General features: G+C 55.3%; 4 protein-coding genes and 1 long non-coding RNA gene across 6 annotated transcripts; 1 reads left to right on the plus strand and 4 right to left on the minus strand.

Moving 5' to 3' along the window:
* Positions 1–4,505: 4,505 nt before the first annotated feature.
* On the minus strand, positions 4,506–7,785 carry PYCR2 (pyrroline-5-carboxylate reductase 2). The gene is made up of 7 exons (XM_043567677.1): positions 7,676–7,785; positions 7,526–7,596; positions 6,597–6,776; positions 6,278–6,499; positions 6,008–6,100; positions 5,632–5,795; positions 4,506–5,136 (listed from the first exon to the last, which is right to left on the minus strand). Exons 1-7 carry the CDS (start codon positions 7,740–7,742, stop codon positions 4,971–4,973), a joined length of 963 nt encoding a protein of 320 aa, XP_043423612.1. The 5' UTR covers positions 7,743–7,785; the 3' UTR covers positions 4,506–4,970.
* On the plus strand, positions 7,741–8,766 carry LOC122475657 (translation initiation factor IF-2-like). 2 transcript variants are annotated; one of them, XM_043567678.1, is made up of 2 exons: positions 7,741–8,073; positions 8,502–8,766. In XM_043567678.1, the coding sequence occupies exons 1-2, from the start codon at positions 7,741–7,743 to the stop codon at positions 8,604–8,606; spliced, it is 438 nt and encodes a 145-aa protein (XP_043423613.1). In that variant the 3' UTR covers positions 8,607–8,766. The 2 variants fall into 2 exon arrangements, 1 of the variants encoding a protein (XP_043423613.1); XR_006295265.1 differs by lacking the exon at positions 7,741–8,073 and adding an exon at positions 8,083–8,394.
* A 4,535-nt stretch (positions 8,767–13,301) lies between these two features.
* Positions 13,302–17,001, minus strand: LOC122475990 (left-right determination factor 1-like). The gene is made up of 4 exons (XM_043568140.1): positions 16,491–17,001; positions 15,282–15,528; positions 14,761–15,003; positions 13,302–14,488 (listed from the first exon to the last, which is right to left on the minus strand). The coding sequence occupies exons 1-4, from the start codon at positions 16,738–16,740 to the stop codon at positions 14,125–14,127; spliced, it is 1,104 nt and encodes a 367-aa protein (XP_043424075.1). The 5' UTR covers positions 16,741–17,001; the 3' UTR covers positions 13,302–14,124.
* A 23,015-nt stretch (positions 17,002–40,016) lies between these two features.
* On the minus strand, positions 40,017–54,354 carry SDE2 (SDE2 telomere maintenance homolog). The gene is made up of 7 exons (XM_043567508.1): positions 54,167–54,354; positions 48,395–48,512; positions 46,636–46,747; positions 46,221–46,390; positions 45,371–45,485; positions 43,054–43,546; positions 40,017–40,349 (listed from the first exon to the last, which is right to left on the minus strand). Exons 1-7 carry the CDS (start codon positions 54,284–54,286, stop codon positions 40,128–40,130), a joined length of 1,350 nt encoding a protein of 449 aa, XP_043423443.1. The 5' UTR covers positions 54,287–54,354; the 3' UTR covers positions 40,017–40,127.
* A 1,608-nt stretch (positions 54,355–55,962) lies between these two features.
* Positions 55,963–60,570, minus strand: LOC122475981. Its single transcript, XR_006295353.1, has 2 exons — positions 60,131–60,570; positions 55,963–57,643 (listed from the first exon to the last, which is right to left on the minus strand). It is a non-coding gene; the product is annotated as an uncharacterized LOC122475981 (long non-coding RNA).
* Positions 60,571–68,043: the final 7,473 nt, after the last annotated feature.

Genomic DNA, 68,043 nt, shown 5'->3' on the forward strand with positions numbered 1-68,043 from the left:
GAGAGCGTAGTGGAGGGGCAGGGAGAGAGGGAGACACAGAATCCGAAGCAGGCTCCGGGCTCTGAGCAGTCAGCACAGAGCCCGACGCGGGGCTCGAACTCACAGACCTTGAGCTCGTGACCTGAGCCGAAGTCGGACGCTTAAATGACTGAGCTACCCAGGCGCCCCCTGATGACTTTTTTTTAATTTGACACCAAAAGGAGAAGGAACGGAAGTGAAAATCGACAAGCAGGACCACATCGTACGAAAAAGCTTGTGCACAGCTCAGGAAGCAATCAACAAAATGAGAAGGTGGCCTACTGACTAGGGGAAGACAGCATATCCGATTAGGGGGTTATAGCAGAAATAGATAAAGAACCCACACAGCTCAACAACAGTAACAATCATTTCATCAGAAAATGGGCAGAAGATCGGAAGGGGCGTTTCTCCAAAGAAGACAGACGACAGCCAACAGACACGTGGAAAGATGCTGAACATCACTCACCATCAGGAAAATGCAAATCGAAACGATGAGATACCACCTTACGCCTGTCAGAACGGCTAAAATCGTAAAGACCAGAAAGCGAGGGCGAGGATGCGGAGAAAGGGGAACCCTCGGGCACCGTTGGTGGGAATGCAGACTGGTGCAGCCACCGCGGAAAACGGCGCGGGGGTTCCTCAAAAAATGAAAAACAGAGATACTACGCCACTTCTGGGCTTTCATCTGAAGGAAACGAAAACGCTGACTCGGAAGGGTGTCTGTCCTCCCACGTTCGCCGCAGCGTTATTTACAATCGCCAAGACACGGGAACAGCCAGCCATCGACAGGTGAACGGACGAAGAAAATGCGGCGTAAATATAAGGGAATATTACTAGGCCATAAAAAAGAGCGAAACTTTGCCATTTGCAACAAGGACGCATCTCAAGGGCATTATCCTAAGTGAAATTCGTCAGATAGAGAAAGACAAAGACTATATGATACGATCTCTCTTACATGTGGAATCTTAAAAAACCAAAAACCAAAAACCAAAACCAGGATCATAGATACAGAGGATAAATTGGTAGTTGCCAGAGGCAGTGGCTGTGGGGTAGATGAGATGGGTGAAGTGTTTTTCTTGTTTAGTTTATTTTTTTTTTAATTTTTTTTTCAACGTTTATTTATTTTGGGGACAGAGAGAGACAGAGCATGAACGGGGGAGGGGCAGAGAGAGAGGGAGACACAGAATCGGAAACAGGCTCCAGGCTCTGAGCCGTCAGCGCAGAGCCTGACACGGGGCTCGAACTCCCGGACCGCGAGATCGTGACCTGGCTGAAGTCGGACGCTTAACCGACTGCGCCACCCAGGCGCCCCTTTCTTGTGTAGTTTAAATGAATTGAATAACTTGTATTTTTTTTTAAGTATAATTTAGGGCGCCGGGGTGGCTCAGTCGGTTGCGTATCCGACTTCAGCTCATAATCTCGCAGTTCGTGGGTTCGAGCCCCGCGTCGGGCTCTGTGCCGACAGCTCGGAGCCTGGAGCCCGCTTCGGATTCTGTGTCTCCCTCCCTCTCTGCCCCTCCCCTGCTTCTGCTGTCTCTTTCTCTCTCTCAAAAATCAATAAAAGACTTTACTGACTCAGAATGTCAGCAACTAGGAATTTGAAGTTTTTCCCATTAAAAAAAAAAAAAAGGGAAGTAGGAATATTTGCTTCTACGAAACAGAAAAAACTAAAACATCTACTTCTTGAAGCACGTTTCCCAGAGGCTTAATACCGTCAGAACAAGGTTCCCACCCTCCCGAGTAGGCTGTGAGGAGGCCAGTCTGACCCCCTCGGCTTTCTGGGTCTCCTTCCCAGGCCCCTGCCTCCACCCCAGCTCCTCACCAGCCGGGCCTTCCCGCCCTTCCTCCCGCGGAGGGCCCGTCGGAGGGGCGAGGACAGCTCAGGGCTTCGGAAAGCGGGTCTTAGGTTCAGGCCACGAGCTTGCCTCCTCACTGGCTGCGTTCCTGACTTCTCCCAGCTCCAGTGTTCCCATCAGTAAAATGGGGAAATACTAATTCCACCATAATTCTCAAATTAGGGGCGCCTGGGGGCTCAGTCGGGTAAGTGTCCGACTCTGGGTTTCGGCTCAGGTCATCATCTCACGGTTTGTGGACTCGAGTCCCACGTCGGGCTCTGCGCTGACAGCGGGGAGCCTGCTTGGGGATTCGGTCTGTTTCCCCCTCTCTCTGCTCCTCCCCCACTCATTCTCTCTCCCTCTCTCTCTCTCTCTCAAAATAATAATAATAATTAATTCTCAACTTAAAGATGAAATGAGGTCGTGCATCTCGCACATGTAACATCGCGCCTGGCGTTCGGTCGGTTCAGGCACTTGGCGTGTTTTAGGTCACACGGGAGGAGCTGTTGACCAGGAACAGCGACAGGGTGTGCCGCCTGGTAAGGGCTACCCGGGCACAGGGACGTGTCCCCAGGCGGTCCTGATGGGGGCGGGGGCAGGGGACGGGGGTGGGGAAGAGCAGGGGGCAGGGGCTGGGGGGGGGGGTTGGAGGCAGGGGGCAGAGGGCAGAGAGCAGGGGGCAGGTGACAGAGGTCAGGGGGCAGTGGGGAGGGGGGAGGGGGGCAGGGCAGGCAGTTACACACACGCCTTCCTTACACCCCCAGCCCTCTCCGCACCGCCTTTTCCTCTGCCTGCCACGTTCTCCACGTCCCGTGTCCACACGTGTCCCTGGCCCCCGGGCCACCCCGAACAAGGACGGTCTTACTGACCGCGGACCGGGGCGCGGCCAGGCCGCACGGGCGCCGGGCAGGGGAGTCCTCGGCACGCACTTCCTGGCGAGGCTGCGCGAGCCTCCAGCACCAGCTCTTACTCCTAAAAGCCTTGCAGGGGGCACTCGGGCCCGAGCTCAAAACCTGCGCAGGCCTGACTCTCGGGGGGCCCCGTGACCCCCCCGGGAGCTCCCAGCCTCTGGCTCTGTCTGCCTGCAGCTCCGGCCCCCCCAGCCCAGGGCCACTCAGCTCTGTGGGAAGCTGGACGCAAGTGTCCTCCGGGGGGTGACGCCCTCCTCCCTCTCCCTGGAGGTCGAATCCAGCCCTGCCCTGACCGGGTCAAAGGGCCAAAGCGAAGGGCAGGCGCCCTTAGCAGGTGAGGCCTCCCTGTGCCGGGTGGGCCCCGTGCACCGGGGACGAGCCAGGGCCCGGCAGCTGCAGGTCCTGGGTAAGTGCGTGTTGGTGGATTTAGGCCCGGGAGGGGGTGGCCTTGGGGGGGTGGTGGGTGAAGGAAAGATGAGGGTCACCCATCACCTAGGCCAGTTCGCCAGCGGGCACAGCGCCCAGAGGACGAGATCGAGTGTCAGATGTGGGTGTGAGTCCTGGGGCTACTCTCCAGCCAATTACACTTGGGCGACTCACTTCACATTTTTTTAATTTAAAAAGTTTTTCTAACATTTATTTCTGAGAGAGAGAGAGAGACAGGGTGTGAGTGGGGGAAGGGGCAAAGAGAGAGGGAGACACAGGATGTGAAACAGGCCCCAGGCTCTGAGCGGTCGGCACAGAGCCCGACGCGGGGTTCGAACCTACGAACTGTGAGATCGTGACCTGAGCCCAAGTTGGACACTTTATCGACTGAGCCCCCCAGGCGCCCCAGGTTTTTAGCAGGGTTGAGCCTGTCACTCTGGCCCCACAGGGACGAACCTGGCCCACAGGCTCTCGGGTCTGGAGTCGAAGCCCTTGTCGCGATGGGCACCCGGCGACGGATGGACGTGCCATATCCCTACGTCGTACACTTGAAACGAACACGACTGTAGGTCAACTAGATGGAATTAAAGTAAAAATAAACTACCAGCAAATTGGCGGGGGGGGGGGGGGGGGGGATTGGCAAAAACCAAGACCTGAACCCAGCGACGCTGATGCCAGTGCCACAGGCGGCCAGCCCCTGGGGACACGCGCGAGGAACACTGGCCTGCACGGGGAAACCGCAGCTCAGTCCGGCTGTGTGGACGGCACACCCAGCCTCGGCCCCACCAGCGACCAGAGGCTCCACGAGGAGAGCTGCCCCTGGGCCTCAGCATCTTGTGTAAAGTGAGAGAAAAAGCATCCCCCCCCCCCCAGAGAGCGCTGGTCTGGACCCAGCGTTCAGCAGGTAAGAGGCCCGACAGAGCTGGCAGCTTCCACCTTTGTGTCCGGGCTGCTGCCCTCCCTTCCTGCACCCCAGCCGCTAGGCTCTTCTCTGCCATGAGCTCTGGTCCATTCTAGAACAATCTCCTGACCTGCTCCCGGGGGCCGGGACGGAGCAGAGTATCTTTCCAGCTCTCAGGGTCTAGCCCACAATTTCTTGTCTTTAGACGGTGCTCCCCACAGAAGGGGGGGGGGCACCCGGTAAGGTCCTGGAGTTCTCTAGAAGAAATTAAGATTAAGCATAAAAAAGCAAGGGAATAGGGGCGCCTGGCTGGCCCAGCTGCTAGGACGTGCACAACTACTGACTTTGGGGTCGAGAGTTCAAGCCCCACGTGGAGGGTAGAGCTCGTGTTAAAAAAAAAAAAAGGCGGGAAAATACAAAATAAAACTTTATTGAAGCAACTAAACAGCAAACCAGAGAACACTTTGTTCCATGGGACACCTAGGACAGGCGAGTTAAATTATCTGCGCACTTTTCTAATTGGAACAATTTTAACTTGCTCCTACCTTTCCCGTCTGTAACTCAAAGCGAACAGCCCCGCTCACGTTTGTACGTCTCTGTCCTCAACCCGGCAGCAGGCCGACCCTGCCTCGGGCTCCGGCTGGAGGACGTGACCGAAGGAGCCGTCGGCTGCAGGTCTGCAGACCTTCTTGCCGAGCGGGACTCGGGACCGCCCCCACCCACCGCCGGCATCAACCCCCGGAGCAGCGTCCCACAGACGGGATGGGAAACCAGCGTGGCCCGGCCTGAACACATCTGAGGATTCGTCACAAGGCCCTACACACTAGGGAGCCGAACCCGGCCCTGCACAGCCCCTCGGGGATCGGAGGCCTGGTGGCCTCACTCTTTCTTGCCTCCGGGGGCCGGGTTTCTCGTCAGGAGCTTCCCGGAGTTGGAATGGGTCAGCGTGGACACCGTGGGGGACTCCAGCTTCACTCTGTCCAGGAGGGTCTTCTTGAGTGCGGCCGGGGAGATCTTCTCCTGGTCGGCCATGGACTGCAGCTCCCTGCGGACAGAGCCCCGCGGGGGTTACGGGAGCCCGAGCTTCACGAGGCGGCCCGGTGTGCACGACCCCGGGCCCCCGAGAACCCGAGCCCGCCCCAAACCACAAGCCCCCGGAAGCTTCTCAGAAGCGCTCTTTAGCTACGTGTGAGTCACCACCGGGTGTGCAGCTCCCCACGGTGCCTGTGGTCGCAGGAGGAGTCGGCATGGAAAAGCCCCGGGTTTGGAGTCAATGCTTCCCCGGCCCTGCCTCCACCGCGTACTGGCCGCCTGAGCTTGGGGACGTCGTCTCTGAGCCCCACCTTCCTCACCCCGATAGATCACAGCCTCCACGGCCACGGTGGGCATTAGCGAAGTAAGGCCCGCAAGCTCTCAGCTGAATAAAGTCAAATGAACCGTGGCTCTCAGCGGAGCACAGACTCTGACGCCGCTAATGGACCAGGGACGGCAGGATCTGCCCGACGGGGCTGGCCCACGGGCCACGGGGACATTAACCCACCGTGTTCGGATACAGGAGGCCTCCACGGCGTTGATGAGCAGGGAGCGGAAGCCCCCGCTCTCTAGGAAGTGCAGGGCGTGGATGGTGGCACCCCCGGGCGAGCACACGTTGTCCTTGAGCTGGCCGGGGTGCTGCTCTGAGGCCAGCAGCATCTTGGCGGCACCCTGGGGCGGGAGGGAAGGAGGGGAGGCGAGAGCAGCCGGTGGGCCTTCCTAACTTCGACCGGCCTCCCCACTCCCGGCGCCCTTCCCCACACCAGCCCCGCCCTTCCCCAGCCTTACCCCGGCTTCCCCACCGTGCCCCACCCCCGGTTCAGGGACCCACGGAACCCCCATCCCACACCCCGGTCCAGAACGTGCAGCGTGTAGATACCAACCAGCAGGGCCTGGGCCCCCAGTCGTACGGCCAGGCGCCGGGGCAGGCCCATCTTCACCCCGCCATCAGCCAGCGCGTCCAGGGCCATGAATGCCTGCGGGGACACTCGCTGAGCCCCAGGGCAGCAGGCACTTGGGGCATTCCCTAGGGCCCGCTCTCCCGGTGATCGGAACTGGCCGCAAAGGATGACCTCCTCCGCTAGCTGGCCACGCCCCCAGCCCCAGTCTGCCTACAGCCCCCCCTGCCGCCCTCGGTCCCCAGAGGGCCTCACGTAGGCAGGCCCGCTGCCGCTGAGCCCGGTGACGGCGTCGATCAGGTCCTCCTCCACCTCCGTGCAGAAGCCCACGCTGCTCATGAGCTGTTCCAGAAGCTGCCCGTCCTCCACCAGGGCGTGGGTGCCCGTGGCATATACCGTGGCGCCCTCCCGCACCACCACGGGCGTGTTGGTCATGCAGCGGATCACCTTGGGGGCCGGCTGGAACGCCATCAGCTTCTGGGACGCGGAAGAGGCCCAAGTGAGTCCCTGCGGCGCAGCTTCCACCGGCACCCCGCCCCCTCCCACAGGAGCACCCGGGGAAGAGAGGGGGCACCTTCTCCACAGAGCTGATGGTGACACCGGCAGCACAGGAGACCACGATGTGCCTGGCCTGCACGTCCGCCCCGATCTCATCCAGGATGAAGGGGATGATGTGCGGCTTCACGGCCAGGAACAGGACGTCACTGTGCCTCACCGTCTCCTTGTTGCTCCGGGTCAGGTTCACGCCCATCTTCTGCAGGAGGAGATGGTCCAGCTTAGGGCGCGGGGAGGCCTCGCTGGGCCCAGGTCCTCTCGGGGAGGAAGCGAGCCCCTGCCAAACCCACTCTGCCCCTGTAGCCTGGAATTCCTGTCCCTTGGGGAGCCTGCCCCTCCCCACAGGGGCCCAAAGTCCCCGGTCCCACTACTAGGCGGGTGAGCTAAATGCCGGATAGGGACCAGCTTCTCCGAGGCAACCAGGAAACAGCTGTCTCCCATCCAGGGGTTCGCATGGAAAAAGGCGCAGGCAAAGGGAAAGGTGAACCGGGAGCGCCCAGTGGGAGGCAGAGGAGTTGGGTCCAGCCTTGGACCATGGCTGGACACCTGTTCGCCGGGCCGCGCGGTCTCCGCGTGGTCCAGGGGCGACCCGGAGGTCACCCCTCCGCTTTGGACTCCAAACTGAAAAGCGGGGCCCTCCAGTTCTGGGAGCTGCCCAGATTTAGGGTGAAGAACTAACTCAGCCAGCTTTCCCAGCGATCACTCGTGCCTCAGAATAACTCCGAAAAGGGGCTACCGTGGGCTCCGCTTTGCAAAAGAGGAAACTGAGGCTCAGCGTGATTGAGCACCTTAGGGTCGCACTGCCAGCAGGTGAATTAGGCAGTTATTCGCCGCGCATCAGTGTGCCGGGCGCTTAGCACACCTCGGCCTCCATCAGTGTCGGGCCCACCCCCCCGCCGTCCGCCCCCTCTCCCGCCCCTCGGCCCCGGCCTCCCCGGCCCCGCCTACCCGGAGCGAGGACACGGTGGGCAGGTCCATTTCCGGGGAGCTGGCTATGATCCTGTGGGCCGACAGGATGCCTGCGGAGGACGGGACCCGTTAGCTGCGCCCCCGGGAGTCCCGGACGCGGCTGCGGCCCGTCCGCCCCCGCGCGCTCACCTGCGGCCGTGAAGCCCCGCGCCAGCGCACAGGCCAGCTGGCCCGCGCCGATAAAGCCCACGCTCATGACCGCGGGAAGGGGCTCGGCGCCGCCCGGGAGCTGCACGAGGCCGGGCCGACAGAGCCCCCAGAGACCCGCGCGCGCCCCGGAAGCCGGACCCGCGGAGCTTCCGGCGGCTTCGGGACCCCTCCCCACGGCCTCCGCAGCAGACGGCGCCGCGCGCCACGCGAGGGCGGCCAATCCGCGGCCAGAAGCTCGACGGACCAATCCGCGGCCAGAAGCTCGGGCGGACCAGTCCGCGGCCGGGAGCTCGGGCCGTGTGCCCGCCCCTTGCGTCCGGGATTGGGCGGTCGGAACATCCGGAGCGGAGGCCGGAAGGCGTGTCCTCAGCTGGCGTGTTCGTCTGGGGGCTCCTCCAGACGTCCGGGGGGTTCGGGCGCGGGTCAGGCGGAAGTGTGGCCAGAGTTCTGCCTGGGGCGGACCGGCGGCCGCCGCCGACTGTGGGCGGGAGGCGTCACCGGGTTGCAGGGATGAATGGAGCGGGGATCGGGCCGGCTAGCGGCGGCGCGCCCCCGGCTGAGCGGGGCTGCCGCTGGAAGCCCCAGCTGCCCGCTCGCTCCCGGCCCGCGGGCGTGGTGGCCGAGCAGCCGGTCCTCGGCTGGAACCTGCAGGGCTCCCGGAAACTGGTCCCGAGTCGTGGCGGATAGGCTCCTTTCCGGTGCTTGGGAGGATGGACTCCTGAAGTAGGGAGGCGGCCAGCCCCCTGCCGGTCGACCGCCGTCTGTGCTTCCTAATTCGCCCTTCCCGGCTGTTCTCTCCACTCAGGCACACACCTGCGGGCAGAGCGTCCCCCGTGGGAACCGAGACTTCCCCTGGAGCGCAGGGACCGCCCTGAGCCTGGTGCCCGACCCCAAGACCGTGGTGACCTGACCTTCACTGCCCACCTGCTCGGACCCACGACCTGTGTCCCACACTTTCTTTATATGAACCTGGACGTGCTTTGAGCACTTTGGAGACGGTCTCTGAGACCCTAGTTTGCGGTCTCCGGGTGGTGGTCTCACCGAAATAAATTCCTTTCCTGTTTCCCCACCATCCGTCTCTCTGCCTTTGATTTTGTGCGTGGCCAGCAGCCGAATCTGGTCTGTCTGGGACCCCCAGGGCCGGGTGCTCTCGCCCCCTGCGCCCCGGACACAGGTAGGGCCCCGCCAAGTACAGGAAGGTCTATGCCTTCGCCACCCCACCACTCGGTGTATACGCCCCACACACGGGCGGTTTCCACTTCCATCCGCGGTAAAGGTGTAAGTAAGGGGCCTCGGGGACCGGGTGACAAAAAATACGGAGGAAGAACCCAGCATCCCTGAAGGATTCGCAGGAGCGTGAGAGACTGTGGCCTCCCCAGCCCCTGTCTGCCTGCGGTTCTGCAGCCCCGCCCCTGCCCCCTCCCTGCACCCCTCCCTGGGCTGCGAGCTTCCTCTACCTGCTCCCCCTGAGCGGGCCCCACCCTCTCAGTTCTTGCACCCTTCAAGGTGCAGGCCAAATGTTCACTATTTTTATACTAAAAGTTTTTATTTGTTCTTAACTTTTTTAATGTTTACTTATTTTTGAGGTTGAGAGGGACAGAGCCTGGGCAGGGGAGGGGCAGAGGCAGAGGGAGAGGGAGACACAGAATCTGAAGCAGGCTTCAGGCTCTGAGCTGTCAGCACAGAGCCCAACTTGGGGCTTGAACCCAGAACGGTGAGATTGTGACCTGAGTGATGTCGGATGCTTAACCAGACTGAGCGCCCCCAGGTGCCCCATAACTTTTTCTGATTAGAAAAGGAATACAGGCAGGGGCGCCTGGGGGGTTCAGGTCAATCAGACTCTTGATTTCCGCTCTGGTCATGATCTCACCACCTCTTGAGATGGAGCTCCTCGCTGGGCCTGAAACCTCAAGATTTTCTCTCTGTCCTTCTGTGCCTCCCCTGCTCTGGCGCTCTCTCTCTCTCTCTCTCTCTCTCTCAAAAAAGAAAGGAATACATGCATATGGAGGAAAATACGGGAAATAAAAAAACAGTAAAAGTTAAAAAGGGTCAAAATCACCTACAATCACACCTCCTAGGGATAGTTTTTTGGAAACATTGTTGGTGTATTTCCTTAACGTTTTATTTTACAGGCGTATAGACTTTTCCATCTTTGGAAATAAATGATAAACATAACAGTCTTGAAATTTCTATACTAGAGACGTAGTAAGCATTTCCCAAGGCCACTGAAAAGTTATTTGAAACAAGATCTTAGTGACTACTTGGCATTCCATTATGTGGACGCGCCACACAGATGTAACCGCTGTCCCAAAGGTCAGAGTGAGGTCCATTCATTGCACAGATGCCTACCAAGCCAGGTTCTGGGGAACAGCCATTGGCAAAGCAAAGTCCCTGTCCTCACAAAGTTACATCAGTTTTTAAAATTATTCACACTACTGTGAGGAAACCTTTGCCTAACTCTTTGGTTATTTCCTTAGTTACATGTGGTTAGTGGCTTTTGTTTTTTAATATTTAAAAAAAATTTTTTTTATTTTAACGTTTATTTATTTTTGAGACCGAGAGAGACAGAGCATGAGCAGGGGAGGGGCAGAGAGAGAGGGAGATACAGAATCTGAAACAGGCTCCAGGCTCTGAGCTGCCAGCACAGAGCCCGACGCGGGGCTCGAACTCACGAGCTGCAAGATCATGACCTGAGCCAAAGCCGGACACTCAACCGACTGAGCCACCCAGGCGCCCCATGTTTTTTACTATTTATTTTTGAGAGAGAGACAGACAGAGCATGGGCAGGGGAGGGGCAGAGAGAGGGAGACACAGAATCCCAAGCAGGCTCCAGGCTCCAGCCTCCGAGCTGTCAGCACAGAACCTGACACGGGGCTCGAACCCACGAACCGTAATATCATGACCTGAGCCCAAGTCGGACGCTTAACCGACTGAGCCACCCAGGCGCCCTAACATGGTAGTGGCTTTAAAGGCTCCCCATGACGGCCACCCTGCCCCTCCTCCCTCCCTCCCTCACCCCTACTTACTCCTCCACTCAGGGGGGTTCAGCTGCTGAGGCCCCTCCCCCCTCCTCCCTCCCCACAGCGCCCGCCCCCCTTCCCCGCAAAGTGCCCCCACTTGTCCAGGTGCTTATCCCAGGGGCCCTCCTTCCTGGCCTCATGAGCAGGCTCCCATGTTCTAGGAATGGACGTGACCCACACATGACCCAGGGAGGATTCTGAACTGCTTCCCGCTAACCCTGTGGCAGAGCCCTTGCCCCCAACCCTTCCTGACTGAGGAGGTTCTCCAGGAAGGCACACTTTGCGTGCACTTTTTCCAGCAATTCGTGTTGGCTGTAGAAAGAAAAATGTCGTGTGATCAAAGGGAAAAACGATCATTGCTTTTAATCCCACCACCTAAAGAGATCCAACGTGACTCTTCGGAATATAGCTCGACGCCTCTTTGGCTTACAAATCCCGCACGTATTACATCTGCATCTGATTTCTTTATTTTTTTAGTGTTTATTTATTTTGAGAGAGCGTGGGGGTGTGAGCGGGAGAGGGGCACAGAAAGAGAGAGAGAGAGAGAGAGAGAGAGAGAGGGAGAGTCCCAGGCAGGCTCCATGCTGTCTGCGAAGACCCCGATGCAGGGCTTGATCCCGTGAGACGTGGGATCGTGACCCGAGCCGAAATTAGGAATCGGATGTCACCCAGGCTCCCCGCTTCAAGTCTTTGGGACTTCCTCTTCTGCCTCTGTTGGTTCCCACCCTGCTGGCAGCTCCCGGCTGCGATCTGAGTCCGGCCCCCCAACACGGAGGACAGGGAGGGACAGAGGAAAGAGGCCGCTCCAGGTGGGCAGGGGGCAGGTGCAGTGAACACAGGGAACTGACCTACGAGGCCTGTCTTGGGGCTGCAGGATGCTGGACCCCCACACCTGCCCACCACGTCCTAACAGTTCACAGAGCGGCCGCAACGGGGTTCGGTCACCCATACCCTCCAGATGGTCCCGGCGCCACATCTCTGTCTCAAGGCCGTCCTTGGGGCAGCTTCCCGGAGAGGGCTCCTGGGGCCACATTCCAAGGACAGGAGAGGAGGTGAGGCGCCTCCATTGCCCGGGTCCAGCTCACAAGTCAACTGGCAGTCACGTCCTCTCATTGACCTTCCCAAGCAGCCTCATCTCTGTGCCTCCAGCCAGAGAAAGTTCCCTGCTTTGAAGGACTCATGTGATAAGATCGGATATACTTGGGTCATCCAAGATCACCTCCTCATTGTGAGGTCTGTAACCTTAATCCCATCTTCAAAATCCCATTTGACGTGTAACCTAACGGGCTCCAAGGACTGGGGGGGGTTGGATGTACTCGGGGAGAATATTCTGTCTCCCGCACTGTCTCTCTGCGCTGATGAACACGTCCTTACGTTTTGAAACGGAGTCAATCTCCTGGATTTGTTTTTTAGCGCACATCGGATGATGCGAACAGACTCGTCCCTGCCCCTGATGGAGTGTGACTGGCTGGGGGTCCACAGGTCGTTTAGAGCCACGGAGAGGTCACGGAGTAGCTGGTAGGATTCTTTAGAAGGGTATGATATCCTTCCTGTAGAGAAAACAGCTGTGCCTGGTGCCCACAGCATCCCACGCGGAAGGCTGTCTTCTGGAGGTGACCTAGCCATCTCTGGGTCAGAGCCACGGCCTCCCTCCCCGCCTCCAACGGTATGCCTGCCACGTCCTCAGACCCTGGCTGTCCAGAGACTAACGCCACCTTCCCCTCCACCGTCCAGTTGTTCTTTGTTAGCTCTGCGGGTAAACTGAGTCCCACATCTTCAACAGCCATGCAGAAGGGACTCCAGCTGACTGGGAAAGGTGAATGCAGGGGGACTGCCCGATGTGGCGGCTTCCAAATGACCCGGTGACTAATGCCCGAGTCGTCAGCCCGGCACGCTTCCTGGGGCTTGCAGCGGGAAGGAGCTTTATAACGCATTCTCCACCGATCTGCATCGCCTCGGTCTTGATTTCTTCACCTGAAAAATGGGACTAATAATACCTACCTCAAGGAATCCGTTGCAGGAATTAAGTGCTGTCACGTATACAAGGTGGCCTGGTTTATGGGGAGCGCTCAGGACATGTTAGCTTGCCTGCCCCACCACTGTCACCCCGTGCCCTATCCCCATGAGAGTTAAATTCTTTCTTTCTTTTTTATGTTTATTTATTTTTCAGAGAGAGAGAGCACAAGTGGGGAGGGGCAGAGACCGAGGGGAACAGAGGATCCCAAGCAGGCTCTGCTCTGACAGCAGCGAGCCCGACGCGGGGCTCGAACCCACGAACCACGAGATCGTGACCTGAGCTGAAGTCGGACGCTTAACCGACTGAGCCCCCCAGACGTGCTTTCTAAAGCGGCAGCACATGTGAGGGATGTAGTTTACTAGTTTTGGAATGAGACTCCGGGGAGGACACACAAAACGAAATGTAGTCCAAACTTGGCGATTTCGGTCCTCGGCACCCCAGAGGTTGGGGGTCTGGTCACCCCCTCGCTTCACGTCATCACGTGACCTGGTTCCCTGTTACCGCCCCCCCTTCTGTTACCGCCCCCCCTTCGTCTTGTGTAAAGAGTGCTACAAATGAACTGCAGAGACCCAGTGAAACATCACTTTATTTTCTTTGGGCTGGTGATTGACAAACCATTGTTTTTGCTACATTTGTTTTAAAAAAGGAAACACGTGTGGGTTCTGGTGGTAAATTCTCTAAAACTGGGGGTGGGGAAGAAGCTAACTTGGCACAGGCAAAGCCAGGTCTGGGGAGGTGCGGGTGAGGGCAGGGCTCTCTGCCCCCGAGGGTAATGACTCTTACAGCTGATTCCCACTTCCTCCTTTTTCAGAGGAACCCGGTGGCCCAAAGGCTGCCCCATCTGCCTGAGGTCACAGGTGTGGCCCTGCTGGCTCCAGAAACCAGGTGTCCTGGGTCCCTGCCCACTGCCCCTCGTCCTCCCTCCCAGCCATCTCCCAGGGAGCGGGGGACCCAAGGGCGTTTACAAAAGTCCAGAATGGGTCAACGTGTTGGGGAAACGGTTGTAGAGGAAACGGGAAGTTTTTGGTTGTGTTTTAATCCCTCCTGCCATAGAGTAAATCAGTCTGTTTCTCCCATTCTCATCATTGGGGGGTGTTGTCCCCAAGCTTCGTTGCGAATTTGCCAGAGAAGGTCCCGGCTCACCATCTGTCCGTGCTTGGCTACATCCTCTACAGAGCAGTCTGGGATTCCTTCTGGAACTCGGCAATCCCGCTGCATTAGTTACTCCTGTAAGTGCTTGGGGTGACGGAGGGACAGGAGGACAGGGGGAGGGGCACGTAGGCAGGAAAGTTACCGCAGGGGCCAGGGCTATGGTGCTAAGTTGGAAGATCTGCACCGAGGCCCCGGGCGGTGCACCCGTCCATCGGAGACCTCGGTGGCCACGGCCAGCCCTAAGGCCCCAGCCTCCTGGGCACGGGCGCCCCGTCCCACGCGCAGCTGCACTTCTCCACCCTCATGTTGGGCAGGCTGACCACCTGGGGCCTGGGCCTGCCGCCCTCCTTGACGCCCACGATCAGGGGCAGCGAGGTCGTCTCTGAGGCGACGCACTGTCGCGGCCCCGGGAACGGCCGCCTGAAGGTCGGGGGCTCCGGGGGCTGCTGGCACGCGCCCACACACTCGTAGGCCAGGAAGCCCGGGGGCTCCAGGACCCAGTTCTCGGCCCACCGCATGCCCCGCAGGTCAACGTAGGTCTCCTGGCGGCAGCAGCGGGCGCCCTCCGCCGCCGGCGCCTCGGGGTCACAGTCGCCCTGAGCTCTGCGGGGACAGGAGGGGAGCAGGTCAGCTGAGCTCACGGGGTGGGGGTGGGGGCACCCTGGAGGGAGATTTACCGCCAGCTCTCCACGTTGCACAGGCTGGGGTTTGCGCCGGGGACGGGGAACCACCAATAACCAGACCCTGCGCAGTACGTGACCTTAGTCCTGGGAGGTGGGGGGGAAACCCCGCGTCCGTTGATTCCCACGGCGCCCCTGGGAGACCCCACGCCAACCCGCCCGCTCGTGGGGGGCCCCGAGGGCCCAGGCGCCTACCCGTAGGCCCCGAGGTCCAGGGTGTGCAGCTCCAGCTGGGGCTCGCCCTGCCCCGTGCCCTCCTGGCCCTGGGACGCGAAGCGGAGCAGCGTGTGGGCGCCCGAGGCCCGCGGGCCCAGGTGCGCCCTCTGCACCGACACCTGCAGCAGCAGCGGCTGCCCAGACCGGCCCAGCTGGCGCCAGAAGTTCACGGCCTCGGTCACGTCGAAGGCCTTCCAGCCACTCCCCTGGAGGGACACCAGCCTGCGACACCCGTGGAGACGGGGGCCTGAGCTGGGGCTGGGGCTGGGGGTAGCCTGCCCCGCCCCCCGCACTGGGCCCACCTGCCACCCTCCCCTTCTGCCCCTCCAGCCCCCTCCACCTCCCCCTTCCCCCCTCAGGGCCCCACCCACCCCGTCCCCCCTCCAACAGCCCCCCTCCCCCCCCACTCCCCACCAACCCCACCCACCCTGCCGTCCTGGGCCCACCTGCGCCCCCCTCCCCTCCCCTCCCCACTGGCAGCCCGGCCACGGCCTCCCCACCTGGAGTCCACCAAGTAGGTGCGGTTCGAGCTGTCCTCGTGGATGCGCAGCCACTCGACGGTGACGCGGGCGCGGGCGCCGTGCGGAGACAGCCGCTCGAGCCTGCGCAGCGCGGCCTTGGGGACCGGCTCCTGGAAGAGGCGCAGCACGGCCTGCACCAGCTCGCTGTTCGGCGGCAGGCGCCCCTCCATGCCGAACACCAGCAGGTGCGTGGAGGCCTCGGCCGCCAGCAACCTGCCCGCCACCTCTGGGGACGGGAGCAGGGTCAGGAGGCAGGTCAGGCCAGCTGGGAGGGCGCGGGGCCCAGAGCCAGTGAGCAGGATCCCCCAGGAAGGCAGGGAGAGGTGGGGGCGGGGCCTCACCTGCACAGCCTTCTTTTTTTTTTTTTTAAGTTTATTTATTTATTTTCCTAGAGAGACAGAGCAAGTGCAAGAGAGAGGAGGCAGAGAGCAAGGGAGACAGGGAATCCCAAGCAGGCTCCGTGCTGACAGCGCAGAGCCTGACGTGGGACTCGATCCCACGAACCCCGAGATCACGACCTGAGCCAAAACCGAGAGTCAGACGCTTCACCGACTGAGCCCCCCAGGCGCCCTGACACGCAGCCTTCTTTAGGCGAAGGGGCTCAGCTGAAGTGGGAGGGCCAGCGGAGAGAGGGAGGCAGAGAGCCACCGTGGAAATCTGTGGTCACCAGCCGAGAGTGGCCTTTCCGGGAGGGAGAGCAAGAGCCCCGACTTCCTCTCCTCTCCCTGCCTGAGGGGCTCCTGCCCAGTGAAATGTCCCCAACCGGAGGAAGAGGCGCCTGGGGCCTGTCGCCAGCTCCTGTTCCCCAGAGGCACCAGGCCCCGTGTCCCCAACGCCTGAGGCTCCGGGCCGACGGTGGGACCACCTGACCATCGGCCACGTGGCCGCCAGCGGTCAGCTCTGCAGAGCGTTCAGGACCAGCCTCCTCGTCCCCAGGCCTCCAGGCACCTGACCGGCCAAGGCCATCCTCCCTGTCACTAGCCCCAAGTCCCCTTTCTCTGTCTCCCCTCCTCCCACGGGGCTTCTGCACCCACGAGGGTGTCGTTCCTGCCTCGCCTCTGCCAGTGGTACAGACGGAGACCAGGGCCCCGGACGCAGCCATGCTCACAGTCCTGTGGAGCTCCCCCCACTGGCCTCGGCCTCCCCGCTCCCAACGAGCACCAGGCTGTGGCGGGAGGGGGACCTCACCTCGGACTCTCTGGCTGAACCTCTTCCCGCGGGAGTGGGCGCCGTGGCTGCGCTGCAGCAGGGCCACGTACTGGGCCCTCACGTGGGCCGGGGTGACCAGCCCCTCCACGTCGCGCTGGTCCAGGACGGGCGCCTCGTGCAGGCCCAGGTGCCGCAGCAGGCTGGCCCGCACCTGCTCCCCGGTCAGGGCGGCCCCGGGGCCCGTCAGGGGCAGTGCCCAGAGCACCCAGCACAGCCACAGGGGCCTCATGGTGCCTCCTAGGGATGGGGGGGGCGGGGGTCAGAGCGCACGCGTCCCCCGAGGAGGCTCGGCGAGGGTCCCAGCCCGGTGTGCGGAGGGCCGGGCCCGGGCCAGCTTTATAGGCAGCCCTGAGCTGGGCCCGGGCGGAGGGGGGAGGTCACACCCCTCGGACCTCCTGGGAGCTCAGCAGCCAGACGGTCCTTGGGCCTCGAGGAGGGGGCCGTCTGGAAAGGGCACAGAGGCCCGTCTGGATGCCGCACCAGCCCGGGGCCTCTGGCTATTGCTGTCTGGGTAGCTCAGTGATAACTTTAGTGTCTGTTGAACTTCCCTGGCCCTGCCCCAGTCCTAGTCTGCGAAAAAGGGGGCCTATTCTGGGAGAACGAGAGTCCTATTAGGAGACTGTTTAAGTCTCTCCTGGAGGCTAGTGTGGGTCTCCGTTTGGTCATCAGGCAGGAAGGACTCTGGGTTCCTGCATCGAGCTTCCCCAGAAACCCCTGGACTCATGTTGCCCCTTTCTCTGTCCCTGCCAGCCTCCCTCCCCCCCCTCCCCGTCCCGGCTCCTGTCCACAGGCCCTGGGAAGACCGTGTCCTGTCCATGACAGAGGAGGCCCCTGCGGTCAGGACCGGCTCTCCAGGGGTCCCAGGAAGAGCAGTTTTGCAAGTGTTTGCTGTCACACGACAGACTCGAAGCTCTTTAGGCAGGAACTTCATTCTGGGGGCCCTCCATGCCCTAAAACAGAGGCCACAGCTGCCCAGAGTCTCGTCCTGCCCACAGCCTCAGGTATGGCGCCCACGGGGGTGGGAGCCCCCTGTGCCACAAAACACACAGTTGAGACTGGCTGGGTTCAAATGTGGGGCAGGTCTAATAGCCAGCAAGTTCCTTACGCCTCGGTGCCTCAGTTTCCTCATCTGAAGGATGGGTAACAATCCGGTCTACTTCACAGGGCTGGTCCGGAGATCAAACGGATTAACACGCAGAGGATGTTCAGCCCGGCCCCTGGCAAGTAGTGGGCGCACAATAAGGGGTTGCCACCTGATCACCTGTCCACCCAGTGCACCTTCAGGGCACGGCTTTCCTAAAAATGCCAGTAACGTGAACAATCGTTTTTCGAGTGCCCCCTGTGTGCCAGGAAGCCTTCTAAGCTCTGAACACGATTCACAGCAGCCCAAGGCGGCAGGCGTACCCTTCTGACACGCAGCCAGAGCTCTGCCCAGGGAAGGAAGGTGTCGCGGCTCACTCAGCCGTTGGAGGCCAGGAGGCCAGTGTCCGAATCTGTCCCCAGAAGCCCCCGCGTGGCGCAGGGGATTTGGGGGGGGGGGGTGCAGGAAACATGTGGGCCTCATAGCCCGGTGTTCTGACACGGCCTGTGCCTGAGCGCCAAGGGGCCCCGCAGCCAGGAAGCCCCCTGCCTCCTCCGCAGTTCGCTGCATCACTGACAGGTCTCCCACACCACCCCCCTGCCTCTGTGCTCCCACACATCCCAGGAAGAGGAGGAGAGAAACTTCTGGTGCTCAAGGGCGGAATATACTCTGGATCAGAACCCAGGAACATCATGCACAAATTGCCACCATGGGCGTATGCATATGAAATATGTAATAACCTGTAATAACGGTGGGGGGGGCGGCACTTAGAACTGGAGGAATAATAATAACACCGATCGCGAACCTCATGGTAACAGTGCCTGCGGGTTACACACGGTTCTGAGTGCTTTACACACATTAACTCTTTTGTTTACACGCCGGTGTAATCGACATGTAACATTGTGTTAGTTTCACGTATACAAAGTAATGACTTGATTTGTTTACTGGGCCACCTGCTCCCCACGGTAAGTCCGGTTCACATGGGTCACCACACGTAGTTACAGAATTGTTCTCCTTATGCCGAGAGCTTTAAGACGGTACCGAAAAAAAATTTTAATGGTTATTATTCACTTTTGAGAGAGAGAGACAGAGCGTGAACGGAGGGGACAGAGAGAGAGGGAGACCCAGAATCCGAAGCAGGCTCCGGGCTCCGAGCTGTCAGCACAGAGCCCGACAGAGGGCTTGGACTCATGAACTGCGAGATCGTGACCGGAGCTGAAGTCGGACCCTTAAGCGACTGAGCCACCCAGCTGCCCTATTGTCCCCGTTTTGGAAAGAAACTGAGCCACGACACTGCTCCCTGGCTTGCCCGAGGTCGTCCGAAGGGAAGGAAACGGGTTTTGGCACATATGTTCCCGGTACGTGGAAGGGGAAGACAGAAACCAGGCAGCAGCCGGACCAGAGGAGAACCGGGGCCTCAGCTCCTTCCCCACCGCCCCCGCCGGTCCCCACCCGCCTCGCATCTGCAGAATTAGTGCAATTCACAGGCAGGAGCCCATGTCAGAGCTCACGTCTCCCATAGTCTGAACCCCCCTGCACGGCGAGGCGCCGCCCCTCCCTCCCCTCCAGCGGCCCCACAGGCCTCCCGCTCGCTCTGGGCCCAGTGCATTCTCCCACAGAAGGGAAGCTGTCGCTTTTCTTGGCGAGTGATTAGCAGGGACTTACTTGATGCAAACATTTGGGCCAAAAGGTGCAGAAGTGTCACATTCCCAGGCAAGCGGGACCGTTTCCCTTAGTCCTGGCAGCTTTTCTGAGCTGGTGTCCCATAAATATGCAACGGTCCATCACCCTTGCCGCGGGGTGAGCGGAAGCCCGGTGGCTTATCACTGGCCAGTAGGTGCCAAGGAAGTAACACCTGGGCTGCCTCTTGCACGCCAGGGACCCCTCCCCGGGCCCCCAACATCCCGGCCCCAGGAGCTCCCTGGGGCTGGAGCCTCGCGGTGAGGCCGATGGGCGCCTGTGCTGGTTCCAGCAAGGACGAGGTGTCACAGGCTGCTGCGAGCGGACAGGACGCTCCCCCCCCCCACCGACACCTCTGGGAGCCCCCCGTGGCCAAGCCCCTTTTGCACCAGGGGTAACCGACCGGTTACCCTGAAACTTCACTTTCCCAAGAAGAAAGTCAAGCAGAAAAACCCTCTGACCTTCTTCTGCTGGAATCTCTGCCTCCCCCAGGCCTGTCACCGTGCTCCTGGCCTGTCCTCCCAGCACGGAGAAGACTCTAGAGCAAGTCCTGAGTGCGAACTGGACCGCGAGTCAACACCCAGCACCTCTGACTGAGGAACGGGCTTCTGGGCCCGGGTGCTCAGGGGGCCGTGGGCACCTGGGCAGGTGGCTCCCTGGGATTGTGGGGACCTCCCTCAGGGGAGAGCCTGGGGGCCCTCAGCTCCCACCCCAGAGGGACTGGCCTGCAATGTGCCCCTAATTCTCCCCCCCGCACCCCCTACTCCGTAGCCTCGGGGATCTGAGAGCCGAAATGCACCGTCCAGGCCATTCTGCCCGCCCCCCGGTTTTACTTTATTTATTTTTTATGTTTACTTGTTTATTATTTTGAAAGGGAGAGAGGGAGAGGCAGAGAGAGGGGGAGAGAGAGAATCCCAAGCAGGCTCCGCACTGTCAGCACAGAGCCCGACGCGGGGTTCGATCTCATGAACCGGAGATCCTGACCTGAGCCCAGATCAAGCTTACCCGACGCAGCCCCCCCAGGCGCCCCTCTCCCCTACCCCCACCTCCCGTTTTCAAAGCCAAGCAAACCGAGGCTCAGAGAGGCGACCACTTGGCCAAACTCGCACAGTCACGGATGGCTGACAGTTGAAGCCAGGCCGTCCAGTTCCCAGGCTGAGCTCCTGCCTCACGCTGAGGCCGGCAGGGCGCACCCGGCGGCCCCGGTGAGCTGGGGACTCGGTCAGTCCGGGTCGGGCTTGGACTGGACGGGGGCCACGGAGAAACAGACAGACAGGCAGCCCCCCTGACTCCTGAGGTTTCCTGGGCACAGGCTTTTGGTCCCGAATGTGGATTCCAGGCCGACTGAAGTTCTGCTGGGGAAATAAAGTAATTGGGCAATTAGCCAGTGGCCAAAAAGAAAAAACACGAATGTGGATTGGGACGCTTTTTCTGAGGGACTCATCAGCCAGCAGGAGGGAGGGTGGTGGCCTTTGTCATGCGGAGCCGGGAAGCAGGCCCACCCTGCAAACACTATGACCTGTGGACAGTCTGGTCTGGCAGCCTGTGGGGTCAGAGTGGGCTCGAAAAGGGGGAGACCTACGAAATCACCTCTTCTGACCTCGCGCGAGGAAGACTTACAAAGCTGTCGAAATCAGCCCTCGCTCCCCGGGGCTTTGTAAGGCAGAAGGCCAAGCCACTTACCACCCTGTACTGTAGGTTTCCAGTTCTGCAAAGACCTTTTTTTTTCATGTTTGTGTGTTTGTTTACGAAAGAGTGAGAGAGAGAGTGCGCGAGCATGAGCGGGGGGAGGGGCAGAGAGAGAGGGAGGCGCAGAATCGGAAGCAGGCTCCAGGCTCCGAGCTGTCAGCACAGAGCCCGACGCGGGGCTCGAACCCACGAACCGTGAGATCATGACCTGAGCCGACGACAGATGCCTAACCAACTGAGGACCCCGGTGCCCCTTCCTCGTGACTTTCTGGGTGACGTTTTCCTTTCTCCGCCTTACTTCCTTGAAAGAATACCGTATATAACACACAGAACATGCAACCTACACGTTCACCAGCTATGCTGTCCGTAAGCTCTGGTCCACAGCAGGCTGTTTACTGGTGGTTAAATTGGGGGGGAGTTGAAAGTTCCACGCAGATTTTGACTACACAGGGGTTGGCGCCCCGACCCCCACATCGTTCAAGGGTAGGCGGTACTCCGCACCCCTACGCATGTGCACTCAGGCTCAGCACACGACCCAAGTCCCCTCCCTCCTCCTCGGGTGGCCCGTGCACAGCCCAGCCTTCTGGCCGGCTCCGGCCTCTGCGTCGGGGACTCCTCGGTTCCTGCGGTGGCTCTCCCTGACCCGGTGCTGCCCGGCCCAGTCTTTCTGCACAGCTTGGCCGTGGTGGAGCCACAGCGCGGGCCACCCTGAGCTTTGCAGGAGGGCTCCCCGCCCCGCACCTGCCCCTGCCCCGTTCTGGCACCTTCCCTCCCAGGTCCGGTTTATTCCGTGGGCGAGCCCCGGGGTGCGGTGATTTCTGCCCAAAATCACCCAGGAAGCTGCAAAATCACGGACGGCTGGACCCCAGGCCTCCTGAGTGGGCCTCACTGGGCCACACGGTCCAGGAATCCGACAGACGCAGGGGGGAGGCTGGCTGGGACTTCGAGAGCAGGCCTGTGAGGGAGACGACATTTGTTCTGCCATTAAGGGCATGGTAACCTGGCCCGTTCCAGACAATTCCTCGGCTTCCTGATTGCCTGAGAGAGGAAAGAAAGGGCTCAGGAAAAAAAAAAAAAAAGGAAAAGAATTTTTGTCATGAGGTCTTTTCTGGGCTTTCCCTGAGCGTTTGAGAGTAAGAAGAGAGGCACAGAAAGGGGTTTCTCTCTCTAAACCCTCCAAACACAATCACGATCTATGCAAACGGAGGTTCCTATTCAACACTCTGGAGTTCACACCCTGTGGGTCAACATTTCCCTCTAAATCTCTGTTAATTCTCGGGGCGCCGGAGCGGGGGGGGGTGGGGGGCTCAGTCGGTTAAGTGACTGACTTCAGCTCAGGTCATGATCTCGCGGTTCGTGAGTTCGAGCCCCACGTCGGGCTCTGGGCTGACAGCTCGGAGCCTGGAGCCTGCTTCGGATTCTGTGTCTCCCTCTCTCTGTCCCCCCTACCCCCGCCCCCGTCTCAAAAACGAATACACATTTAGAACATAACTAAATAAGTATTCTCCACCACCACCCTCTCCTGCGAAAAAACTCTTTTCTGTCTTTCTGGATATCTTCACTTTCCAGAGCCCTGGCCCAGGAGCAGGAGGCCAGTGCTAAGTCTGAACCGCGGCCCCTCTGCCTGGGGGACCCCCCAGCCTGTCACTTCTGTGGCACAGACCCAGGTTCCTCCTCCTGAGCACCCCTGGAGGCTCTCCCGAGGCTCAGCCTGGCTCCCCGCACCCCCCACCCCTGCCACCAGCAGCACCCTGGCCTCTCACAGAACAGCCCGGGGAAGGTCAGCTACTGGCTGGCCCTCCGTTTCTTCTTTGCCTTGGAGATAGTCTCCACTGGCAGGTGTAACATAAAGTTCACTTCCTTCATGAAAACCCCTCGCTGGTGCTCTGACCACCGCCTCTCTCCCTGCCCGGTCCTCCCTCTGTTCCCTGGATGCCCTTGACCCCTCATGGGAACACCGGGTGACACTTCCTCTTGGCAATCTGGTGCCGGACAGAGTTATCAGCTTGGCCGGGGACGGACAGCCTCTGGTTGGAACCAGTAATCCTGCCCAGCCCAGTGCCCGGCAAACAGCTGGCACTCAGGGTTGGCGGGGTGGGGATGGGGGGCAGGGGGAGGGAGGAAGGGACGAGAGAATACATGGGTGGGCGAGTTCTTTTTTTAATCTTTATATATTTTGGGAGAGAGAGGGAGAGCATGAGCAGGGGAGGGGCAGAGAGAGGGAGAGAGAACCCCAGGAAGTTTCTGTGCTGTCAGCGCAGAGCCCGATGGGGGGCTCAAACCCACAGACCGCGAGATCGTGACCTGAGCCAAAGTCGGACGCTTAACGGACTGAGCCCCCCAGGCGCCCCTAGACGGGCAGTCACATTTTCCAGGCGGCAGGTACCGAGTCGGTCACGTGGAGCCAGAGCCCGGGAGCAGCAGCAAGGAGGCTCTCTCTGCAGGGCGGCTGATAGCGGGGAGGAAGGATGTGCGCGCTCTCCGGGGGGGGTGGGGGGGGACGGGGCAGGTGGGCTAAGGGCACAGGGGGCCCCCGGGAGGCCGCAGCCTTTTGTCAGGAGCTGTCTGGGGAAGGAAACGAGCTTTGGCCCTTTTGTCCCCTCCAGCCTGCTTCCCCCACTCCCCACTCTTCATTAGGGAGTGTGACACCGGGGCCACCGCGCAGCCCCCGCACCTCCTGGGAACACCTGTTGCTTCCTGCGCGGCTCTCGCTGCCCCTTGAGCATTTGGCTCCAAGAGGTTCCTGGTGGGAGCTGGTGGGGTTTCTAAAGAGACGAGTGTGTGTGTGTGTGGGGGGGGGGTGCGTGCATATGATGTGTGTGTGTGTGTGTGAGTGTGTGTTAACTTACACGACCCAGTGGACGCCCCGCTCAGAAACCCCAGGTGCAGCCCCTCCCCCGCTCTGCAGGCCGTCCTCCCCTCAGAGTTTCAACAATCCCGTGGGTGACTTGGTCCCTCTGTCGCTTTGCAAACGTGTAAACAGCACACGCAAGCCTGGCATCTCGGTCCCGGGGCCGCAGACAGTCTGTTGTGTCGCCAGATAAATGCAGGGGTCCTGCGTCTGTTCTGGGGTCACCCGCGCCGAGCCGGTGCTCGCAGCCCCGGGGACAGTTGCCACCCGGGAAGACACGCGGGAAGACAAGGGGTCTGCCCAAGTCTCTCCAGGGACAGGTGCCTGGTGTCGAGGCTCGTGGCCGAAACACCAAACACGTACCATCTCACGGAGGCCGGGCCACGGGGCCAGGAGCGGCTTTGCTAGATGGTTCTGGCCCAGGGTCCCTGGGGGTTGCGGTCAGGACCACAGTCAGGGCCGCGGGGCGGCCTCCAGCTGGGCTCGCTCACCCCTCGTGGACCCAAGGCAGCGACCCCAGGTGGAACTCTCCAGAAGCTCCAGGACACAGCTGGAGGGAGGAGGTCGGGGCTGGAAGTAGAAGCCTGGGAATTGTCTAGATGGAAGTCGAACAGGATGTCGCAGAAGCCAATGTCTGAGACCCATTCTGGTTTTAGTTTCAAATGTGACACTTTGGCATTCATTTTGATTTTTTGAAATTCTCAACTAAGACAGTATGTATCTTGACTCCTGAGTTTCCGGAGCCTCCTGAATGTCGCGTGCAAGCTGAGTGCGTCACTGACCCCACTCTGGTCCCAGCCCTCGTGGGAGAGGGGAGGAGGAGGGGGCAGGAGGGGAGGAGGCTCGGCGGAGACAGGCCCTCGCCCCTCTGGCTCCCTGTGCCCCCCTCCACTGTGGCCACATCACCAGACTTGCTCCCGAATGTGGGAAAGGTGGGAAGAAAGCTTAGAACTTTCTAGAGCCAAGCCTCAGCCTCTGTGGGACGTCTCTGGGCAGACCCCCCAGTGGCCTTTGCCCTCACGTCAGTTTCTTCCCTGGGGGGGTGGCTGAAGCCCATCTAAGGGCAGGGCCCCTTGTGAGGAGAGGAGGTAAGTCCAGCCAGGGATCCCCAAATGGTGTCCCGTGTCCCCCTTCCTCAGCAGGACCAAGAGAAGGGGCAGGCCGGGACCCGGGGCTGCCTGCCCCTACCCCCACGGCGTGGCGCCCACGGTGTGTGTCTGTCCGGGGCTCCGGGCCCTCACGTGTCTCTACCCTCAAAACAGTGGAGGCTGGGAAGGGAAACCGAGGCCAAAGTGCCCAAACTAATTCCATGTCAAGGCCACGCAGCCTGTCAGGGGCCCCACTGGGATTTGAACCCAGGGCCCCTGAGCAGCCAGCCTGCCCCACCGCTCCTTCATCTCGTGGGGAACAAGCCCCTGATCCCAGTGGATGGGCCACTTCTGGGTGGGGGGCTCAGTCGGTTGAGTGTCCAACTTCGGCTCAGGTCATGATCTCGCAGTTCGTGAGTTCGAGCCCCGCGTCGGGCTCGGTGCTGACAGCTTGGAGCCTGGAGTCTGCTTGGGTTCTGTGTCTCCCTCTCTCTCTGTCTCTCTCTCTCTCAAAACTAAACATTAAAGAAAAGGAAAGAGGAAAGGAAAGGAAAGGAAAGGAAAGGAAAGGAAAGGAAAGGAAAGGAAAAGAAATAGAGCGATGAATCAGGAAATGTGTGCCTGAGACCCAGGCCAGACTGGCTGGCCTCTTCCCCCAGCAGAGGTCCCCCCTCCCTGCTTCTGAGTGGCCCCAGCGCCTCCTGCCAGGCAGTGTCACCCTCTGGTCAGGCCCAGCTGGCCCCTGAGCCATCGTCCCCATCCTCAGAACGAGGAGCAGGCCCAGCCTTTGCAGGGTTGTTAAATCGGTACTTATGAAGCACTTAAAACGGTTGCCAGAACACGGAAAGCCCCAGGTAAGTGCTTTAAAAACAAAAAAAGGAAAAGAAAGGACCCCAGAGGCTGTTTAACTCACCCCAGGGCCCTCGGGCAGGACCCATCCACGGAGCAGGGACGGAACAGCACAGCCCTGGGCGGCAGGAAGGGAGCATCACGGAGGCAGGTGGTCAGTGAGGACCCCTTGTGAAGAGCTGGCGGTCAGCAGGTGTGTTTACAGGAGCCGCCTTTTTTTTTTTTCAAGTTTATTTATTTTGAGAGAGAAAGTGTAAGTGGGGAAGGGGCAGAGAGAGAATCCCAAGCAGGCTCCACACTGTCAGCGCAGAGCCCGACGCGGGGCTCGAACCCACAAACCTCGAGACCATGACCTGAGCCGAGGTCGGGCGCTTCACCGACGGAGCCACCCAGGCGCCCCTTAATGTCATCTTTATACTCTCTGTGTTTTCCAGAATTCTTGCAAGCTTTTGTTCCAGAATCAGAAAAATGAGGGGTTTTTTTTTTTTTGGTTTTCGTTTTGGTTTTTGTTTTTGTTTTGGCGTGGCTGTTTTGAATGCACCGATGCTGGTGTTACAACAGATAACTCGTCACAACAGACGGCGTTACAATAACCTGCCCGCTTAGAACCTTGGGTGAGTGACGTAACCACTGACACTGGGTCTGGTTAGGCACAATGAGGGGCGAAAAGAATGCCCGATCCGGCGGCCTGGCAGAAAGCGCCCGGTCCCTGACTCGTCCCTTTGCCATGCTTTGTGCCAGAGGGGATGCCGCGGGGGAAGAGTCGTGCCCACCCCAGGGACGTCGGACTCAACCAGGCTGTTTATGGATTGGCTGTTTGCTGCCCTTACGCTTTGGGAAAACGTTCAAGTGCTTCTTGGCCGCACTAGCTGAGCTACACTCCTTAACCCACAAAGTCAAAGAAACTTCCTTCCAAGCCCTCAGATGTAGCGCGTTTGCGAAATGGTCTTGCAGACTAGAGAGAGGACGTCCACGTGGCCGTCAAACCCCAGCCTCGCTGGTCATCGGGCCACAATCCGCTGTCAGGAAGGACAGAAAGGGTTGACATTCCTCTGTGTCTCCCAAAGCCGAGCGCATCCGTTCCTATGACGGGCGTCGGCGTGTACCCGACAGAAAAGGGTCACGCGTTCGTCAAAAGCATGTGCTAGGACGTTCATAGCCGGCCGTCGGTGATGCTCCCACACCGGAAACCATGCAAAAGTCCGTCGGTCATAGAGCGGACGCGGCAGGGCAACAAATGTGAAGGGACAACTAGCCCGAGCGGTATGCGGAATCCCACGCGGACACGCGCACAACAGAACTGACTTCGCGTTCGGTTTCCGGAAGCCCGGATGGCATGTGCCCTTGGGAGGCGCGGCCCAGGAGCAGGCCTCAAGGTGCTTTGCAGGTGCTGGTGACGATCAGATTCTCGCTGCGCGTGCTGGTCACACAGTTGCATTGTAAACAAGCCACCCTGTGCACTACAGCTTAGTCACGGGTTCTCTGTAAGTGACATTCAGCGGTACGTTTATTGAAAGGCCCCATTGGGGCGCCTGGGTGGCTCAGTCGGTTTGTTCATTTCCATTTGTTTTGGGGGCACCAGGTGGCTCAGTCGGTTGAGCGTCTGACTTCGGCTCCGGTCACGATCTCGAGGTCCGTGGGTTCGAGCCCCGCGTTGGACTCTGTGTTGACAGCTCGGAGCCTGGAGCCTGCTTTGGATTCTGTGTCTCCCTCTCTCTCTCCACCCCTCCCCCGTCCATCCTCTCTGTCTCAAAACTAAATAAACGTTAAAAAAGAAAAGAAAAGGAAAGAAAAGAAAAGAAAAGAAAAGAAAAGAAAAGAAAAGAAAAGCCCTTTAATAAAAGGATGAGTTGAGAGCAGGAAGAAATACTTCCCTAGAACATCACCGAGGCTTGCCCGCCCTCGAAACCAGCGCCTGGTCGTCTTTCACCACGTAAGTTTACGTGTTTCTGCAGACACGCGTGATTGGAAAATAAGTTCCTTTTTGCGTATATTGGATCGATTTCCCCCCAGTACGAACTTCTGAATGCAGATGAGTGGAACCTGTGCTCTTTCTCTGGGGAAAATTTTCTTTCTTTTTTTTTTTTTTTTAATTTTTGTTAACGTTTATTTATTTTTGAGACAGAGAGAGACAGAGCATGAACGGGGGAGGGGCAGAGAGAGAGGGAGACAGAATCGGAAACAGGCTCCAGGCTCTGAGCCGTCAGCACAGAGCCCGATGCGGGGTTCGAACCCACGGACCGTGAGATCATGACCTGAGCCAAAGTCGGACGCTCAACCGACTGAGCCACCCAAGCGCCCCTGGGGAAAATTTTCAAAGAAGTTTCTTATGTTGCCCTGGGTTTCTTTCTTCCCTGTGGTTAAACGATTCGACAGGCTCTTTTCTCAAGCTCTTTATTTTTCCCCCAATATCGTCAGAGTCTCTGTCTCCTACATCCTGTGAAAGGAAGCAGAAGAGCCTGGGGTGGGGTCCCCTCCCTCGGTGTGAGGTGAGGGGAACCTGACCCTGTCCCGCTGAGTGATCCGGGGGTACGGGCGCAGGGACGGGTAGGAGCCGGGACCCCGATCGGTAGGTCGGCCCCTTCCCAGGCCGACCGCCGCCTCCAGTACTGCCGTTGTAGATGAGCTTGTAGGACAGTCACAAGCCACGGGTTCAGCCAGGCGCCCATCAGCACATCCTCCCCGAGCCCGGCAGCTGTGACCCAGACGCAGCCTGGGCCTGGACGGCCCCCCTTCCAGGAGGGGAGACAGACAATAAAGAAGACGCCAGAGAAACCAGATAAGGGAGAGGAAGTAAACAGGGTCATGAAAGAGAGAGTGACAGGGGTGGCCTCCCCGAGGGGCGGGGGGGTCGTCTGGGATGGAAAGGGCCAGCATGAAGGGGGGCGGAGAGGGCCGATCCAGGGAGGCAGCAGGGGTGTGGGGCCCAGGAAAGGCGAGGTGTGTGTTCCAGGAAGTGGCCCATGCGGCTGCAGACAGAGGCAAGGGGCAGGGGCTGGAGGAGGAGGGGGTCCCCGGCCATGGGAGGGCTCTGACTCAGAGGCCTAGGAGTTCTAGGTCAAGAAAAGTGACACGATCTGATTTGCATTTTATGTTTTAAACTTTTATCTATTAAGTAATCTCTACCCCCACCATGGGGTCAAACTCTTGACCCTGAGATCAAGAGTCACACGTGGGCCGCCTGGGTGGCTCAGTCGGTTAAGCGGCCGACTTCGGCTCAGGTCATGATCTCGCGATCCGTGAGTTCGAGCCCCGCGTCGGGCTCTGTGCTGACAGCTCAGAGCCTGGAGCCTGCTTTGGATTCTGTGTCTCCCTCGCTCTTTGCCCCTCCCCCGTTCGTGCTCTGTCTCTGTCTCAAAAATAAATAAACGTTAACAAAAATTAATAAACATTAAAAAAAATTTTTTTTTAATCAACCAATAAAAGCCCACATGTCGGGCCACTGCAAGACTCCAAGCCCGGCACGTGTCAGGGCACAGGACGCTGGCCTGGAACTCACATCCATAAGGGCTCTCATTCCAGAGGGTCTGGTCCAAGAGCCCCACTCACTTGCGACTCCGGGGCTTTGTCTGACGGCACAGGGTCGTAACTCCAGCCCCCCAGCACTAGAAGGCACCGGGCCCAAGAGGGGTGCTTTAGGGAAGTGCCTCGTTGAATCCTGAGGCCACCTAGGAGGCAGGGACGGTGGCCCCTATTTCACAAGCGAGGACGTAAGGCTCACGGAGGTCGAATAGTCAGCCGGCCGGGCCGGGGTGGGGACGAGGTGGATTCTCCTCGGGAGACACTCAGACCCTCACCCAGAAACACTCGGGGCCCCACAGGGGCAGAGGGCGACGCAGAGGTCCTCAGAGGCCTTTCTGGCACCTTCCCCTCTGGGCCGCAGGCTGGGCCCCGCGGGCTGGAGGCTGAGCCCGGCCTCCCCGAGGGGTGCTCCGGGGCCATTCTGCGGAGGGAGGGAGAGGCCGGCCGACCAGGCTGGGCTCGGGGAGGCTGGGCGGGTGAGGAGGCCGGAAGGTGACGGAAACAGCAGGGCCTCAGAGCCCCAAGTCCTCAGCCTCTCTGCGCCGTGTGCCTGGGTCAGTACTGGTCAGCCTCGGTGTTCTGTCTGTAAAACGGGGTGGAAACAGGGTCTGCTTTGAAGGGTGGTTGCGAGAAGCAAGACAGAAGGTGTTTGCACGGCGCTGGCGCCCAGATGCTGTGTTTATCTGGGGAGGCCCCGGCGGGGGGGGGGGGGTGGTCTGTTGGGGGCTTCAGGGTCAAGGGCGGCCGCCAAGCCTCCCCGCTCAGCCCCGGGCACTAGCTGCGTCCGGGAGACCTCGGGGTGGCACGTGGACCCCCCCACCCCCGCTTGATAGCCATGTTGTGTCGGGGGCGGGACAGTAGCTTTCGACCCCCAAGTCACAGATTAGGTAGGGAACATGGGAGATCGGGGCGGGGAGGGGAGATAATCCGTTTCACACCCCCTGTGATAATTCCGGCGAACCTTCCCCTGCATGTCCTGGGACGTCTTCCCGAGGTATAATCTTTGTTTTCGCATAATGATCTTGCGTTCTCTACGCACGATTTTTGTATCTGGCCGCTCTCACCTGTACCCTAGGTGTGATATTCCGTTCGTACATCTTGCATCATTTTCACCCGTTCTTTCCCCTTTACCCAGTTTGGGACTCTCCGTTTTCCCAAAAACCATGTTTCCATAAAGAATGAATGCCCAATTTTGAATGCTTTCAAAATTGTTTTTATCAACAAACCCTATTTCTTTATATGTTACTTTTGTTTTTTTTTCAACGTTTATTTATTTTGGGGACAGAGAGAGACAGAGCATGAACGGGGGAGGGGCAGAGAGAGAGGGAGACACAGAATCGGAAACAGGCTCCAGGCTCCGAGCCGTCAGCCCAGAGCCCGACGCGGGGCTCGAACTCACGGACCGCGAGATCGTGACCTGGCTGAAGTCGGACGCTTAACCGACTGCGCCACCCAGGCGCCCCTTACTTTTGTTTTTGAGAGCAAGCCTGCACATGCGGAAGCACCAGTGGGGAGGCGCAGAGAGAGAGGGAGACACGGAATCCAAGGCAGGCCCCAGGCTCCGAGCGGCCGGCACAGCGCCCGACGCGGGGCTCGAACGCACGAACTGGGAGATCATGACCTGAGCCGCAGTCGGAAGCTTCACCCACTGAGCGCGCCCCCCCCCCAGGCGCCCCGCCCCCCCCATATATTTTATAACACAAAAAGGAAGCGGTTGTCGAATATGCAAATTCCTCCAGCAGAAAACAAGAGTAAGTGAGTAGGAAGGAAGCGTTTATGGAGAAGCAGAGGTTTGGGGGGACCCTCGGCACGCCTGTACATGATGGGTTCACGGCTGCGGCGCGGAGGCAGAGGGGCACTGGGAGAATCCAAGAGCCAGGAAGGACTGAGTCTGGTCCAGTCCAGGCCGGCCGCCCCTCACCGTAAGCTGTCCCTTATTCTGTGTGGGGGACGGTGGGTCTGAGGATCTGAGGGACCCTGCCCGCCGCCAGCCGCTCCTCGCTCGCCGATCCCGTTTGTAGGCGCCCGGCTCCCCCTGCTGGCAACAAGGGCCTGCCTTCCTCGCAGAGCTGGGCAGCGTGTCCGCCGGGTGGAGAACCCTTGCTGCACTTAGGACGGCCTCTCGCACCGGCGCTTGGGCTGCTCTCGGATTTGCTTTCAGTAAACCATTCATCAGTTCCGGTCACTTGCCTCAACAGCCGTCCAAGGCATCCCATGTCGGCAGGCGCAGGTTTCAAACGCACCCCGTGGGTGGGCCGGGTGATCCACTGATGAACGGGGAGAATATCTGGAATGCTATTATCGCCTTATAGGATACATCACATTAGTCCAACAGTACGTGCCCTCATTCAATAAATATTACCCGGCATGAACGAAGCAGGCAAAAATCTCTGCCATGAATGGAGCTTATTCTCCGTGGGGGGAGAGGGATATTTGATAAACGAAATAACTAGTAAGCATTGGCAGCTGGGAAAGGGCAGCAGCTAGTCCGGACTGAGTGAAACACACCAGATTTCAAAGACTTAGTACCAAAACAAAACAAAACAAAAAAGCGAACTGTCTTATTATTGTCTTATATTGATTACATGTTGAAATGCTATTTTGAATACATTGGGTTCAATAAAATGTTCGTTTTCTTTTTTTATATTTTTTTTAATGCTTGTTTATTTTTGAGAGAGAGAGAGAGAGAGAGAGAGAGAGAGCATGAGCAGGGGAGGGGCAGAGAGAGAGGGAGACCCAGAATCCCAAGCAGGCTCCAGGCTCCGAGCCGTCAGCCCAGAGCCCGATGCCGGGCTCGAACCCACAGACCACGAGATCACGACCTGAGCCGCAGTCGGATGCTTAATTAACCGGTGCCCCTGTACTCTTTAATGTGACTGTGGGAAAATTTCGGATTACGTGTGCGGCTCACACAGCTTTTCCATCGGACGACGGTGGTCCCCAGAATACTCCGGCACCTTCTGTTTATTGAGCACCCACAAGCTGTCAAGCATTTACCTACAATCTTATTTAAGCCTCGGGAGTCGAGAACGGATAGGACCCCCATCTCGTGGCAGGTTTAGGGACTGGATGCTCGGAAAGTTTACGTAGCTCGTTTGAGAAAACGCTACTACAAGGTGGGAAAGGCAGGATTTGGTCCACCAGGGCCACACTGTGGGCCGACGCTTTCCGGCCAGTCAGCACGGCAGTGGCAATGAGGCAGCCCCAGCCGGCAAGATGCCCCTTCCGACAGGTCACTTTGGCCGGAGGCTCCTTTGTCGGCCTGGCCGAACCTTCCCAGGAAATGCGTTGCAGTCTGGGAGTCCTGCTACACTGGCCTCTCTTCTTCCCTCGCCTTCCACGGGAGTCCTGCGTCTGGACCCTTCCTGCCCAATTCCGCACCAGCCCCCAGAGGATCTCCTGGACGTCTATCTCCTCCCAAAAGACCTCCATTCATGGACAGGTGGACATGTTAAACAAAAAAAAAAAGAGTATTTGCAAAGAGATCAACTTGAGGGATGAGAGGAAACGTGTCCCCGTGAAAGAAACAAGATCTGGTTAAGCGTCCGACCAACTTCGGCTCAGGGCATGATCTCGCCGTTCGTGGGTTCTTGCCCTGTATCGGGCTCTGTGCTGACAGCCCGGAGCCTGGAGCCTGCTTCAGATTCTGGGTCTCCCTCTCTCTGCCCCTTCCCCACTCACATTCTGTCTCTCTGTCTCTCAAAAATAAATAAAAACATTTAAAATTTTAAATAAATAAACATTTAAAAATTGAAAGAAAGAAAGAAGAAAGAAAGAGATTCGCCAAGCCCAGCGTGCACGTGCACATTTATAAGACCAAAGCCAGCGTGACCAGGTCCGATCTGGAGGGAGAAAGATTTTCTACGGGAAAAATCTTAACTGTTGAATCGACAAGGACATGAAGAGTGGTAAACAGCAGACTGGATGCGACAGAAAACTCAGGTTCCGTGGGAACAGAGCAGAGAAAAAAGCAACAATTGACTAGTAGGAAAAAAATGGTCTAAAATAAGGCCAGTCTTGAAACCTCAAAAGGGGGGCACCTGGGTGGCGCAGTCGATTAAGCGTCCGACTTCAGCCAGGTCACGATCTCGCGCTCCGTGAGTTCGAGCCCCGCGTCGGGCTCTGGGCTGATGGCTCGGAGCCTGGAGCCTGCTTCCGATTCTGTGTCTCCCCCTCTCTCTGCCCCTTGCCCATTCATGCTCTGTCTCTCTCTGTCCCAAAAATAAATAAACATTGAAAAAAAAAAATTTAAAAAAAAAAAGAAACCTCAAAAGGGTCACCCGATACTAAGAACTATTAAGGAAGAGGCCACACCTAGAAATAACCTGGCGACTTTTTACTGTTTTTTTCATTTTCGAGAGACAGAGCGCAAGTGGGGGAGGGGCAGAGAGAGAGGGAGACACACAATCCGAAACAGGCTCCAGGCTCCGAGCCGTCGGCACAGAGCCCAACGCGGGGCTCGAACCCACGAACCGCGAAATGGTGACCTGAGCCAAAGTTGGTCTGACGCTTAACCGACCGAGCCACCCAGGCGCCCCACCTGGTGACCTTTTTAGATTGAAGGAGAAAGAAAATATAGAAGTGTCTAAGAAGAAAAACTCACACTGTATGTAATGAAACAGAAATGACACTCAGAAACAGGCATAAAGCTTCTTCCTCTTCCCTGACACCAAAAAACAATAGCAAATATCTGGGCGTTTGAAAGCCAAGGTTTGGATGCCCCAGTCAAGGCCTTGCCTGTGCGAACCAACAGAATGCCGGCCATGTGAGGGTTCAGAAAGTGCACCACTCACATACTCTTGATATTAAAAAAGAAAAATAAATTAGGAATACCAGAGGACCAAAGACAAAAATAAAGAATTAAAGACCTGGCCAGGCTTCAGGCAGCCAAACGATGAACACTCATTTGGGCCCAAATAAAAACCTGAGCCATTACAAAAAAGGGAAGGGAGGGGAGTTCAGATATAGTAAAAATAATAATAAATTAATTAATTACTTAAAAGCAATTAACGGAAACCAGGAAAAACATAGTAAAACCTCTGCAAGGTTGTTTTCTATCACCATGAAACGAATACTCAAGACATGCTTGGAAATACCAAAAAACACACTCCTTTTGTTTTGTTTGTTAAATTTATTTATTTATTTTTTAACGTTTATTTATTTTTGAGACAGAGAGAGACAGAGCATGAATGGGGGAGGATCAGAGAGAGAGAGAGAGAGAGGGAGACACAGAATCCAAAACAGGCTCCAGGCTCTGAGCTGTCGCAGGCACAGAGCCCGACGCGAGGCTTGAACTCACGAACCGCGAGATCATGACCTGAGCCGAAGTCGGACACTTAACCGACTGAGCCACCCAGGCGCCCCAAAACGCACTTCCTTTTGAAACTTCGGTCGATTCTCTCTGTAGACACCTGAGCTCAATCCCAAGATTTGTTTCGGCCTCGGAGACGTCGGGCCAGATGCTGGACACACGTCCGCACCTCACTCCCCCTTGCAGACTCTCACCTGCCCCAGGGGGAATCTACAAATCACAGGGGATCGCAGAAAAGGGTTTTTCTTTCTCTGAAACTTGAAGCCCCGTGATCCCTCCGAAGTCATCTGATTCGGGGCCGTCCGCTGTCCCGTTTTGCCCAACCATGTCGCGGAATACCAACCAAGAATTCCTGCCCCCTCTGCGCAGGGCATCGTGGCAGTGACTTTCGTTCAGGAAAATCGTCTGCAAAATCAGATCACGTAGGGCGCCTGGGCGGCTCGGGTCACGATCCTGGTTCGTGATTTTGAGCCCGGGGTCGGGCTCCGAGCCCGCTAGGGATCCTCTGTCCCCTTCCCACTGCCCCTCCCCCTCTCTATCCCCTACTCTCTGTCTCTCTCTCAAAATAAATTAAAAAAGAAAGAAAGTTGGGGCACCTGGGTGGTTCGGTCGGTGAAACGTCCGACTTCAGCTCAGGTCACGATCTCACGGTCCGCGAGTTCAAGCCCCACGTCGGGCTCTGGGCTGACGGCTCAGAGCCTGGAGCCTGCTTCTGATTCTGTGTCTCCCTCTCTTTCTGCCCCTCCCCCATTCATGCTCTGTCTCTCTCTGTCTCCAAAATAAATAAACGTTAAAAAAAAAATTAAAAAAAAAAAAGAAAGAAAAATCAGGTAACACCGACAGCTAAGAGAGTGTCTTCTAAGTGCCGTGCAGGGTTTAGCGCTGGACATTTATACCTTTTACAGGGGGCTGGCCTGATTCCCAGAGAGGCCAGTTCACGTGTCCAAAGCCACACGGCGAGTGAAGCCGCGCGCGAGCCAGGACCACAGGGTCTCCAGAATCCACGCTCTCAGCCGCGACACTTAAGAGGCGTCGCTCTGCCCGGGACGAGAGCGCGTCCGCGCGAAACCAGGCACACCGTCTCATCCCACCGAGTTAAGGCTCGGAACGGGTGTGTCCGAACGGTTTCGCCAGGTTCAAATGACCCCTTCGGATCTCAAAATCTACGCATCTCTTGGCAGTCTGCAGGCGCACGCGCATCCGTAGTGCGATAGCAGAGGCTCGGCTTCTGGTACGCCGACCGGCCCTCCTGTGACTATGAACTATAGACCCTGGACGGGATATAAAAACCCAGCTGAACACACTGCCGAACGACCAGGAGCAGGCAGAGACCGGAGGGGCGCTGACCCTTGGAAGAGGCAAGGGCTCTAGGGAAGTCTCCCTACTCTTACAGCTTTGGCCCCACCCCTGGGCACCGTCCCCGGGGACTCGCACGCCGAGGAAATCTGGGAGGCACAGGACAGAACCGACTCTCCGCATCATTTACCGCGTCCAAGACTGAATCTGAAGCCATCTCATGGGTGAGGAATTGGGAGAATGAGACCCCTTCTCAAGAGAGGCCACCAAGACTGACGCCGAGATAATCCAGTGTCAGGCTGAGCAAACAAGGGAGTCCCCGATCGTCAGGCGAGGACTCAGCTGTCCTAACCGTGCTCAGGGATGTGCCGGAAATCATGCGGGTACTGTGAAGGCAGGAAGTGCCAGCAGAGAGACAGAAACTTAAAAAAAAAAAAAAAAAAAAAAAAATCCATAAAATGGAAATTGTAGAACTGAAAAATATAAAATCACAAAACCCAGTCAGTTCCTTATACGGGCTCAGCAGAACGGAAAGGAGATCATCAGAGAACCTTCTACACAGCAGAAGTTGATAGACACGTGTGCGTGGGAACAGGGTACAGAACACTCAGGCACGGAAGGGACCACACAGAGGCCTGCTGGTGCCCTTGTAGGCAAGGTCTCTGAAGGAGGGGAGAGAAAACATAGGACAGAAAAACAATCTGAAAAAACAACGGCCACAATTTTCCCAAATCTGATTAATGGTATTAAGTTTACAGATCCAAAGGGGCGCCTGGGTGGCTCAGTCGGTTAAGCGTCCGACTTCGGCTCAGGTCATGATCTCACGGTCCGTGAGTTCGAGCCCCGCGTCGGGCTCTGTGCCGACAGCTCAGAGCCCGGAGACTGCTTTGGATTCTGGGTCTCCCTCTCTCTCTGCCCCTGCCCCTCTCACTCTGTCTCTCTCAAAAATAAACAAACATTAGAAAAATTAAAAAAAAAATTTCTGCAGGCCAAAGGGAAATGATACCAGATCTCTAAGTAGGAATGAAAAGCATCAGAAATGATAAATATGTGCATAAATATAAAAGACTTTTCCTCTTAATTTAAAATACATAACAAGACCATAAAAGACAGGGATGGTAAACAGACCTATACAGTTGCAAGATTTCCACATTAAAAAAATTTTTTTTAATACTTATATTTGAGAGACAGAGACAGAGTGTGAACAGGGGAAGGGCAGAGAGAGAGGGAGATACAGATTCCAAAGGAGGCTCCGGGCTCCGAGCTGTCGGCACAGAGCCCGACGCGGGGCTCGAACCCACGAACTGTGCGATCATGACCTGAGCCGAAGTCGGACACCCAAACTGACTGAGCCCCCCAGGCACTTCTCAAGATTTCCACATTTTATGGGAAGTGGTACATTAACTCTAGGTAGACTGAAAACCTGAGAATGTATATGGTAACTTCTAGAGCCTCTGCTAAAAAAAGTATGCGAAGACCATACAGCTAAAAAGCCAGTAAGTTAAAATGCAATTCTAAAATAAAATAAAAAACTAAGCCAAACAGAAAACAAGAAAATGATAAACCGAGGGACACCCAGGGGGCTCAGTCAGTTGAGCATCAGACTTCGGCTCAGGTCATGATCTGGCAGTGCATGGGTTCGAGCTCCACCATCAGGATCCTCTGTCCCCCCGTCTCTGCCCCTCCCGGCTTGGGCTCTCTCACTCAAAGGTAAATAAACATTTTAAAAAAATAGAATAAAATGATACACCCAAATCGAACTATACCAATAATCACATCCAATGTTAATAAACACACAAAACAGGCTCAGCCTGGGGCACCGGGCTGGTTCAGTCAGTGGAGCATGCAACTCTTGATCTTGGGGTCGTGAGTTTGAACCTCATGTGGGGTATAGATATTATTTTTTAAAAATCTGTCTGGGAATGCAGGCTGGCGCAGCCACTCTGGAAGACAGGATGGAGGTTCCTCAAAAAACTAAAAAGAGAACTACCCTACGACCCAGCAATTGCACTACTAGGCATTTATCCAAGGGATACGGATGTGGTGTTTCGAAGGGACGCATGCACCCCCAGATTTATAGCAGCGCTATCGACAAGAGCCAAAGTATGGAAAGAGCCCGAATGTCCACTGATGGATGAACGGATAAAGATGTGGTGTGCATACACACACACACACACACACACACACACACAATGGAGTATCACTCGGCAATCAAAAAGAATGAAATCTTGCCATTTGCAACTATGTGGATGGAACTGGAAGGTATTATGCTAAGTGAAACTAGTCAGAGAAAGACAAAAATCGTATGACTTCACTCACATGAGGACTTTTGAGACAAAACAGATGAACATAAGGGAAGGGAAACAAAAATAATATAAAAACAGGGAGGGGGACAAAACAGAAGAGACTCATAAATATGGAGAACAAACCGAGGGTTACGGGAGGGGTTGGGGATGGGGAGAGATGGGCTACATGGGTCAGGGGCACTAAGGAATCTACTCCTGAAATCATTGTTGCACGATATGCGAACGAATTTGGGCGTAAATGAAAAAACAAATAAATGAAATTAAAAACTAAAAAAAAAAATCTGTAAGTGATAAGGACACAAATAAAGAAGTGGCAGGGCCAGAACAGATAAAAGTGTGAGATCCAAGTATATGGGGTCTACAGGAATTTCCCTTCTTTTAAATAGAGAGACACAGAGAGGTAAGAAGTGAACGAACAGAAAAAGGTATACAAACAGCATCAGAAGGCCGGAGCAGCTCTAATTCACATCAGATACAGCGGAGTTGGAAACAAAGGATGTCACCAGAGGTAAAGAGGGAAGTTTCGTAACAACAAAATGCTCAGTTCATTCGTAGGATGTAACATAACCTAGTAACAGACCTTCCAGATATGGAGTAAATCGATACAATTAGAGGAACGGGGCCATGGCACAAACACAATAGATTAGAACACCTCTCAACACGTGACACACAAAAAATCTGTAAAGACACAGAAATGTGAACGATAGTATTAATTACCTAATTGGTATTACAGAACAAATTCACCCACCGTTTCGGAAAACGCATTTTTTTTTCAAGTGTATGTGGAACGCTCAGCAAGACAGGCCATATACTGAGTCATATCATGAGTAAGACTACAAAGATTGAAACCATAAACATATTCTCCAACCTGGATGGAATGAAAGCACAAATCAGTAAGACATTTAGGGGAAAGAAAACAAACCCCTGTGAAGTAGGCAATATACTTCCAGATAATCAACCCAAAATAAATCTAACACCAATCTAAAGCGGTGCTTAAAGAAAAGCGGGTAACTTTAAATACTTGTATCAGAGAAAGGCCTAGGGGCGCCTGGGTGGCTCAGTCAGTTGAGCATCCGACTCTTGATTTCGGCTCAGGTCGTGATCTCACGGTTCGTGGGTTCAAGCCCCGTGTCAGGCTCTGCCCTGGCAACGCGGAGCCTGCTTGGGATCCTCTCTCTTTCCCTCTCTCTGCCCCTCCCCTGTGCACACTCTCTCTCCCTTCCTTCCTCTCAAAATTAAAGAAAACTTAAATTAAAAAGTAAATAAATAAACAGGGAGGGACCACCATGAGTAATTATGTCCAAAAAACTAACGACTTGGGTCAAATGAATAAATTCCTCGAAAACACAGCTGACCCTTGAACGATGCAGGGGTTAGACGCATCGACCCCCGGGCAGCTGAAAAGCCGTGTATAACTTGTGACGGTCCCCAAATACCCCGGCTACCCCTACCCTCCTGTGGACGGGAGGCCTGACTAAGAACATAAACGGCGGCTGAACACCTACTTTGCAGGTGGCATTCTCACAATAAAGTGAACTCGAGAGAAGAAAACGTTACTGGGAAAGATCCTAAAATACGTTTACAGTGCTGTGCTGTACTTACTGAAAAAAACCCACATACCTGTGGACCCGTGCTTCCCAGACCTGTGATGTTCAAGGGTCAACAGTATGACTTGCCTAAACGACACAAGAGGAAACCAAAAGGCCAGCCAGCCCTATAGGTATTAAAGAAAACGAAATCTGTTATAAAAACCCATCCCGCAAAGAAAACTTCCAGCCCAGACGGTCTCACACATTAATTCTATAAAGAGCGAACAAAAGGAGAGTTGGAACTGGGTTATTAAAAAGTCAGCTTTAATATCAACAGGAAGAATGGCCAAGAGCCACCACTATGCACGTTAGAAACGCCAGACGATACAGGAGGAGGAAATCGGCCACGGCCATTCATTTCTTCTTCCCCCTCGGCGGCCTGGCGAACAGAGCGGGGTCCATCTGCTCCCTGGCCAGGCCGCGGACAGAAAAGAGCCTGGCGGCCCGCTCCCGCAGGGTGCCCCCGCATTTCAGCCCCCGGGCCGTCAGTTCACTCTTGAGCCTGTCCAAGCCCAGCGCCTCCATTTCCGCCGCGGAGGTGAATGCCAGCAAATCTAGAGTTGCCAGACCAGTATCCTGAGAGGAAAGAAAAGAAAGTATTTAAAACCAGCTCCTCCCCCTGAGGACTCTCCTTAACTGTCCACGGTGCTCTGCTGATCAAGGAATTCTCATTTAATTAGCCGTATCTCGCTACTGAATTTTAATAATCATCCACGTGTCATTCCACACAGATTCTCATTACGAACACTGACGACCATGATTTCTCATCTGTACATTTAGAAACAAGCATTCAGAACAGTCACAGAAGTTACAAGATGCCCAGATTCCTCTTTTAAGTGTATTCATTTCGAGAGAGACAGAGCGGGAGGGGAAGGGGCAGAGAGAGAGGGAGAGAGAGAGAATCCCAAGCAGGCTCCATGCTGTCGGCCCAAATCGGGGCTCGAACTCTCAAACTGCAAGATAATGACCAGAGCCGAAACCAAGAGTCCGACGCTTCACCGACTGAGCCACCCAGGCACCACCCCCCCCAGATTCTTAATATGACTTTTCTTCTTTTTTGGATTTTACAGTAGGTCAAACAGCAAGACACATCCAGCCCAGCCCCACACTGTTACAACCAAGAGTGGCACCCTAGTAAAGTTTAACATTCATGAGACTCCAGGCCTGCACATCTTCTGATTCCATCACCCTGACACTCTCTAACTTAATGATTAAGACTGTTTGAGTTCCCACGGTTATAACTCAACAAATCCAAACACGGTTCAACAGCCTTGTAATCGTTCGAGCCGTCCGGCAGCCTTTCCAGACTCTCAGACGCAAGGAAATACTTCTAGCCAGGGACGCTCTGCAAAGGACAAAAATGTTCGCATACGGGAGTTTTTAAAAAATATATTCAGTGGGGCGCCTGGGTGGCTCAGTCGGTGAAGCGTCCGACTTCGGCTCAGGTCATGATCTCGCAGCCCGTGGGTTCGAGCCCCGCGTCGAGCTGTGTGCTGACAGCTCGGAGCCTGGAGCCTGCTTCCGATTCTGTGTCTCCCTCTCTCTCGGCCCCTCTCCTGCTCACACTGTGTGTCTCTCTCTCAAAAATAAATCAACATTAAAAAAATTATAAAAAATATATATTCAAGAAGAGTAATTTTCCATCACAGTAAGTTATTTTTCAGTCGTTAAAGAGTTCTAGGGACAGAATCTTAATCCTTCTTGTTGAACTTTATTTTTTAAAAAGAACCATTTTGGTAGCTTTCAGGAGTAAATCTTGGTTTCATTATTTCTGGCCAAATCCTAAATCACCACCTATGGCTGCACACGGTGGTGAGGAACACATCCGTACCTCCCCACCAAGAACAGTTTCCATGACTGAAGGCTCAAAGAAGTCAACCGGGTCTTATTCCTTATCCTATGCCTAAAATATCCCTTTACTCACGTTTCTATGACTTCAGACAGGAAAAAGCTTCTAATGTATAAGAATACTATAGGGGTGCCCGGGTGGCTCAGTCAGGTGAGCGGCCGACTTCAGCTCAGGTCATCATCTCAAAGTTCATGAGTTCAAGCCCCGTGTTGGGCTCTGAGCTGTCGGAGCCTGGAGCCTGCTTGGGATTCTGTCTCCCTCTCTTTCTCTGCCCCTTCCCCGCTCACACTCCGTCTCTCTGTCTCAAAAGTAAAGATAAAAAAAGAGTAACACAAAAGCTACAGGCTGACCCTTGCAGAAATGGCGTGAGAGCCAAATTAAAGCCCTCTGCATAAACAATTCCACTGTCCTCCCTAGAGAATGCAATCGATGCCTTCCTGCTTTGTAATTGAGGGTAGGGAAGGTGCTGGTTAAACAAATAACGATAGGCTTCGTGTTTACCGAAGGACAGCAGGTAGTTCCGGGTGCATCTAGTCTAAAAAGCAAATCATTATTAGTTCAAACGGTGAACGCTGAAGAGTCTTCCTGGAAGCTGGTCCACTGAAGGCCGTGAGTCCTGAACAACCGGAGGGACACTGTGCACAGCGAAAACCATCCTTTGATGGCGGGATGCAGAGCTTAAGATGCGAAGGCAAATTAGAAGGCAGCTGACCCTCTCCCTGCGGAGACAGCGTCACATCCCGCTGACGCCAACTGTCCCAACAGTCTCGCACACGAGAAAGAAACAAAGCAACCGGGGATTCGGTGCCAGAAAATGAGCACGTTTCAGCCCCTCTAAAATGCCATCTGCCGCATCACGGCTCGTTATCGTCTATGTTATTGACGAACGATAAACAGGGGCACCTGGGGGGCTGCGTCCGTTGGGCGTCAGCGGTTGGCTCCGGTCGTGATTTCGCGGCTCGTGAGTTCGAGCCCCGCGTCGGGCTCGCTGCTGTCAGTGTGGAACCCGCTTCGGACCCTCTGTGTCCCCCTCCCAGCCCCTGCCCCACTCGCGCGTGGGCACCTGCACTCTCTCAAAAATAAACATAAAAAAAAAAAAAAAAAGGATAACCAATACCAACTAAACTATGATATGTGACGCGTGTCCAAATTCACAGATTGCTAAAATGGTAAATGCGCAGCTTAGAACCGATAAACTAAGGAACCAGGGACACCGCCCCGTGGCAAAACGATACACACCCCAGACTTGAAAAGAAACCAATCTAGGATTTTCGGAGGGGTTAGGCAAGCTTCACTCATCGCACCGCTGGTCATGTAACGGACCTTCCCCCAAGCAGCTCGGGGGGGGCGGGGGGGGGGGGAGCACGTTTTCATTTCAAGGACTTACTGAGGCCGGAGACGGGGCCGGAGACGGGGCCCCAAGTCACTTACCGAGTTTCCTGACCGGCCGTCCTCCGGTTTGGTCACGGGCGCGCTTCCCCCGCACTCTCCGGGCGCTACCTCGGCAGCCGCGTCAGTCGCCTCCCGTGCCTGTGCCTGTGACTCTTCGGTCGGTCCTGCCCCGGCCGCCCCCTCTTCTGCGGGCTCCTCGCCCCCGGCCCCTCCCTGCTCCAGGCTCTTCTCTGTTTCCACGGCCACGGTCCCCTGCTCGCGCCCCCCGGCAGAGGTCCGGCCCGGCCCGGCGTCTGCGGAGACCGCACACCCAGCGCCTGGCCCGGGCGCCTGCGGCGGCTCCGGGGGCCTAGAGTCCGCAGCCCGCACGCCCGCCCTCGGACAGCTGCCGGCAGATTCGGCTGCCGCCTCAGCGCCATCGCCGTTTCTGGGAGTGTGGAAGCTCACTCCTGAAGTGCCGGGAGCTTCTTCCTCGCCATCCGAGGTCTCTGAGCTGGACTCCTCCGCGGTCTCTAGTCCTTCCGTGCCCAACCTGCAGGGGACAGAAAGGCGTGACACCACCCCCAGCTTCTATGTGGACAGAGCCCCCGCCTGTCCAGGGAGCGGGCCCTGTCGGTCCAAGTATCTGCTCGCTGGAGATGGAGGGCAGGTAAGTTCCAGAAGATACTCCCGGGGATAAGCGGACGGCGAGATTCAGTTACGACCAGAACCCGCCTGGAACCCACTGTCCTAAAGATCCGAGAAGAACTCCTCTTTAAAGGCGTGAATCTCTTAGAGCAAAACTGATTTTTGTCTAAAGCTATTTTTCCTATCTCCTATGAATCTCAACTGTTAGAAACTAGACAAGATAACAAGCAGTTAAAAGAAAAGTCTGTAATTGCCCCAAACTGGAAACTTCCCAAACTATCGACAGGAGAACAGAGAGAGAGAAAAGATAATACCTGGCACTAAGGAGGAATGAATGACGCATACGATCCCAGCCACGGGCTGCAAAGCATCGCGCTAAGTGAGAAAAGCCAGACACGCAGGGCTGTGGGACACCCCCAGGAAGACAAAACCATCACAGATCAGCGGGGTTCGGGGTCGGGGGCGCGGGAACTAACCGTGAAGGGGCACACCGGCAATTTTTAGGGAAATGCGATATTCTGTATCTCGATTTTGGTAGCGGTTACACGGTTTTTCAACACTCACACAACTATTCAATCAGAACGTGTGAACTTTGGCGTATATAAATCATATCTCGGGGCGCCTGGGTGGCTCAGTCGGTTAAGCATCCGACTCTTGATTGTGGCTCAGGTCATGATCTCGCGGTTCGTGAGTTCAAGCCCCACATCGAAGAGCCTGCTTGGGATCCTCTCTCTGTCTCCCTCTCCTTCTGCCCCTTCCCTGCCCACACTGTCTCTGCCTCGCTAGCCGTTGCCTCAACACACAACACCGATACCTTTTCTCTCAAGAACGCTTGATTCCTGTTTCACAAAGAACACCTCAGGTTCTAGGCTGGACTCGCAGAGTTACGTGGTCTTCGGTTAATAATTTTCTTTCTATCCCCAAGGCGGAAGCCGACAAGGAAGCAAGATCCATCTGGACGGATTTTCTAGAACCCGGCCCAAGGGATTTTCTAGAACTAGTAACCGAAGGACCAAGTGGGAAGGGCGGGAGAGCTCCCGGGGACGGACAAGAAAAGGCATCACTGTGCTTTCCAGCGGCAAGTGCACAAGCGGCCAGGAGAGGTCGGGCAGCGGCCAAACACGTCAGTAACGACCGTGAAAACCCACAGAGAAGACAGAACAATCTAGAAAGTACAGCTTCCACCAAGAATGTCTGAAAGTTAACTCTTTCAACGCCAAACAGTAATTCAAGTATAAACTTACTTTTGGGTGATCTTTCACTGTAAAAAAAACCCTGCTCCTTTAGACGGCATGCCTGGTACTCGAGGCAGAAGCCACGAGCGGTGTGTCCAGTGTGACAACCGTGCAGAATTGAAGACCGAAGCATTCTGGAAATTTCTGAGCTCCCTTCAAACATTACTTTAAAAAGCGTTTATGCCAGGGGCGCCTGGGTGGCTCACTCGGATAAGTGTCCGACCCTTGATTTCGGCTCAGGTCGTGATCTCACAGTTCACGGGTTCAAGCCCCACATCGGGCTCTGCACTGCCAGTGCAGAGGCTGCTTGGCATGCTCTCTCTCTCCTTCTCTCCCTCCCTCTTTCCCTCCCTCTCCCCTCCCCTCAAAATAGATAAGTGAACTTAAAAATTAAATAAAAATGAAAAACTAAAAGTGTTTATGCCAGAGAGACAACAAGGAAATGCGTCAGTCCGCACAGATCTCTTCACGACGAAAACGAAGCACATACTTACCAAAAGCATTTCCTCTTCCCTGAACTGGCTCCTCTGTCCGTTTTTGATTTGTTGGGTCGTTTCCGACTCTCCCCAATTTCCACCGACACCACCTTGCTGGAAGCAGCCTGCATACCTAACCACAAGTGTTAACAACTCAGTTACGCTGTCAGGAGTAAGGACAATTAAAGAAGTCATAACCAGTACGGACTACAAGACAACTGCGTTGTCATCCGAAGCTCCGGATCTAGTCTCTTATCGGACCAAGATTTGCTACGGTTACTGTGAGAGTCACCTCAAATTTACACAGAGCTAAGCACTGAGCTTTCCGGCTCTGGAAGCAGGTTTGAGAACACCAGCATCCAGTCTGCAGCCCTGACACTCTTCGTGTCCGGTTCGTGTCCGGCCTCCCCACGCCTGCTGGTCTGCCCCCTTGTACACATCACTTGGGTATCACTTTGTCATAACCTCCTGACTGAAAAGATTCCTTCTGATTCAGCCGAACCCCCAACGGCCCCAGCATTAACGCTCTGGATACAAAAAACACACACGGAAGCCAAGGACCGTCGTTCTCCTTAAAACACCATTAAAAACACTGACCTAAAACTAGAAACAAACGTGCTGAGGTCTCAACTCCTCCTGAAGACACAGGGCACCCCCACCGAGCACAAGGAGGCTCTTACCTGGGGCCCGCGGGAGCCAAGTACAAACACCGTGTGCGTGTGCCGTCTGTGCTGGGGTGTAAGGAGCGTGGGGTGTCACTGAGTGGAGACCCCCACCCCCCGGCCTCCATCCGGTCCTCGGGGCTCTGTAACCCAAGGGACCCGAGGACCGCCCTCCGTGTGCGGGGGACGGCGTGACTCCTTCTCACCTTTGAGGACCGAGTCCTCCAGGCGCTCGGCCATCTCGTGGCACTGCCGCTGGTAGGCGGGGTTGGCCGAGCAGGGTCTGGGTTCCGCCAGCTTCCGCTGCAGCCGCTCCAGACGCTTCTGCTCCTTTTCAGCCTCTCGCTCGGCCTGCTGTTTCACCCACTCGGCCATCCTGGGACGCGAGAGACGATCACGCGCCCGCCCCTTTACACAGAAAGAGCCCCTCCCCAGCGACAAATTCGCCCTGTCCCGCGCGTGCTGTGACTTTCCCTCGGACAGGGAGAGATGAGAGTCGAGAGCGATGGATGAGAGCGCTAACATTTCAAGTGTACGTTTCCGTACGCACGGCACGCGCACGACCACCACCGACAGAAAACACCGCTCTCTTCGAAACAACCCAAACAGGGGGCGTCTTACGCCTTCTCGTGGTTGACATCTCGCAGCCTCCGCCCGCTGAGGTCCCGGCAAGCCTCTCGGTTGGTCGTCTTCTCGATCTGAGCACCAAGCGCGCGGAGCATAGATCCGAACCCTGAGCAGATACACACATTTGGAAAGAGCAGGTGAGGGGGTTCAAGGGGGTGGGTAAAGGCCAATTTGCGAAAACAGTGTTCGGCCACAAGAGTAAAAAGGATCTCTTTCATTCTTTTTTTTTTTTTTTTTTAAGAAAGGGATGTCAGGACCGATAAACTCGATTCAGCCTCACACCTTCGCCCTTCCTTTGGATCTCCGCAACACTGCGTCCACGCCAGTGGGGCTCTTCGGAGGGCTTTGCCCAGTGCCACAGATCCCAAGATTCCCAGATGAAGAACTTAAACAAAACCTCATGGTGAGGGGCCCGTGGGGTGGCTCAGTCAGCTAAGCGTCTGGTTTCAGCTCAGGTCAAGATCTCACAGTTCATGAGTTCAGAGCCCACACTGGGCTCCGTGCAGACAACGTGGAGCCTGCTTGGGGTTCTCCCTCTCCCTTCTCTCTGCCCCCGCCCCCTTCCCCGTTCGCATTCACGTGTCCACTCTTTTTTATTTTTTCAAAAAAAATTTTTTTGTTTTTGAGAGAGAGGGAGCACGCACGCGAGTGGGGGGGAGGGGCAGGGAGAGAAAGGGAGACACAGAATCCAAAGCAGGCTCCGGGCTCTGAGCTGTCAGCACAGACCCTGACATGGGGCTCGAACCCAGAAACGGCGAGATCATGACCTGAGTCGAAGTCGAACGCTTCACCGACTGAGCCACCCAGGTGCCCCAACTCTCTCTCTGTCTTAAATATACTTAGAAAAAATTTTAATAAAAAAATTAAGAAGTAATTTATGGTGAGATTTTGCAGTGAGTTTCAAAGGAAAAGCAATTTTAAGTTGTCACTGGCTCATGTGATCAGCTTCATTCTCCCGGACACAGTTTCAAACAGCAGCAGGATGATTGTAATTCGATGCCAGCTCTCTGAAAACCGCACCAAAGCACGGTAGGTGTTGAGAAAGCTTCGGGATTACAGGCCAGTACATCAGGAGAAATACCCAGAACCCCTGTTATTCTCAGTGTTTGCTCGTTTAGTTTCTTTTCCCTCTTAATCTACCCCGACCTGGAAATGACTGTTATTTCACAAGCTGACGTCAGTCCTCCCTTGGAGCTACAATAACCAGACAAAATCTTGATGAAAGCAGCCGATTTAGTTGTTTTAACGTTCCTCCTTCAGCAAACTGAACAGAGTAATGATCATCTCTCATCAAATCTTCCCTGAAGTTTTAGAACCTAGGTTGCCCGAGTGCTATCCTGCTGACGAAGGTAGAAACTAATCAGACAATATAGTCCTCAAAAAGAATAAAAGAAACGGGTGCCTGGGTGGCTCGGTCAATTAAGCGCCCAACCCTTGATCCTGACTGAGGTGATGACCTCAGGGTTCGTGAGATCAAGCCCCGCATCAGGCTCTGTGCTGACAGTGCAGAGCCTGTGTGGGATTCTGTCTCCCCCCCGTCTCTGCCCCTCCTCTGCTTGAGATCTCTCTCAAATAAACTTAAAAAAAAAAAAAAAAAGGAATAAAAGAGAAAATATTCAAAACTAGGTAAGTAACTAAAGGAGTTCAGAAGGCAAACAAAACCGGAAACTACAGAGGCCAAGGAGCCGGTGAATTTAACGCACGGGGCTCAAGGCGGGGGCTCCACGGCGAGCAGCCGCCGCTCCTGTCCTACCTCCTTTGCCGCCGCGGAGCCTGGGTTCCAGACTATAGACGGCGCCATGCCGCACTCTGTCACTGGTGTCCGTGAGCGATCCGTCGCACTTCACAAAGAAGCATTCCACTGGAACATCCTAGAGACAAGTTTGGGGTTTTTAAGTGCTGTTTACGAGACAATACGAGCTTCCTGCGGGAAGGGGCCTGGCCGTTATCTTTTCATTACTCCGGTTACACGCAGAGAGCGAGTGGTCAACGAGCATTTGCTGAACTGAAAGTCGAAACTACTGAAAGAAAAAAGTCATTTCGCACAATTTTTTCCTGACACCTCACCATGACACGTACGAGAACTTTTTGTCTTTCGGGTGAAAATAAAAACCGCTGCCTTCTTCTCTGGCAGGAAACCAGAGCCAAGGTAGGGAGCCGTATGGGGCTCAGACCCAGTTAACTCTGCAACTCCCATCCTGTCCTGACTTTTGTAAACGGGGAATGTCAAGCCGAACAGGTTTGGAAGTGACCGTAAGTACTCTGGGCCAGCCGGCGGCGGTGATCTCTGCTCGTGTCCCCGACTCACAGCAGAAGCCGGCATAGCCCTAAGCCCGCTCCGTGTATTTCAAAAATTCTCAGAACGAGTGATAGATAAAAAATATATAAACTGTTAAGTCTTTCTAACCAAGTCTGTGATGCCATAAAGCGAGACAACAGAGGAGTACCCTCCGAAGTACACAATTAAATCTGTAACATCAAGTGCTAAGAGACCAAACCCCAACAAAAGGAAAAATGCATGACTAGTGGGGTGCCTGGGTGACTCCGTCCATTGAGCGTTGGACTCTTGATTTCGGCTCAGGTCAGGATCTCATGGTCGTGAGATCAAGTACCGTGTTGGGCTCCTCGCTGAGTGTGGGGCCTGCTTGGGATTCTCTCTCCCCCTCCCTCTGCCCCTTCCCAGCTTGCGCACACAAGCTCTAAGAATTTTTTTTTTTTTAAATGCACGATTGGTATCTTCCAAAAATAGACACAACGAACACTCACTCTGAACCACACCACCCAGCTATTTCAACAGGAACTACCTGTTCATTCAACAAATATTAAGTCCCTACTGTTTGCCAGGTACTTTCTAAGCGCTGGGATGCTGTAGGGAATAATACAGTGAACACAGACCCTCCCTCACGGAGCTTACACTCCAGTGGGGAAACCCAGATGACGAACACACGAAGTACATACTATGTCAAATGGCGATGAGCAGAGTGAAGGGGCAGCATACGCAGACGGGCACGGTGGTAATACATTTTACATACAGGTGGTCAAGAAGAGCCTCTCGGGCCAAGTGACATTTGAGCGGAGAATTAAGCAAAGGGAGAGAACAGGCCACGTGGGGGACAGCACTCCAGAGAGCCCAAATGCAAAGGCGGGCAGGAGGGATAAGCCTAGATACGCATGGAACAGCAACCCCACCGATGTGGCTGGAAGAAATCTACAAAAGGGGAAGGAGAAGGCCTTAGAAGCCACTCTAAGGACTTTGGTTTTACTCTGAATGAAGCCACTGCAGGGTTTTGAACAAATTGAGAGCTGAGTTATAGTCTTTAAGGATCACTCTATGGGGCGCCTGGGTGGCTCAGTCAGTTAAGCATCCGACTTCGGCTCAGGTCATGATCTTGCGATTCATGGGTTCGAGTCCCGTGTCGGGCTCTGTGCTGACAGCTCGGAGCCTGGAGCCTGCTTCGGGTTCTGTGTCTCCCTCTCGCTCTCTGCCCCTCCCCTGCTCACGCTCTGTCTCTCTCTGTCTCAAAAATAAATAACACATTAAAAAAAAAAAGAAAAAAAAAAAAGGACCACTCAAGCTAGTGAACTGGAAATGAGACTACAGAAGCAGAGACGTCACATCATGACAATCCAGGTGAGACGCGAGGGCCATCTGCACCAGGGGTGGTAGACGGAAGGTGATGAGGACCGTGGGGGGCCCTAGTGCCCTGAGTGAGGGCAGTGAGATCAACAGAGGAATACAGAGGCGCCCAAAAATCTGGTCTAAGGGGAAGAGTGAGACGGCACGTATTTGGGGAGAGTACTGGTCTCATGCTGGGTGTGCTTCTTTGAGAGGCCTAATAGCCATGCGAGATGCGGGGTAACCCGGTGGGGACGCAAGTCTGGAGTCTGGGGCAGAGGGCTGGGCTGGAGCCTTACATCTGGGAGACGTCAACACACCGATGGTACTTACCGCCCTGAGAATGGACGAAGTTGCCCACGTGGGGGAGGAGGAAGCATCAGAACAAGGATCAGAAAGCTTGGCCCGGCCACTCTCAGGTTTAGAGACCAGGGAGAGAAGGAGGAAGCGGCAAGAGACACTGGAAGGGAGGCTAGTGAGGTGGAAGAGAATGAGGGTGACGTCTGGACCGGTAAGCAAAGCATGCCAAGGAGGGAACGGTCGCCTGTGCCCACGGATGCTGAGAGGCCACGAGAGAGGAAGACTGGAAACTGATCACCAGATACGGCAACACATAAGACCCTGACCCGCGAGGCGCGAGCTGGTCTGCTGGAGTGATGGGCACAGAAGCCCAACTGGAGGACCTAACGAAGGAGAGGTAGGGTATTTTCAAGGGTACTTTCTATAAAGAAAACCAGGGAAGATGAGGGGACAGCTGGAAGGGATGTGGGCTCAAGTGTGCGCACTGGGAGGACTGATCCAGGAAAAAGGGAAAACACTGGGAAATGCAGGGGAGAGAGAACTAACGCTAAGTAAGCCATTCAGTAGGGAAGACGGGACAAGACACTGGGCAAAGCGAGGGTAATTACAATTTTTTTTTTTAATTTTTAATGTTTACTCATTTATTTTCGAGAAAGAGAGAACACAAGCGGGGCACGGGCAGAGAGAGAGAGGGAGACACAGAATCCAAAACAGGCTCCAGGCTCCGAGCTATCAGCACAGAGACTACGTGGGGTTTGAACCCACAAACCGTGAGATCATGACCTGAGCCGAAGTTGGATGCTTAGCCGACTGGGGCACCCAGGTGCCCCCAAAATTCTAAATAACTTTAAAAGACATTCATGGGGCGCCTGGGTAGCGCAGTCGGTTAAGCGTCCAACTTCAGCCAGGTCACGATCTCGTGGTCCGTGAGTTCAAGCCCCGCGTCGGGCTCTGGGCTGATGGCTCAGAGCCTGGAGCCTGTTTCCGATTCTGTGTCTCCCTCTCTCTCTGCCCCTCCCCCGTTCATGCTCTGTCTCTCTCTGTCCCAAAAATAAATAAAAAACGTTGAAAAAAAAAATTAAAAAAAAAAAAAGACATTCATGCGAAAGCAGAAAAATCATATACACCACACTCCATTTCCAAACAAGAACTGCTTGTTAAGACAACTGATCAACAAAATTGCATTTTCTACTTGTCACATTCTTGTCAACAATCACTAGTAGAAACCAAGAGCAAAGGAAATTTAGAATCAATTCAAGGGCCTTTGACCTTTGCACATTATCAAGTTTTTCGAACACAAAGCCTGAGGCTACCAGAGACAGACCAGTAGTTCAACAAAGCCAAGTTTATTGACTCACTGCTGTGGGGGGGGGGGGGGGTGGGATTGCACTCCAGGGGTGTCTCACCACCACCACCAAAAAATAATTGTTGCAGGATTTGGGGCAAGGGTGGAATTTGGGTGAAATTTAAATGAAAGTGTTTTTGAGAGACTCAAAATGAGCTGAGCTGTGTCTAAAAGGGGCAACATCAGGTCCAGACTACGAAGTAGATTAGATCCAGGCTCCTGTCTCCTTGGAAACCACAAAGTTAAGATAAACGTGGAATGTCGTGTTCAGAACTCCGAATCTGAAGTTCTGCGCCCAGGCTGGAAATCCAGATAGAGTGCTTCTCTGGATCAAAGGGACTTAGATTCTCCAAGCAAGAGTGGGATGCTTCATTCTTACTGATAACGTTTCAAACAGGAAAGTGTCTCGTAGTCTGTAATTTTCTAGATCGAGGCTTCTCGGTGAATCAGAAAGCAGGAGACTGCCGAGGGAGTCACGATGACATTTCACAACCGCACCAGGTCCCCGGGAGAAATAAATTTCCTATTAATTCTGCAGCCGGCTTCATCTGTGCTATCCTAGGCTGCAGACCAGCCAACAGATTTTTACTCTCTCGGTGGGAACTAACACTGACTTCATCCTGCGTCCCAATAATTTGGCTTTAAAAAGCACAGATGTGGGGCACCTGGGGGGCTCAGGTCACCATCTCGCAGTTCCTGAGTTTGAGCCCCCGCATCAGGCTGTGTGCTGTCAGCTGGGAGCCTGGAGCTGCTTCCTATTCTGTGTCTCCCTGTGTCTCTGCCCCTCCCCTGCTCATGCTCTGTCTCACTCCGTCTCTCAAAGATAAATAAATGTTTTTAAAAAAATTTTTTTAATAAGTAAATAAATAAAAATAAAAAGCACAGACGTGAACTTGAGCTATTTTTATTCGTTCCAGTATCTCATCAAATGCCCTTTTATAAGCTTCTTGTTTCTGTTCACACATGCCACGGTTGTATTTCTTGAGCACCCGACTGAATCCTTCATTTATATTTCTCCCCTCTTACTTAGAATTATTTTTTCCAATACTTCTCATGATTAAGATCCTATTCTTTCTGGTCATTTTGGATCAACTGCCGTGAGATAAGAAATATTTTCAGAGATATTAAAATCCCATGTATTTCGTACTACATTCAGGAAATAAGATTTTCAGAGATATTAAAATCACTAAACTAATATATTTCACTTATTCATGAAATAAGATTTTCAGAGATACTAAAACCTATTTTGTGAAACAGTTCCCCACCTGGATGGCCAAACACACCTCTGACAGCTTTCACACTGGACTGCAGTGTAGAAAAACAAATGGGGAAGCTGAAAAACCACATTATTTGGAAAGACGTGTTGCTTCCTCATGGAACCGGTCCAAATACAAATTCGGTTTAGACTGCAGTGTTAACATGTGTTAAGCCCGTAAGTAACAAAGCAGAAGAAACAGCCTAGGAAAAGAGGGGCTTCGTGAAGTTATAAAGAAAAACAGACGACTCCATCAAGTGCCAAAATTAAAATCAGATTCAGGGAGACCACTGAAGAACCAAACAGGTTCAAGGTTTACCAGTTTTCGGCTGGTAAAAGCTGCTTGCTTGACTATTAAGTAAACCGCACACAGAACTTTACAAGTCCGTGACAGGTGTTCAAAAATATGCACGGACAAATGTGACCGCCAAATGAAGAGATCTAAACGACAGACCGCACGAGCCCACGCCCTCACCAGGACACGAGTGGGAGGGCTGGGCCTCGACCAGCGAGCGATCGGAACAACCCATTTCCCGTCTCCCTCCGCCACCATCCGGTGGCCCGGGTTTGGACAGGGCACTCTGTCCCGGGTTGGAGCTAACCGGGCTGGGTGATCAGGGGACAAAACGCATAGGGTGCCTGCAGGGGAAATGTAAGGAAATGAGCCTCAGAAGCCAGCGGGTCCCACGGCCTCCTGAACGCACGGAGGAACAATGCCCCGGGGCGCTGAGAGTCCAGACCGAGGGCTGGACTGAGCGCCTGAGAGCGGAGGGGCTGCTCCCCGCTCTGGAGGGAGATAGAACCACCACCACCCCAACCCCCCAACACAAAAGCAAAACAAGGCCTCAGCAGCAGCTCCAAGCACCTTCACACTGGGGGGCCTTCAGCCCCAGAAACACAACCCCAGGGAAGAGACGCGCCCCCGCCAGACCCTGGTCACCCAGCCCTGCCCTCCCCGCCCCGCTCCGCCCGCCGCTGTCTCCCTCCTCCCGGGGAGCGCGAACCCCACCTGATCCTGGCAGTGTCGGCGGATCACATCGCGTACGGAGCACGAGGCCGAGGCACAGCGCACCGCCTGGCACCCGAGGCCGGGGCCGCGAACCCACACCAGCGCCGCAGCCTCCGCCATCTCAGCGAGCGACTGCCGGGGGAGAAGGAGCCACGACTCGCCCGGCGCGCCTCGATGGCGTCACGGGGCCTTCAGCGCCCCGCCCCCACAGCGGCCGCTCGCCCCGCCCCTCCCCTGGGGCCAGTCACGTGGGCCGGGCCCCCGCGCCGCGCCGCGCCGGCGGGGGAGGGGAACGGGAAGGGCCTGGAGGAGGCCGATAAGGCGCCGGAGCGCGCGGGCGAGGCGTTGCTAGGAGACGTTGCTGGGGCGGGGCTCGGGGGACCCCGTATAAAAGGCCGCGCAGGGCCGGGTTTCCAGCGCTCTGGCCGCGCGCGATAAGGCGGGTGCGGGGCTCCGCCCGCGGGCCTCGGCCCCTTCGGTGACGCCGCGCGGTTATTTTTGGGTCTCGGCGAGCCGGGGCCGGAGGAGGCGCGCTCCCCGGGGGCGGGAGGCGCGGCCCTGCAGTCCCGGAAGCGGTTGGGGCGGCCTCCTCCGGCCTCGGAGCCGCCCCGCCCAAGGGGCAGGGAGCGGCCGCGGGGGCTCCCCGGTGGCCCAGCGCCCACCTCCTCGGCAGCAGCTGCCGGCCGCGCGCAGGGCCTTCTTGCCTCCTGCTGTCGGCGCCGTTTGCACACCGCCTCCCCTCTCCCCCTGGAGCGGGCCGCGCGAGGGCCGGGGTGGGGCGGGGTGGAGAGCCCAGCGGCCCGCGGTGCGGGGACCCGGGGGCGATGGGGACCGCGGCTGGCCGCCCGCACAGCCAAGTCCCCCGAGGTGCAGAGGGCGAGGCAGACTGACCGCCCGGCGCGGGGACTCCACAGGGCTGACCCGAGGTGGCCACCCTATGCGGTTGAAGACACTGGGCAGAGGACACCTCGCAGAGACTCGGAAGTCACTGAAGGGTGGCTGTAGGAGCGAACTCGGAAGGTCGAGGCCCCTGAAGTTACAGGCTCTAACTGGTGTGTTTATTTCCCTGACACCAGAGGGAAATGGACGCAAAGAAAGGGCCCAGGGACAGAAGAGTTACACCAAATGGTGAGGATATCGTGCCTCGAGAGCAGTGCTTCCGAGAGTGGCTCTGGTGGTGACCCTGGTTGGAGTCCATGGGGGCCCCACCAAGTATGAAAACACAGTGGGGGAGGGGGGGCGCTTGAGCGGCTCAGTCAGTTAAGCCTCTGACTCTGCGTTTCTACGCAGGTCATGGTCTCCTGCTTCGCGGGATCGAGCCCCACGTGGGGCTCTGCACTGACAGCACGGAGCCTGCTTGGGATTCTGTCTCAAAATAAATGGACATTAAAAAAGAAATTTAAAAAAAAAGGGGGGGGGCACCTGGGTGGCTAAGGTGGTTGAGCGGCAGACCAGCTCAGGTCATGATCTTGCCATTTGTGAGTTCGAGCTCGGCGCCGAGCTCGCTTTGGATTCAGTCTCTCTCTCTCTGCCCCTCCCCTGCTTGCACGCTCTCTCTCTCTCTCTCAAAAATAAACAAACATTAAAAAACAACACAGTCCAAACTTTGGAAAACTTGAGCCTCCCCACTGTCCACCCTCAGTGCCCCCCTGAACGTGCAACCTCGAGGGAGCCAAGCCAAGCCCCAAGCCTCTTTGTTCATTCATTTCTTCTTCTTCCTTGGGATTAAAAAAAAAAAAAAAAAATGGCTATCTCAAAGGTCCTCCTCTCCGACAAGCAAGCAGACAAAAGACCAGTTTCGCTTTATATAACATTTTTGTTTCAGGGCAATGGTTCAAATATGTAAAGATCAATTAGTCCTTTTCAGTAAGGAAAGTCCACATCATTTATTTACTGACATTAAATTTCATCCTTCTAAAACCAAGTCTGAATGAAACTGTCCACTCTTTATCTCATTCTTACACTTAAATTCCTATTATTAAAAAAAACAACTCGAGGGGCACCTGGGGGGTTCAGTGTCTGACTCTTGATTTCGGCTCAGGTCATGATCCCAGACTTTGGTGGATGGAGCCTGCAGTCACACTAAGCCTGGAACCTTCTCTCTCCCTCCGCCCCTCCCCCCCACAATGGTCTAGCTCTCTAAAATAAACAAATGAATAACAATAACGAGGAAACTGAGTTACCTAAAGCTAGAGCTCTGGCCGAGGTCATAGGAGTAGAAAAAATTCTAGGCAGGTAGCTGATTAGCTGGGCAGCTGAGAGTATACAGTGGTGTCTAATGGGCACTGTTGTGTGGCCAGGCTGGTCAGCGATTACGGAAACATAGAATTGCTGTCACCTTCCCCACCTCATGGTGTCAGGGGAGGCACAGGAAGATGCATGTAGGGTTGGGACCAGTAGGTGGTGAGTGGGTGGAGGTCAGTTCCTCTATTAGCAAAATAGTGTAGCCCTGCTCCGGGGACATACTCGGTGTTCTTTCCAATAAGCCACACTTTGTTCCTGCCCGCGTTCTCCAGAAGGTTGACTCTGGCTCCACCTTTGCTCTTTGAGGACTGGCTGGGGCCGGGAGGACACTGTGAGAGCGTCCCGGGGCGATGTGGGATAATTGTCCCCTGCCAGGAAATGACAGCTCCCGACAATGTTTGTGTGGCAACCCATGACGGGCTCAACTGAGCCAAAATGTCACGCTGGGCCGCAAGAACAGGAAGCGAGTCTGGACATTCTGGCAATTTTTACCAATGACAGCAGGGCTCCGAAACTAGCGAATTTGCAGACTTCGTCCCTGTGTGACATTCAGGGCACACTGATGTGTTTTCAGCCATGTTCATGCTCAGGGGCAAGAAAAGGAAGTTGTTAATGCCATCGTTATGACAAAAGACAATGGTACGGCTTGGTTCCTCCTGTGCCACGAACACAAAAGTGCATAAACTCCTAAACTGGCAAGTGTTGCCTTCTAGATGGTTCCAGCCCCAGGAACAATGAGGTCAGCTCCTAGGATGGAAAAACAGCTTCTGGGTAGGAGCTGTGGAGTCCACACTGGGGGGTGGGTGGCGTGGGAGGCGGAGCCTGACACAGGGACCCAAGACGTGTGGCAGCCAGAGAAGGCACAGCCCCACCCTGCCGCCTTTATTGGACAGAAGGAAACAGGACACGTCAAGGGCGAGGTGGAGTTGAGGGTAGAAAAGGTGTGCATTTAGCCCTGGTGCTGGGCAGGAGCCGGAGAGGACAGAGGTTCCGGAAAAGTAGGGTGGCGGTGCCCGGCCGGGAGAAAAATCTGGACCCACAGCCAGTGCTGGGTACAGAAGCCCACCTCTCTGCAGTGTCTGCAAGAAGGAAGGATCTTCCTTCGGGGTGGACTTTCATCAATAAATTCGGTCACTCCCGATCGCCCTGGATATTACCTTGTTTGATTTATCACAACACTCGTTTCCAAAGGCCTCTTGGTTATCCTCATTCGTAAGTCGCCATCAAACAATGCTGTTACGATAAAAAAAAAAAATTTAATTTCGGTCACTGTATTAGAATTATAAAGCAAACTGGCGTAGCACACATCTTCCATAAATGGAGTATCTGAGCACTGGAACTCTTTCAACATTGAAATTCAATTTCTCTCTTGGCAATAAAGACCCATAGTTCTTTATGAATTCTGCATGGCCAAGCCATTGAAAAGGGGATTTTTCTCCTGGAAAACTCATAGGTCTGTAGGAATATTTTTTAATGATCTGACGTTAGAATGTGTTGACTGTATTAGGGTTTTCTAGAGAAACAGAGCCAATAGGGTGGATAGAGAGAGGGAGGGAGGGGGGTACAGGCATATCTCAGAGACGTTGTGGGCTCAGTTCCAGACCGCCACAAGAAAGCCAATATCGCCATAAAGCAAGTCAAAGGAATTTCTTGGTTTCCCAGTGAATATAAAGGTTAGGTTTACACTATATTATAGTCTATTAAGTGTGCATTAGCATTACATCTAAAACAATGCACACACCTTAATGAAAAAATATCTCATTGCTAAAACACCCCAACCACCAGCTGAGCTTTCAGTGAGTCGTAATCCTTTTGTGTCTGGAAGGGTCTCCATATTGGGGGCTGCTAGTTGGTCAGGGTGGTCGGTGCTAAAGATTGGGGGGCTGTGGCAATTTCTTAAAATAAGACAGTGAAGTCTGCCTCATCGATGGACTCTTCCTTTTTTTTTTTACTATCTTTAAAATTTTTGTTTAATGTTTATTTATTTTGCAGAGAGAGACAGACGGAATCCAAAGCAGGCTCCATGCTCTGAGCCGTCAGCGCAGAGGCCGACGCGGGGCTCGATCTCACAGACCAAGAGACCATGACCTGAGCCTAACCCATGCTTTGGACGCTTAACCAACTGAGCCCCCGGGCACCCTCTGATACACATTTTAGAAGCCCACCAAACAGGGTAGAATTTTGAACATTCATGAACACATGGGTTAAACGCTAATGAAGAAAACTCAGCTGTCCAATATGGCGGCATGTGTCCCCGTAGCCGCTCCGGTCCCCTCTCCTAAACACCTATTGTACTTTAAGGCAGTTCAAAGAGAGGGTCAGACAAACTGTTTTGTGTACAAATAACCAATTGTCTCCAGTTACTGTAAGATGACAGTGATTTCAACACATAATTTCTCTTTTAATTACCCAGAGTCTTGTGCCCCTCTGGATGAGAAGATAAAGGGATTCTCCGATTTTCTGTAAATTCGTAGAGGGCTCTCCTTTGAATATTTACTAAAAATCTGCAATGCATGTATCTGGGCTCTCGGAAGGAGTCATAAAGGAAACAGAATGCATGATATCCTGTAATCACCGTGGAAAGCCTCTGGACGCTGGCAGAAGGTTCGAAACAACACACATTAGCTGCTGCAATTTGAAGATGCAAGAATTCATACACAGCCTCCAGCTGATATTAATATTAAATTAAAGGAGGGGGCCCCTGGCTGGCTCAGTGGGTGGAGCGTGTTGACTCTTGATCTCAGGATTGTGAGTTCGAGCCCCACGTTGGGTGTAGAGATTACTTGCAAGTAAAATCTTGGGGCTCCTGGGGAGCTCGGTTGAGTATCTGACTTCGGCTCAGGTCACGATCTCGCGGCTTGTGGGTTCGAGCCCCGCATCGGGCTCTGTGCTGACGGCTCGGAGCCTGGAGCCTGCTTGGGATTCTGTGTCTCCCTCTCTCTCTCTCTGCCTCTCCCCGGCTCAAGCTGTCTCTCTCTCTCTCTCAAAAATAAACATTAAAAAAAGAAAAGAAAAAAAATTTTTTTTAATTTTTTAATGTTTACTTATTTTTGAAAGAGAAAGAGACAGAGTGAGAGCAGGGAAGGGGCAGAGAGAGGGAGACACAGAATCCCAAGTAGGCTCCAGGCTCCGAGCCGTAAGTGGGGCTTGAACCCACGAACCTGAACCACGAACTGGGAGATCATGACCTGAGCCGAGGTCAGACGCTTAACCAACTGAGCCACCCAGGCCATTCCGACAGGCGTGAAGTGATACCTCACTGTGGTTTGGATTTGCATTTCGCTGATGACTAATGAGGCTGAACCCCTTGTCATGTATTTTGGAAAATGTTCTTTGGAAAAAGTGTCTGTTCCGGTCCTCTGCCGTTTTTAATTGGATCATTTGCATTTTTGGTATTGAGTTGTGGGAGTCCTTTATCCACGTGTTGGATATTAACCAATGGGGTGTTTAAAAAAAAAAGAGAGAGAGAGAGAGAAACCGGGCAATTCTTCAGGGCATTTACGGTGCTCGGTTCATTGTAATACATAAAAGCACACTTTGTTCTCCATATACCCGCAAAACCTACTTTACCATATGTGTTTTTTTCTGGCTTTTAGCATCGGTGCTGGTGAGCTATCTCGTTCTTTCTGCCTCCGGGGGGACAAGGTAATAACAGAACACAACGGCATTACTTGCCCTCCTCCTGCTCGGGAGCAGAGGCCAGCGCGCAAAGGAACTTACGGTGTCGAGAGAGCTTCTGTATGGTCCCAGCGCCCACCGAAGATTTAGTGGCCCGTCATGTGAGTTGGTCGCTCAATTCAATTCCACCGCCATTCATTTCTCACCTCCTAAGTGCTGGAGAGGAGAGGTGGGCGGCAAGGGACCGGACGCAGAGACAGCGACATAAACAGGCGAGGGTCTGTGCGCCAGATGCTCCAAATCCGTAACAAATACAAGCATCTTAAAGCATCTCAGACCAACACCGGCTGTGGCGGCGCGCACACGCACACGCACACGCGCACGCACACGCGCACACGCACGGCCTCCCGTAGGCACGGAGGAGAGACCGGAGCGGAGACGCCGGGTTTGGGAGGGGTGTGCGTGGATAAGCTGATTGGGGACACACGTTCGCGCACACGCGCTACTTTCTAGAAAGGCCCCGAGGAGCAGAGCTCGGGGTTCAGGAAACAGCGCGAAGTCGATCCGACATGACTGTTAAACGCGTGTGCAGCCAGGGGGCGCCTGGGTGGCTCAGTCGGTTAATCGCCCAACTTCGGCTCAGGGCATGATCTCGCGGTTTGTGGGTTCGAGCCCCGCGTGGAGCGCTGTGCCGGCAGCTCGGAGCCTGGAGCCTGCTTCGGATCCTGTGTCTCTCTTTCCCTCCCCCGTTTGCACTCTCTGTCTCTAAATAAGTAAATAAACGTTAAAACACACACACACACGCAGCCGGGGGTGGTGGGAAGGGGTGGAAGCCGCAGAAGAGAACGGCTGGGGAGTCGTTGGGCTTCTTAATGCCGGGCTGAGGCATCCAGACCTCAATCTGCACAGAAGGAGAGAGCGCAGAAGGCTCTTTCTGTTTCTGTTTGCGCTTCTGTTGAAATACAGCCGCCGCACAACGTTGCACTTGTTTCGGGCGTACAACATAGGGACTGGACAAGTCCACACTGTGTCCCTGTCATGCTGTGACAGGCTGCCACCTGTCACCCTGCAGCGATTACAATACCCCCGAGGCTTTTCCCTGCCTGTGCCTTCTGTCCCCGTGGGCAGAGCAGGTTTCAAACAGAGAAGAGACACGATCAGACGCGTACTTTAGAGCCATGACCCTGGGGACTCCTGGACTCCTCTTTGACTAGTATGGAAACAGGCTCAGAGAGGTTGAGTGGCTTCACCCAAGTCACACAGCAAGGGGGGGGTGGGGGTGGTCAGAGCCAGGATTTCAGCTCCGGGTCTGATTCTGCAGCATGGAGACCTACAGTGAGTCTGCTGTTCCCAGGGAATGGGGCACTGGCGGGGGTCAGAGAACAGGTTTGGGGCGCCGAGGAACCAGAATGGACAGGCGGCCGCCCAGAGAAATCACCGCCTGGAAGAGAGTAGGTCACGGAGCCAGAAAGGAGACGTTTGGCCAGTCTCCAGCCAGGCGACTTCTTCCCGCCAGAAACCCCCAAGGTCACTGCCAAGTACTGAGCGGGGCGTGTCCGGGGCTCCCTTCGGTCGTGTGTTTATCATCAAGGACCTTCTTGCCAGATGTCTTTTCGCCGCCTTTCCGCGGGTCTGTCTGCCCCCCCCCCCCCCCCCCCCCCCCCCCCGCCACAGGCCGCGCCGGGAGTTCGTGTTCGTGATATTCTGCTGTTATCTGCACGAATCTGGAAGACGCTTGTGTGTTTGCGTCACAGACCTGTGCAAAGAGAAAAACCCCAGAAAAAGGCCAGCTGCTGCCATGGACTTTACGGAATGCAGGGGCAGGCGAACACGTGAGGTCCGCGCCCGGCCCAGAATCCCATGACGGGTCTTCGTACCTTGTTTGCACGTTGAAATGGTCATTTGCTGTCCCCGAAGCAGGGCCCTGTGTGGTCATTTGCACGCCATCTAGGACTTTCTTCAGGGCTTTCTTCAGTGGCTTCCTGGAAACACCATTACCTTTTTTCTATGAAAGCTCAACACTCACAAGACGTCAAGACCTGTAAGACGTCCAAGCTGCCTGCCCTCAGGGTGTCCCAGTTGCTCTCAGGCCCCACCCCCCTCCCCCCAAAGCTTGTTTAACCTGCTGGATTCCCTAACCCAGTGACCGCCTCACCTCTATCTACCCGTGGCCTCAATTTGTAAAGCCGAGGGTCATCACAGATCCCCGTACTTTGTCATGCCCCAAATCTGATGGCTGTCCAAGGCCTTTACACCTCTCTCCCAGCCCTTCTGCCCCCAGGGCTAACGCCTGGTTTCAGCCCTCCCCACCTGGCCCCCTCCGCAACCCCCACCTGTACTCCACAGCTGCCAGGGACCTCCCTGAAACCGACTTAGTGACGTCAGATAGGGGACAGTCAGGTCCCCAGACTGGCCCTGCTGACCTCCGCCCCTCCCCCACCGGACTCAGCCCTGCTGGCTGCCTCTGCTCCTGTGTCCACCTCCTTATCCACCCCTGCCTGCCTTGCCCCAGCATCCCTCGCCCTCCACCAGGCCTCCGTGCTTCTAGCCTCCAGATAGCCGGTGCTCGACACGGATTCGGCCAGGGAACGTTTACTCATTGTCACTAGCTGCGTCGGAAGCTTTATTTTTCCTAACTTCAAGTTCTCGTTTTTGGGTGGGGATCGCGCCCTACTTGCTTCAAAACAGCAGAGTTTAAGCTTTCTCTCCCATCGCCGTTCCCAGCCTAGAAAGGCTCTGACCTTTGGGGGCGCCTGGCTGGCTGAGTCAGAAGAGCGTGGGACTCTGGATCTTGGGGTCGTGAGTTCGAGCCCCACGCTGGGTGTGGAGATTCCCTAAAAATAAAACAAGCCTCTGACCTTCGTTATTCCAAGCGGGAAATAGAGAGGGGTGCTCTCTAGGACTACGGAGGCAGCTGAAACTCTGTTTATACCCAAATCTAGTCTCAAATTACGAAAGGTTTAACGTGGGGGTAGAGCCAAAAGCAGCAGGACAGGGGCACCGGGGTGGCTCAGTCTGTTGAGGGTCTGACTTCGGCTCGGGTCACGACCTCGTGGCTCGTGGGTTCGAGCCCCGCGCCGGGCTCTGTGCTGACAGCTCGGAGCCTGGATCCCGCTTGGGATTCTGTGTCTCCCTCTCTCTCTGCCCTTCCCCGGCTCGTGCTCTCTCTCAAAAATAAGTAAACTTAGGGGCACCTGGGTGGCGCAGTCGGTTAAGCGTCCGACTTCAGCCAGGTCACGATCTCACGGTCCGTGGGTTCGAGCCCCGCGTCAGGCTCTGGGCTGATGGCTCAGAGCCTGGAGCCTGTTTCCGATTCTGTGTCTCCCTCTCTCTCTGCCCCTCCCCCGTTCATGCTCTGTCTCTCTCTGTCCCAAAAATAAATAAAAATGTTGAAAAAAAAATTTTTTTTTTAAATAAGTAAACTTAAAAAAAAATGTTTAAAAAAAGTTACTCAAAAGCACCAGAATAATCTTGAGTCCTGGAGTGTGCGGAAAACCTAGAGGCACACAAATGTTCTTAGTTTTAATAGAGTCAGATGTATCCGTGTTTCCTTTTGAGTTGAGTGGGTTTTCCTGTCTTAAGAAATGTTTCCAACTCCGAGGTCAGAAAGATTCACGTGTGTTTCCCAGTCGGAGTTTCTTATGTTTTGTTTTGGTATAAAAGTTCTTCATGTGGTGTTGAGTTTTATTATAGACCGAGGGAGGGATTCTGCTTCATCCTTTTTCATGCGGATAATAATTTCATCCAACTCCATTTATTGAACAGTCTCTCCTTTCCTGACTGTCTTAAATGTCACCTCTGACGTCCGGCAGCTTCGTACCGGCCCGCTCTATTCCGCCGGTCGGTTGGTGCCCCGGCCACGACTGCAGAGCTCTGATTACTATCATTCAAAATAGGCCCTCGGTGTCTACAGGGACAGATGCGTCTGGGAGATCTTTTACAAGCATCTCGTCTCCTGTTCACAGGAGCAAAAACCCAAAACAACCCAAATGCCCCTCAGGACGAGAGTAGCTATACAAGTTGTGGGTTTCTGTTTTGAGTTTATTTATTTATTTTGAGGCCGAGGGAGCGTGAGCAAGGGACGGGCAGAGAGAGAGAGAGAGAGAGAGGGAGAGGGAATCCCAAGCAGGCTCCGTGCTGTCGGCTCCGAGGCCGATCTCCCCAACCACGAGATCGCGCCCTGAGCCGAAATCAGGAGTTGACCGCTCGACCGATTGAGCCCCCCCGGGCGCCCCCTTGGAGCAGCTGTGTTTTATCCCCACGGTGCAAAATGATTCGGCAGTCACGAGAATGAACTACAGCCACCCATGACGATACGGCTGAACCTCAGCAATCCGTTAAGTGAGAAGTTAAATTCCGCAAGATTGCATTCAACACAACATACCCTTTGCGTCAAGTTAAAGATGACCGAAATAGAAACGTACTTTTCCGGAATACACCGGCATGGACTAAAATGGTGTAAAAAGAAAAAAAGCAAGGGACTGAGACCAGAGGATTCGGGACGAAAGATTCCTTCAGGTGGAGTCCCCGGTGTCCGCGGGGGCTGGGTTTGGGGGTGCCTGTCGCGTGGTTACAAAGAACTCAATAAACACATGCATGAATGAGGAGGATGTGTTTAGCCCAACGCTGAGGGCAGAAAGATTAAATAAAATAAAAGCTGTAGAAATGGGCTTTGCAAATGTATGCTGAGTTCTCAATGTGCCGGGACCGGGGGCACCCCGCGGGCCTGGTCGGTACAGCGTGTGGCTCTCGATCGCGGGTCGTGAGTTCAAGCTCCGCATCGGACGTAGGGCTTCTTTTAAAATGAATAACTGATAGGGGGGCGCCTGGGGGGCTCAGTCGGTTAAGCATCCGACTCTCCGTTTCGGCTCAGGTCATGATCTCACGGTTCCTGGGATCGAGCCCCGAGTCGGGCTCTGCACCGAGGGCGTGGAGCCTGCTTGGGATTCTCTCTCTCTCTCTGTCTCTCTCTCTCTGTCTCTCTCTCTCTCTCTCTCTGTCTCTGCCCCTCCCCCGCGCGTTCTCTCTGTCTCACTGTCTCTCTCTCAAAATGAATACACTTTAAAAATAAATAAATAAACAAACAGATAAACAAGGACCTAAATACCTGCTCGGAAACGGCCTGACAAAGATGTCATAAAAACTGGCAGAGCCGTGCGATTTAAAAAACAATACAAAAACATCACGCTGTCCTGCGTGCGTAGACAGCACGCTCCTGGTGGGTAATACAGGGTTCTCTGCCCGGCGTCCCTGTCTATCGCTTCCTCTCCCTACGGCCCCAGTTAGCAGGGGAAAGGATTTCTAGTTTCCCCGTGAAGACACGGAGTTGGGAGGGTTGTTCGTGCGAGCGTGGGGTCCACTCGAGGTAGACCATAGCACATCCTTCCCCACCTGTCTCCCTCTATCCATGCGTGCGCTTCCTACGGACCGGCGGTTCTCGAACCTCCGTGCCATCCAGAGGAGGTGTTCGAACGGAGTGCTGGGCCCCATCCCCAGGGCTTCCGATTCTGCAGGCCTGAGAATTTGCATTCCTAACAAGTTCCCGGGGCTGCCCGAGACCACGTTCCAGAGTCCCAGATCGAGGCACTTGGGTCGTGACAGACCCTGGGATCCCTGGACCTCGGGCCTTCTACGAGAAGCCATTAGAAAGTGTGGAGTCCGGGGCTCCCCGGGGGGCTCGGTCGGTTGAGCGTCCGACCGCTGACGTCGGCTCAGGTCGTGAGTTCGAGCCCCGCGTCGGCCTCTGCGCGGACAGTGTGTCGCCTTCTCGGGACTCTCTCCCTCCCTCTCTCTCTCTGCCCCTCCCCTGCTTGCACACCGTCTCTGGGCCTGCGATCGGGACGCACAGTCAGCTATGCACGGAGGGATTGGGGTCCAGAGGTGATAGGCCAGCCGTGATAGCTCAGGAAGCATTTTCCCGTCAGAGTAACGCAGGGAGGAGGCACGCCTGAGTTATCAGCCGCTCGCGTTTGCCCAGAAGAGACGTCCTCTCACGGAAGCATGGCCTGAATTGGGCTCAAAGGGCATCCAGAGACCGAGCGTCGAGTCCGGGCCTCCTCCGCGGCCTGTCTGTTTTCCTAAAGTCTGAGTCAGGAGCCAAGGGCCACGCGCACCGACGCGCAGGGACGAACCCAACAGTGAGCCCTTGAGGCCGGAGCACGAGCCTGGTTCACCGACGCCAGACTCGGGGTCAGGGCCGGCACCTTCTCCCCAAGGGTCTGGAGCGACATTTTCACCGTGGGCCTCGTCACTGCCACCGCTGCAACCAAACGGCAGGCTTTCCGGCCCACGGGCCCTGGCAGGCCGAGGACTTCTGATCTCACGCGCTAGGCTAACCGAAGTCGCCCCTTGCCAACCGGGAGGTGGCTGGAGGCAGCCTCGCTGCCGAGAAGCCAGGTGGCCCGAGGTGAGGACACTCGACGTTTTCCAACACCTGCGAGGCAAGCTCGAACAGCATCTTGTGGTGATTTACTGCTTAATTATAACCGTACCCACGTCTGCCCGGGCCTGTACCAGCTGGGGACGTCTTTCCCTGTCATCCAGCACGAGGCAGTCACAGCGGCAGCTTCTGAGATGACCGTCGTTTACGGTTCACGAGTTATTTCTAAAGAGGTACCCAGCCAAGTCAACCAAAACAAGGATGCGAGAATAAAGCAAAGAGAAGAGAGAGAGGCAGGTTGTTGCCAAAGGAAATGGAGGCTGGCGGGGCGCCTGGGGGGCTCAGTGGGTTAAGCGTCTGACTTCGGCTCAGGTCACGATCTCACGGTTCGTAGGTTCGAGCCCCTCGTCGGGTTCTGTGCGGACAGCTCGGAGCCTGGAGCCTCCTTTGGATTCTGGGTCTCCCTCTCTCTCTGCCCCTCCCCTGCTCACGCTCTGTCTGTCTCTCTCTCTCTCAAAAATAAATAAACAGGGCGCCTGGGTGGCGCAGTTGGTTAAGCGTCCGACTTCAGCCAGGTCACGATCTCACGGTCCGTGAGTTCGAGCCCCGCGTCAGGCTCTGGGCTGATGGCTCAGAGCCTGGAGCCTGTTTCCGATTCTGTGTCTCCCTCTCTCTCTGCCCCTCCCCCGTTCATGCTCTGTCTCTCTCTGTCCCAAAAATAAATAAACGTTGAAAAGAAAAAAAAAATAAATAAATAAATAAATAAATAAATAAATAAACATAAAAAAACTCAAATTAAAAAACAAACAAACAAGAAAACGGAGGCTGGAGAGGCCCTGAGCTTCGGCGTGATGCAACATTCTCCAACCTGGGCCACGGACGGGTTTTCGATCGGGATCAAGAGACCCCGGGAGCTGTCCCACGATGGGGTGCAGGAGTGGGGAGGGGGGACAGAGACAGAGAGACAGAGACAAATACATACTTCCTGGAGAGCAGAAGTCAGGCCAAAATCTCTATTTCCAAAGTGCCTCTGGGCTTCGATACCCTGAGCACAGAGGATCTGACGCGGGAGAGCCAGGGCGTAAGACTGACCAGGGTGACCCCAGCAGCGAGGGGACAGCTGGCCCCGAGTCCACTGTCTCCCGGCCGGAGCATGAAAAGGGGCATCCGGGTTTCAGTCTTGCTCCAGAAGCCAAGCGTTCGTCACCGGGATTTGGAGTTCCCTCCAGCCTTAAATTCGATTTTCCCGCACGCGTCCCCAGTGGCATCGAGAGGTGCCCCCTCGGTGGCTCTGGACCCTCCTCCCGGTCTGGGGAAACCTGAGGCACGCCGGGAAATGTGGTCTGAGGCTTTGAAGGAGTCACGGGAGCCGTTGCCGTCATTCTGGAATCTTCTAAAGTCCCTTTCATCTGAAGATCTCAAAGACCCACGTAAACATTAATTATTCCCACAGGACTGGTTGGAGGTAAACAGATATTACGATCCCATGAGCCTCTCACCGATGCTTCGTCTACACCTGCAGACGTCAGTTCCCGTCCTATTACCCGCGTCACAAAAAAAGTAACTATTTTGCACGCAATTTGTAGGGAAAAATGACTTGCCTATTAAGTACGTAGCCATGGGCCAAAGTCTCTGG

Source organism: Prionailurus bengalensis, chromosome E4, assembly GCF_016509475.1.
Source record: "Prionailurus bengalensis isolate Pbe53 chromosome E4, Fcat_Pben_1.1_paternal_pri, whole genome shotgun sequence".
Classification (NCBI taxonomy): domain Eukaryota; kingdom Metazoa; phylum Chordata; class Mammalia; order Carnivora; family Felidae; genus Prionailurus; species Prionailurus bengalensis.

What these genes read in the sequence shown, in the direction of transcription:
- SDE2 (XM_043567508.1), bottom strand. Translation starts at nt 54,286, where the DNA reads ATGGCGGAGGCTGCGGCGCTGGTGTGGGTTCGCGGCCCCGGCCTCGGG. An exon ending in GGAGGACTCGGTCCTCAAAG is followed by an intron (nt 45,486 to 46,220) that starts GTGAGAAGGAGT and finishes ACTTGTGGTTAG; the next exon opens with GTATGCAGGCTGCTTCCAGC. An exon ending in ACGGCCGGTCAGGAAACTCG is followed by an intron (nt 40,350 to 43,053) that starts GTAAGTGACTTG and finishes CTTTCCTCTCAG; the next exon opens with GATACTGGTCTGGCAACTCT.
- LOC122475990 (XM_043568140.1), bottom strand. Translation starts at nt 16,740, where the DNA reads ATGAGGCCCCTGTGGCTGTGCTGGGTGCTCTGGGCACTGCCCCTGACG. An exon ending in GTTCAGCCAGAGAGTCCGAG is followed by an intron (nt 15,529 to 16,490) that starts GTGAGGTCCCCC and finishes TCCCGTCCCCAG; the next exon opens with AGGTGGCGGGCAGGTTGCTG. An exon ending in CTGGACCTCGGGGCCTACGG is followed by an intron (nt 14,489 to 14,760) that starts GTAGGCGCCTGG and finishes CTGTCCCCGCAG; the next exon opens with AGCTCAGGGCGACTGTGACC.
- PYCR2 (XM_043567677.1), bottom strand. Translation starts at nt 7,742, where the DNA reads ATGAGCGTGGGCTTTATCGGCGCGGGCCAGCTGGCCTGTGCGCTGGCG. An exon ending in GCGGGGCTTCACGGCCGCAG is followed by an intron (nt 7,597 to 7,675) that starts GTGAGCGCGCGG and finishes CGTCCTCCGCAG; the next exon opens with GCATCCTGTCGGCCCACAGG. An exon ending in CCATCAGCTCTGTGGAGAAG is followed by an intron (nt 6,500 to 6,596) that starts GTGCCCCCTCTC and finishes TCCGCGTCCCAG; the next exon opens with AAGCTGATGGCGTTCCAGCC.
- LOC122475657 (XM_043567678.1), top strand. Translation starts at nt 7,741, where the DNA reads ATGACCGCGGGAAGGGGCTCGGCGCCGCCCGGGAGCTGCACGAGGCCG. An exon ending in GGCGTGTCCTCAGCTGGCGT is followed by an intron (nt 8,074 to 8,501) that starts GTTCGTCTGGGG and finishes CTCTCCACTCAG; the next exon opens with GCACACACCTGCGGGCAGAG.